The following is a 72,089-nucleotide window of genomic DNA, read 5'->3' on the forward strand; positions in this document are numbered from 1 at the left end:
TATATATATATATATATATATGCCAAAGACAAACATCTAACTCTCCTATTTTCAAGTTTAGGCAACCGCAGCCATTGAGAGTAGCTTATGCCGTCCTCTTGTTTGAGGAAATTAATAACCACCTTAACTTTCATGGTACTTTCTTATTAATACAAACCGTAGCCTTCCTATTTTCGTTTAATTTTTTTTAATGAAGAAAAAAGTTAAGATAATCTAAAAAAATTAGTTTAAGAAATATTTTTATAAATATTTTTATGAAAAAATAATAAAGTAATTAATTTTTTTACAACTTTTTATATTTTTTATAAAATTGGTATCAAAATTTTTATAAAATTGTTTATTCATTAACAAATGTCATAAGTATGCCCCAGGAGGGGTGGCCCAATGGATGAGATCCCGCATGCAAGTACAAGGTTCCTTGTTCGAGTTGTGGCGGGTACCATGTGGGGGGTGGGTTCCTAGCTTGCATTGCACCTCATCTGATGGTTCTCTTGGGATGTTAGGGTGAGGTCTATGACACATCGGTCACAGTAGTTATGACTCAATCCAACATTCCCTAGCGAGGGGTGCCCCTATTAAGCCACGCTCTGGAGATAAGCCATATATGGTCGCCCCGCCTCCTTTTGATTTAAAAGAAAAAAGCAAATGTCATAAGTATACTTGTTAACCAAGCCCCATTAATTAATTCACCCTAAAACGAACCTAGCTAGTTAATGATAATCTGTGGTCCTTGTCTGTCACAATAATGCTGTTAACTTTAAAGAAGAGACGAATATATTTGATACGTAGTGAATAGTTGCATGTCTATATATGTACAGTTCAAATGAAAAAGACGCAAAACGATATGTAAAAAAGGCTTTCAAGTGTGGACCAATAAGGTCATTGCCATTTCCCATAAAGGGTGTCAACTAAATTGTAATTTGCATCCAAAAAGTAATTTTAATTTTTTTATTAAAGTTTTAAAATTTGAATCCGTACCTAACATTATGTGTCATTTTGGATTTACGTTAATTCTTTCAACGTGTCGTGAGGATATATCTATTAAATGTCAACTAAGCTCAAAATTATGATGTTTTTTCATTTTAAACTACAAAGTTTTATTGCCGCATACTTTTAATATGATGGTTACTTCACAAATATAAGTATTTGTGAGGTCTGGAGAATAAAGATTAGGGTTTAAGTCTTTAGACGAGAGTTTTACACACATACACTTAGATTAAGTTAGAGTAGGATTCTATCTCACATTTATAAATATAAAAAAAAATTTTAAAAAAAAACTACGTAATTTTGAAGCCTATTAAAGTTTGAGAATTTTTTTGACTAAATTAAAATTTATACTATTAAAGTTTGAGAATTTTTTTTACCAGTAAAATTTCTAAATTTGGATCCATAAAACTACATCATTTTGAGCTAATGCTAAATGAATATATACCTCATCATCAACAACAAAAATAAGCCTTAATCCCAAATTTTTTTTGGGTGAGCTATGAATCCTCAACATATTAATCAAGGTCAACCCCATTTTTTTTTGGGTAATTTTCTCATTTCAAATCATATATTTTCGTGTATTTCTACTAATCTATCTTAAAATTTTTAGTTCAACTATACTCATTTTATGAATATATTGTTTCTTAACAGCTCAACATTTGATACCATAAAGCATAGCTGATTGTATAACAGCTTTATAGAATTTCTACTTTAACTTAATAAGAATTCTACAATTACACAGTACTTTTGATGCACTTCCCCACTTTATCTACCATGCTCTTATCTTTTGATTCACATTCTTTTCAATCTCTCCATCTAGGTACATGGATGGAAGAGCTTAAATCTAAATGCTATGTAATTAGCTTTAGAGACTTAAAGGTACATATCAAAGGTTTGAAATTAGCTTTAATAGTAACCTTAAAATTGTAAATTGCAATTTAATTTTCTATTTATCAAGATTTGGAAAAAATATACTAGTTACTTCTAATAATTTAAAAGAAATTATCATAATTAGAACACTCTATAATCATTGGTATACCTAATACCCTCTTTTATCATGTGGATTTGCCTAGATATGGTCTTTTCTTTTTGGTAAATGCTCACATTCCTTTAGTGAAGGACAATAACCTTGTCAAATCGAAATCCACGGGATATGATCATTGAAGTAGAAAGAAAGGAGAATTTATTCATTCTTTTTAAGGCTACGGTATGGTATGTATAAATGGTATGTATAAATGGGATAATAGAAAGGGACATAAAGTAGAGGAGTATTACCATTTTCACAATCACAAAAGATTTTGATTCGAGCTATGGAAGGAAATAATTCCTAGCTAGGTCAAGGTCTGGCAGAGAGAACCAGCATGTGAAAATGGTAGAAGTCTAGTGGAGGATGATGAGCATGTGCAATTCTTTCTTAGATTTCTTTCTTTTTGTGAATGTGAGAGGCATGTATTGAGATTTGAGAAAGAGAAAGAGAAAGAGAAGATTGTTCAGTAGGCGTAATTGGAAAGAACTAAATCGTACAAAGTTTAGAGCTTAAGAGGAGCTTCTTTTGGAAAAAGTTGTGAGATTATTCAAGGATTAAAATATATGAAAAAAATCATAAAAATAAAAGGGAAATGACTTCTTTTTTTTTTTAGTAATAAACATAATCTAAGTTTATATAAGTGTGAATCTTTCTTTGAAATGCCTGAATTCCGACTTTTGCCTCCACCTCACAAGAACTTTTATATATAACTAATGAAATGATCTTATACACATATTAAGATTGTGCAGTAAGCAACTGTTTCAACTAAAAACATGTGTGTAGGTACAATGTTTAGTGATTTGGTGTGTGTAATAAACAACCGTTACTCAAAATAGAAACCCAAGATAAATTATAAAAATGCAGTCAGAGAAGTAGAAAAGGACACTTGGTCGTCCAGTCAAAGAAGCGCTGGCTTTCAAGTCGGTAAAGTTGTTCAATTTTGTACAATATGGCCTCTGTTCCATTCATCATATAATTGTCCTTCTCTCTTTCTCTCTCTCACTCACTCTCTTTCTTTCTTTCTTTCTTTCTTTCTTTCTAGGGTTCCTACTCATAGAGTTGGCCATGTCTCTACCCTAATTAAGCTGAAACTCTCTCTCTCTATCTATCTCTCCCCGAGTCTCTCTCCCTCTCTTTCTATCTCTGAAAAGAACAGGAAACGTTGCTATCAAGCTGCCCACCTGCACCCACGTGAAATGTCGCAATACTCGGTTTTGTGCTTAATTCGTATCTATCTAGCTCCCCCACTTTCACAGATCCATAGCATCCTCAACGCCCTATATTTCTCTTTCGTATCCACTTACTTCTACAGTACCACTCGCACTACCTTGCTATCCCTTTCTCTCTCTCTCAATCCATGCTGCACCACACTAGTTTATTACTTTTTGCAACAAAAGGTCACGGTGAAAGCAAAGTTCTCAACAACAGTAACTCTCTCATTTGTGGTTAGACTAAAATCTCTTTATCTTTCTGGTGTTCTTTCGTTTTTAACATCATTACCTACTACCTACTTAGTTTATAAATACTCAGTTGAGTTTTGTAGGTTTTTATTGGTTGTCATCTGAGTTTATTACTAACTCATTTTTATTCTCTATTAATTAATAAATATTTTTATAAAATAACTGAAATTATAGTTAGTTTTTTTTTTTTTTAATATAAATTCCACCAAGTAATTATATAACACCCCCTATTTCAAGCTCTTATGGCAGTACCTAGCTGGCATAGCATTTAATTTCAAATAGCCTAGGCTAATTGACCATCGTCCTCTCCATGTTCCTCTAGTACGTTTTGTTTATTTTTTCTGTAGCATAAAACAGCAGTAGCTTGTTAATTACAGATCACCAAGTATTCTCCAAAAGCTTATAGTGAGCTAAAGAGAGGCCATGTTTCCTTGTAGCAACAGTCACAGCCCTTTTACATACACCAACCAAACCATGCTTGAGAAGTGCTATGCAAATGATGAAAACACTAGCTCACACTTGGCTCCTCTTTTTGCTGAGGATGATGATCAATTTTTTAGTAACCTTTTTTTACAACAGCAATTCTTTGTAGGTACCATTTCTTCTCAAGCTCAGACTGAAAATAGTGTTGTGGCTTCAGATAACATTAAGGAAGCGAGTAGCAACAACACTGTCTCCGAGCAGCTGATTCCTTCTAAAAGAACAATTCCAAAGAAGAAGAGCAATGGTGGTCCAAAACAGACAAGCCCCAGAAAGAGGACTGGTAAGAAGGACAGGCACAGCAAGATCTGTACTGCTCAAGGTCCTAGAGATCGCAGAATGAGGTTGTCCCTTCAGATTGCGCGTAAGTTCTTTGATCTTCAAGACATGTTAGGCTTTGATAAAGCAAGCAAAACCATTGAATGGCTGTTTTCTAAGTCCAAGACTGCAATCAAGGAACTCACAGAAAGTACTATGTCACAAGTGAAGCAATTTAGTTGCAGTGATGTTGCTAAGAGTACTGTCTCATTTACATCAGAAAGTGAAGTGGTTTCAGAAAATTTGGAGATTGTGGATGATGGTGAATTTGTCAATCGCTTAGCCAGAGTGAAAAAGAACAGAAAAATACATAGAGTTGCAAGGGATTCCAGGGACAAAGCAAGAGAAAGAGCAAGGGAGAGAACAAGGGAAAAAATGATAATCAGAGACCTTGAGAAATCTAAACAAAGTTCTGAAGCAAGCCCAAGTAATTTGGGACAGGTATGGTCTTCTACTCCCCTTGAGACTGGTGAGAAAGCATGTTTCTGTAGCCAAGAAATGAAATCTTCTCTGAGAATGATGCCTGAGGTTGAAGAGCCTAGCAACAACAATCACTTGCTAGAGCATCAAATCAATTCTGTAAGCATCAATGAGAAAATTTTGGGCATCGTGGGGCACAATGTCACAGTCTCAAGTGGGGGGAATTTCGAAGAAGATTTTCCGGGATTTCCTGTGAATTGGAACAGCAAAAATGCCAATATGCAGTCCTTTTGCTGCAGAACAACAAGCATGGCGGTGGAGCCATCCACAGGTGATGTACCAGTAAGACTCCCTAGTGCAATTGTCACAGCCACCTCGAAACCTCAAGAAATGAAGCCTACTTCGATTTTCACAACTACCTTCAATGCCCAAGAACAAATGCTTAGTTCAATTTTCATGACCACCCCAAACACTACCCCAGAGCAAAGCCCTAGTTCATATTTCATTACCTCTTCAAATTCTCAACATCAAAACCCTACTTCAAACCTTTTGGCTACCTCAAATAATTCTTTGCAATCTCATTGTCTAGAAAACCAATTCTTTTGAAATCCTTGGTTGGGTGGGTGTGACAAGAATTGCAGTCGACATATTGAGGTGCTCCCTTTTTTCAGTGCATGATCAAAAAAGGTGTGTTTTTACCTGTCTTCAATTGCCATGTGTCCTAATGAATTGTTTGTTGAATGTTAAAACCAAGTACTAAAAACTTGTTGTACTCCTTGGATTAACATTTATAAGAATTCAGAGCTTTATTTTGTCAACATCATTATATTTTGAATTATTTCTTTTATTGTAATGTTTAAACATTATCATATATGTGTTGGTTACTGTTCGGACAAAAATTACTTGCTAGTAGCAAAGTTGTATCAGAATTATCAAACAGAAACAGAAATTAGAGAAGCAACAAGAAAACATGAATATATTCAATATTCAATTTTAGGGTAATTTCTTCCTTAGTTCTAATACAAGAGGACATGTTCAAAAATTACCTTAGACAAGGCTACTAGTGGTTGAGCTCTTCTGAATATTGTTTTGTACAAGAGATCTGTTCTCTTTCTAAGCAGCAGGTTTGAAAAGAAATACTGAAAACTTCATATTCTTTTCTTTTCTTTATAATAATCTATTATTTTTAGCTCATGGACATGGCAGTTATCCTTACTCAAAAGCATCTTGGAGTATCATATCATTGTCTTGCAGCTTAAAGAGGACTAGTCTCAGATCTACTTGATACCACGATTTCCACTCCAAGAATGGCAAGAGAACCACTAGGCAATATGCAGCAGATTCTAGAACTTCCAGGTAGAAATATTTACTAGATTTATTTCAAAGTAGAAAATTCCATTAAATTAACAATATTTTCAATCATTAATTAATAATTAGTTTCTCAGGATGTTTAAAACGTTTTCAAGAGCACAAAGTATCCAACAGTTGTCTCTACATCGAATATTATCATACACAATTGCATTAGAATCAACGGGATAGCTTGTGTTAAAGATTTAAACGTTCAATCCTAATGAAGGTCTAAATATGTTATATAATTCTAATATAGGTTCATTATTTTTAATCTTGAAATGTAAATAAAGTAATCTTAATCCTACTTGAATTAATCTATGATTTAGTCTACTACAAATACCTTTGAATGAGTTCATTGACACAAAACTAATACGTAGTCATGGAGGACTTTCGACTGCGTATGCAGGCCTCTAAAGTCAAAACATATTAATCCCCCGCATTTTCTCCCTCTCTCCAATCCCTCTTTTTTCTTTTTATATTTATTTTTCGTATTCTCTCATGTACTTTATGATCATGGTGTCAAAGTTATGTTTTACCTTTTCTAACATGATATCATAATTATGTTTTATTTTTTATAAAATAGTATCAAGGCCAGGCTTCTACGGCCTCCTCTAATTCGCATCTCCAATAAGCACATTTTAGGCTCTTTCTCTGACCACTGCTGCTAGCCACTCTTTAGGACTCATTTTGATCTTTTCCTTATCATGGACAACCTCTTGATTTGATATTTTTCTAACAAGACAATCATGATGATTCCAACTACATCAATGTTCACACGTATATTGTTTTTTTGCACTTGGTTTTCAGTATTCCTTCTGATCAAGTATCCTAGATCTTCTTAGCTAAGTATGATAGACCATGTTGATTACTAACGTAACGAACCAAGGAAGAATGTTAACCTTATCTACACCATACCTTAAATTGATATTGAAATAGTTGAGTTTGTGTTTTATGAGTGTGTTTTGAGTCCCATATTGGACATATACTAAATTGATTTGAGTTATACAAAACTACTATAAGGAGTATCAAATGTGACTAATGTATAGCGCATATGTGAGTAATGTTTTTCCTTAAGTTATTATAAATGATATTAGAGTTCATCTATATGGACCCGGAGATATTACCTTACAATGTGAGCCTAGACAAGCATGTTAGAGATTTAAGTGAAGAAGATTGTGTGTGCTAAATTGCCTTTAAATTAGTTGAGTGTGTTGTGTTGGAATAGAGGTATAGTGCTAAATTCCACATCCAACATATTTTTGGTTGATTTGAATTTATAAACAATTACAAAGAACCCCTATTGTGACTACTATTCTTTTTTGGATATAGCATAGACATAATGAGCGATTTTCCTTAGTTCATTACAAGTAACCTCCTCTATCTAATTTCTTTCTAGTGACATGTCTGGATCAACTTCAGGTTGCGTTATTCAGATCACACCCCTAATATGTAGCCTTTATTGGCCTTTTTTCCCCTTGGCCCGTGTCTTTATCATCTTCAATTGGAGTTTTTCCAACCATGTCTCTGATCAGTAATCTCAACATGTATTATAAACTACGCTCAACACTCAAGCTTCAATCATTGTGTGCATGTGGCCTTCATTCTAGTTTGCCTTTCATGCATCATTTAATTTGGTCTTACTTGGTTGATTCCACATCTAATCCAATTACCCTTTCCTTCAAGGTCTCACCTTTCCAAGCTCAAGTTATTTTTCATGCTTTCACCTCTTGAGTTTGAGTGCGGATTTTAAAGATACAAACACCATTGTCAAGGCTTAAGTCTGTTATATAATTCTACTCAAGGTTCATTATATTTAATCTTACTTGGAGTGCGTACAATGATTTTAATGCTATTTTTAGTACAAGTATTGTAACTTTGTGCTAGTCTAGAATTTAGCTTACTACAAATGAAATATCTATATAAGGCAATAATTTTAACGAAGTTTGGCCAATCCCAAGTCAATATTCACAAGCCACACCAACCAAAATCTACTATTAATGATATGGATTACAACTACTCTAACTAACTCACAATCCTCACACACAAAAATTCACAACCCCAAAGTCGGAAGTCCCAATACATTCAATGACTCCCTCATACTAACAAAATAAACTATTAACACAACACCGGCATCATTCAACCCCAAAAATCTACCGAATTACTCTTCGAAGAAACTTATTCCGTGTTTCTCTATGAGTTTTTTTCTCTCCAAATGTGGGAGTACCCTTGGGCATGCAAAAACTACCAAACTATTTGCAATATCCAATAATAACTATTTATAAAGCTCCAATCATATTCCTTAATGGACAAGGAATAACATATTTATTCTTGAACAAAGAATATTTTTTTCATTTCATACCAAGAAGATTCTTTGTTTCCATTTCGAGGAATTCCAATATTGAAACTAATTCTACATAGGAATTTGAGACAATTTCTAACAATCTTTGGTAGGTTTATTGTAAACAAAGAGCTCAATAGTAAATTGTAGCTATCAAGAACTTTTTGTTATGAATTTAAATGTTATATGGAAACCAACTTAAGCATGATCTCTCCCACAACATATGGATCACACCCAATTGTGAGACCTACATGTTGTGAGAGAGATGGTATATGTTAGATGCATGAGATAATTATTTTTGAAATCCTAGCACGTTAATTCTTTGCATTCTCTCTCTCTCTCTCACTTTTATTTTTATTTTTCATATTTTCTCATTCATTTTATAATGGTGTAAGCTGTATTCACCTTTTTTTTTTTTTAAATCTGGTATCATATATCCATGTTTTGTATATTCTAATAGTTTCATTAAATTTCCTGCTTCACTAACTTATCAATTTTTACTTACCGAAGAAATGCACTTTATAATTCTGGAGAAGGTGATTGGTTAGAAGCATGTCATGGGGTTTTTGTAGTGCAAACCTAATGAGAAGGGTCTTATAATTATAAAGAAATCCAAATAAGTATTTAAAGAAGGGGAAATGCAGCTAAAACTCAAATTAGAATCTGTAACAATGATGCTCCAATCAATGGATGAAAAAAAAAAAAAAATATATATATATATATATATATATATATATATATATATATATATATAACTCTCAAGTGGAGATCATGTGTGACTCCCCTTTTTTTTTTTGGTTGGGCAAGTGGAGATGAACTATGACTCTAAACATTTGCATAGAAAGATATGAACTTTCTTTGGCTTGAATTTTAGGTAAATTACTTCATTTTAGATTTGTGTATAGATGGCATTTAGTTAACTTGAACTACTTCATCTTATATTTCTGTATGGCTTACTATGCTATTTTTTATTTATTTATTTATTTTTTTTATAATTCCGTTAATTCAAAGGTAGAGAATTTTAGGGGAAAAAATCGTTATTTGAGGATCAAACTTATCTGGATTTTTTCCCTTTAATGAAAAATCTGTTAGAATATTCACATGTGAGTAATGTGAATGGTTAAGCAATGAAATCTCACATGGAATATTAATGAAAAGAATGAGTAGTTAATATAATATAGTTGAGCTCATACTCATTGGAGTTAGGCTTTTTGAGTAAAATGTGTCTCTATAGGTTATATTTTTACTCAAAGAGTCTTCACAAGATATTTATCTCCTCAACAAGTGGTATCAGAGCCGATGGTTCAAGGACAAGTGTTCATTAGTGGGTCCCACCGAGTAGAATGAGGAAGACTCTTATGTTCTCTTAACCATGGTTGAGTAAGGGTTCTACTAGTGGTGAGTCAAGGCAATTGTGTATTGGTGTTTCCCATAGTTGTGCAAGGAAGACTCCCATGTCATGTCTACCCTAAGCATGGTTGAGTAAAGGGCGTACTATTGGTGTTGATGATGCATGACACTTAGTTGGTTAAGTTGTGAAGTCCTACATAGGATATTAATGAGAAAAATGAATAGTCAATATAACATAGTTGAGCTAATTATACTCATTGAGTTTAGGCATTTTTAGTTAAATGTGTCTCTATATAATATATTAACTAATTAAGTAGTCTTCCCAAGATATTTATCTCCCTGAAAAAATCTTATGCTGATCATTTTCTTTTCTCTATTACTATTATATATATGCAATTTGCTTTCATATAGATGAAAAGAAGGCCTAATATATACCTTTGGTTATACATATACATGTATTAGTATGCATGTGAGTATGTTAAAAAGTATTCTTGAAAATAGAATCTTCAGTTAAGTTGGTGTAGAAAAAATAATGCTCAATCACATCAAGTAAGACTATTGAACCAGATAGCAATCCCTTCATAGAGTAAATCAGGTATCCAAGCATCAAATTTGCAGTTGTTTCAAGAAAAAAGTGATCTCTAAAAATTTTCTTAAAACCCTGTTGATTTTAAAAGTGCCTGCTGGAAGATATGCAGAATCTTTGTAATGGACAGTACTGTAACTATTGAATTCTCCAGACCAATAATAATTAATTTCTCACTCACAAGTACTAAAGTGTTGAAGGAAAAAAAATGATTTCTAAAAAATTTTCTTGAAACATATGCAGAATCTTTGTCATGAACTGAATTCTCCAGATGAATAATGATTAATTTCTCACTGACAAGTACCAAGTGGTGTCTGTGCATCCATGACATGAATAATGATTAATGTGAACTCAATAATTTTGTTGATACCGAATTTCCGTATCATATTATTTGGCTTCAAAAGGTATTGCATGCATGGACTGAACAGGCTGCTCAAGCTTGATGCGATATGTGTTTGATGTTAATTGTATCTCTTTTTTACATCCAGAACTGGCCGCTCAGGCTTAGTCTGACATGATAATATAGTGTTCTTTTTTCTGCTTCAATATATATTTCTTAATTAGTGTACTGTAATGTGACCTTCTTTTAGCCATACCTTAGCCTATAAGTGTATATCACATGGCTAAGTACCCTAAATAGTATGAAATATGGGGCTTTTATGTTTGGAAGGATACATGATTTTTGTCTATACTTGAGTACTCCTAATGAATAATGATGGAGGAAATTGATAAACGTAATAACAAAATAAATTTTGAGGGTAAAAGAAATGCAATACTGCATGCAGCATGCACTCAAGGTCAAGGATATATGTAGTAGAGCATTGATCAGCATGTATATAATAAATAAAAAAGTATATAATATATATATATATATATATATCATTTCAATTTATATGCTATGGAAGCATCAAAAGCTAATCATTCCTTTTCTTGAGTGCATGAAGGGTGAGCTCTGGTACGATAGGCACGCCAGGTACTTGGTATTTCCCATCACATTTTAGTATGTATTCAACGTACAACATATTTCAACTCTATTTATATTTTGTTTATCAGGTAATCATTTCCTATTATGTTAACTATTAGTTATACATTTATACTAGCCCTTGTGCCTATTATCTTTTTTTAATAATTCTACTTCAGATTAAGTCCCTTGGCACCCTTCAGTGGATGAAACTAGTTAATGCCGTGTTAGAAATTTGGAGAGAGTTTTTCGATACTACAAATTTTCAATTAAGTAGAACTACAAAGCAAGTGTAAATTGTGTAATGTATGTATATTAAAAGTATAGATATAGATGAAGGAATTCTAAAACTTGATCTTAAAGAGATCCCAAGACTAGTGATTTTGTTATCTTAAATCAACCAGTCGTGACGATGGAGAAATTGAAAAAGATATGGATTATATTATATATATATATATATATATATATCCCTCCAAACTAATTGTCCTAAGATTTATATTTAGTCCAATAGATAATGACCATTTGTTCTTTAATAAAATAATAAATGATCCATCCAATTGTCCAAATACTTGTAATTAATGCATGGACAATAACCCACTTTCTTCAAATAACATAATTGGCAGCCCATTTTTAAGCAAAATTTTACTTTTTCCCCCTTCAATTCTCAATCTCAATGCTCGGGTCATTTTCCTCCTTTATAGTGCTGCCCCACACTGCCTAATGTTTCTTTTTTTCTCAACACAACAACTCTCTTCTCAACAACTCAACAAACCCTTCACAACTCAATCTCATCAATAAAAAACATGTCCTTGCTAAAGTGAATCTAAAAGAGTGTGAGACCGTTCGAAAAAAAAAATTGTAAGTGTGAGGAAATTGCAAAGAATCTCACTATTGAGAAGATAATGGATGAATTTTATTTTATATAAGATTGTCGTCAAGCATAATTTCGATGTGAAATTTTTTTTTTCATAATATTGTTTTTGGATATTTTTTATATGTTTATTGTGAACTAGACAATTATTGTATGTTCATTAAAATTTAAAAATATGATGATATATTAAAGTTGATAATTTTGCATTCAATGTATTAATATGTTATGATTACTAGCTTGTAACCGCATGCATATGCATAGATACACTTAAAAATATACAATAAAATGTATAATATAATTCCTATATATATAATTTAAATATTATTGATAGTTATTTTTATATTTGGTTAACTCTTTAAAAAATTTTGTTAGGATATTATTATGTATAAAATGTAAATTTTCCATGTTTTTTTTTTTTAAATTATTGTGAAAAAAAAAATTATTGTGAAGCATTTTTTTTTTTTTTTTACGATTCATTTATTCTAAAATTTTTGGTTTTTGTATTTAATAACTCACTTGGATGAATATTTATGATGTGGTCCCACATTTGATTCTAAAATTAAAAACTAAAACCCTTTAAGAATAAATAATTTAGAACACATGACGCAAAATTGAAACTCTAATTTGAAATTCTAATTTGAGTTTCTATTAGTTTCACATATTATTATTATTATTATTATTATTATATATATATATAGATTATATCAATATTATACCCCCTCCCCCCAAAATAAAAATTCCTAGTTATACCCCTTGAGGGTGGATGAAGTGGGGAAAACAATTAGAAGTTTTATGTGATAGTCGAATACCTATTAAGTTAAAAGAAAATTTTTTATAACACTAATTATGCTCTATGGTGTTGAATGTTGGACCATTAAGAAGTAACATGGTCATAAAATGTGTGTAGCTAAAATAAAGATAGGTGGGAAAAAAAAAAAAAAAAAGATAGAATGTGAAATTTAGAAATTCACTTACGATGAGGGTTATCCCTATTGATGATAGAATGAGTGATCATGTGAGTTGCTTGAGATAATTTAGTTATGTGTAAATGAAAGTATGTTCGATAGGATAAAATGACACACATATGACTAATTTTAATTAGTCTATTGAGAATCCATAACTAACTTTAAAGTTTTAGGATTGAGGTGTGTTGTTGTATATATAATTGATACGAACTTCCAATAAATTGAAAACTCAACCATTATTGAAATTGTTGGTGAACATAATTACTAGGTGTGAAAAAAAATATAAAATTAGAAAACTACTCTATTTTGTCCTATAAATCATCTGTTGTTGTTTCTATCAATATTTAGGGTTATTGAAGCACCAAAGTAGCTTAAAAGCACCAAAAACAACCAAAGTGATCAACAAATTAACATCAATAATTTGACCCTATAACTAAAAGGAAAATTTTGCAATATTCACGAGAGTGGTGTGATTGGTTAAGTAGTGAGAATCTAAATTGGATACTAATGACAAGAATGAGGGGTTAATATAGCATAATTAGGCTCAAAATCATTAGATTAAGTTTTTGGGTCAAGCGTTGGTCCATATAATTATGTTATATTAACCTCTTAATTGGAGTATCCCCAAGATATTATCTCCCAAATAAAAATAAATAAATAAATAAATAAAAACTATATCTTCCAAAGGAAAAGAGGCGTAGCAAACAAATGCAATATCTATTTCTAGATATCTGTAACCTAATATCTTTTGCCATCCACGCTTTACCCTAAGCTCATCAAAGGAGTTTCTCAACCAAAAAAAGAAAGTTCATCAAAGGAAAATTAAACCCCATGAACATTGTTAAATCATATGGTAATTGCAATCTTTTAGCAAGAAAATATGGAAATTGTTTCATGTCTATGGTAAATTATGGCAATATCACAGAAATTGAATGAGTCACCATATATTTCCACACACAACTTTACACCAGCAAAGCAATTTAGCAGATCTAGGGGAAAGATCCACACAAGGAAATTCAACATATATGCATGCAGAAGTAATATACATGTAGCGGAACAAAAAAAAAGAAAAGTAATATACATGTAGAGCAATAGTTGAATTAAATGAGTTATTTGTCTAAAAAACTAGCTAGGGGCTAAGTCATACCATGTGTGTTGGCTTATCCTTTAGTAATTAAAGAGCAACTCCAAGGTTCCATCTCAACATACTGGAACTAAACGATGTTGGTATAGTTTATCTTTCACCTGCTCGAACTTCACCTTGTTGCATGTATATATTGCCTGCAGCATATGGGGAGAAATATGTACATCTGAATTTTTTATTACCATGATACGCAGAAGAAAACCATACATAATATAAAGTGAAGTAACTAGATATTTGGGCAAAATAAATCAGGGTAAAAAAAATACTTGAGATGCTTGAGAACAATACATTTCTCAGTTTCCCAGACAGAAACATCCCAAATCCCCATTCCAGTACTATTTAAACTTAAATCTAATAAACAGTAATTTTTTTATTTAAAAAAAAAAATTCAAATTTGCTGTATTATGCGGGGAAGGGACAAAACTGACATACATGAGGATAGTCCATGCATTAGCTAAAGCAGAACTAAAGCCTAGTTTTTATTCTTGAGACTAGTTTACAGCCCAAAAAAATAACTACAAATATATATTCAGCCAAAAAAAAAAACTAAAAATATATATGATTACACCAACATAATTGTGCTTAAGTTGGGCCAGTCCATCCAATTGGGTTCCCCTAACAAGTGGTAACAATCCAAAGCAAGTGGTAACATTGGCAAGAAGAACTGAAGAACCTATTAAAGAAATCCAAAGCAAGTGGTAACAATCCAATTTGAACTAGACTCTCATTATGTACTTAGTATCCCACTCAAATTATGGTCAAGTGGTTATGGCACATTTAGTTTCATCCATGTATGAACTTCTAGATTACCATTAATTATATCAGCCATTTTCGTAGGCTGTCTTTTCATTACCTTAGACTAGCCTTTTTAAAGTACTTGAAGAGTTTAGTGTGTTTTTTTAGCTATTAGTATCATTCATACTTCAATTTGGGAATGGCTTTGTAAGAAGCTTGTTACACAAATGCTTTAAAGCCCACTAATTTTCTTTTTGAAAATTCAATATTTAAAGAGGAGAATTTGAACCTAAATGTTTCTATTGAAAGCACCAAAAAATGTCAAAAAATTAAACTACAAGATTCTTAGCAAAGCTCACTAATTTTCCAACTTAGCTCAAAGAGCTCGTTTGTTCTTAAAGTGCAGCCAAGCTAATACCATGCTTTAATTTTGAGTTTTTTTTTTTTTTTTTTTTTTTGGGGTGAGTTAAGTAAACTTTGACTCTAGGTATTTATGGATTAATTGGTGAATATTTATCTTTATCACACATGCTAACAATATTTACTAGTCATTTTCATTTTATCAAAACTTACTTCACTTGGCTAAGAAAAAAAGGTCTAAATTTCAATTTACACAGCTAACGAACTAACTTCACTAAATATTGAAAAATCTTTTATAAGAGAAATAACAAGGATATATAGTAAATTGAACTACTTAAATTTTTCCATGAAAAGAATGATAAGAGTGAAGAAATATAATTCCACTATAGGCAATGGAGGTAAGTTTAACTTGCTTTTCTTCGAAAAAAAATACCCTTACTTTTCAAGGAATACAAATGAGGGAAAAGGAAGAGAACCTTCCACCTTTTCCTTTCCTTTTAAAAACTCTCAAATAAGGCAATGGTGGATTCCCAACTCCACCATCCTCTTTATTCCATTCCCTATAAATTCCATTTATGAATGTAAAAGAGACAAGACATGAATTCATGTGATGAAATATAATTGTATGACTATTTATATTAGTTTAGCTTAAGATTATCCTTCAAAGTTCAAACTTATGAATTGGAGATTTTGCATTTGGTGGAGACCATATATTGGGGTAAGCGATTCTTTTTTTTTTTTTTTTTTCCTGGTTACTTTCATGTTAAGCTTTGAAACTCTATTTACACATGATAATTATTTGCATATTCCAATATACTTAATTATGATTTCAAACACCCGTACTAAAGTAAGTACTGATTCAGCTTAAAGCCCAGGAGATAATTGACATAATTAAGACTTAGAATATTCCTTAATTGACGTAATTAAGGAATTTTCACTGCTTCCACAATAAAAATAACTACATAAAAATGAAAATAGTTAACAGGGTTGTATAAAAATATATATATATATACAGTAGCATAGGGATTAGGGGAGTAATGAAAGCAACTGTAGTTTCATTAAAGAAAAAGAAAATGGTGTACGCATCTGCAGAAACTGTACCTGCAAAAACGTTAGTTGCCTGCTTGATCACTGATAGTGTCGGTAACAATGCCAAAGCCGCAGAAACCATAATTATCGTTCACTTTTTTGGGGAAGAACTACAAACACGAGATCACAATCACTGCTTCTGCTTGGATAAGAATGAAAAGGAAAAGATAACATGCACATGAGTACAAACTTTGCTTGAAATAGGCTTTGTCCAATAACACATTATCTTGAAATTTTTCCTGTAAGGGTAAGTACATGTAAATCCTTAAGTTTGATCTTAATTTCAAATTAAAATTAAAATTTTGAATATCAAATTTATAGTTTTAAAAACATTGTATCACAACTCACTAAAATGGTAAAATGTTATTGATCACATAAACTCACTACTATTATCATTTTATTATTTATCACTTGGCCACTTGTTATCTCAAATATTGTAAAAAATTTGTGAACAAAGTCATGTACATTAAAAAAAAAAACAAAAACAAAACAAAACTGTGTAGGATTTGATTTGTTATACTTTTTACGGCTTTGAAATTTAATTCATTACTTTTGAAATAATAGGATTTAAAATTTAATGTTTCCTTAAAATCAATAGAAACTCACACATAACTTCACATGAATCATGGATTTTAACACTTATTCTCTTCATAAAAAAAAAAAAAAAAAAATTTAAAAATTAATACCATAAGTTATAAGACTCTTGATGATGTAACAAATCTTGATAGATAAATACAATCAAGTTGATGGCAATGTTGCATTCTTTAGATGTTTTTACTCTAAAATATTGCTTGATATTCACGCAAAATGAGTCTTTTAGTACCCATATAAAAACGCACTGATGAAAGAGATTAGTAGAATAATTTTAGGATCATATTCAATTTCACAATTTCCTAACTTGTACAACTATGAGTGTTAGACACTTTTTGTTCACTACTGATTGTATAAACCCACCGCTTTTCGTTGACCACTCATAATCAAACAAATTAGCAAGTTGTAAAATTTGGTATGAAAATCAGCATATCTATAGACAGAATGATTATAATAATTATCAAATTATTAGATAGATATTAATACCATTAGAACTTTGGAATTTCATTTGAAATCAATGTCAAGTTTTAGGATTTATGTAATTATTAATTCATTTTATTTAACAATGTTTTATCTTTACTGTTGATTTTGGAATCCAATAAGTACAAAGTTAACCATTTTGATTTCATGAAAAAGATGAAAACAAGGATTTATCAACTATTTGTGAAGTAAAGTTTGAATGAAAAAAAAATAAGAACTTGTTCAAATTTCTTATTCACTTGAAATGTTAAAAAATAAAAATCAACTTCGATTTATTGTTTATTCTCACAATAAAATATAACTTTCTGGACTAAACAGCACAATAGAAAGCTTCCTTGCAAATTGCTAGTGAGACAAACAACCTAGGCAACCTATTCTTATTCAAGTTAATTAGTGTTTGTTTAGTATCTCATAATCTTTAGTTGCTTATTTACATAGTGTTTTAAAATATAACTTTATTTTCTACCAAAGAAAAAATATAACTTTATTTTAATGTGTGATAAAAAGCTATAAATTAGTTTATTATCAAATCAATAATTTTTAAAAACTTAAAAAAAAAAAAAAAAAAATTGAGACACCCCACCCCCCCCCCCCCCCCCCCCCCAACCCCAAAAAAAAAAAACCCTAAAAAGCTAAATGATTTTGTTTGGACAAACACTTAATTAGGCTCCTTAATATTAGGTAAGGAACATCTATGCCTTCAATTAAAAAAATAAAAAATAAAAAGAAGAGCTTGTATGTTGCTATATAATAATATAATAAAGAAAACATATGGAATTAAAAAAAAAAAAATTAAACGAAAAGAATAATAAAATGAAAGGCTAAGAATTAAGTTGGACGTGTGAAGAACTACCAAAGTTTCTAGCAGTGACTAATATTTTATGCAGACTACGTCAATTAACTACTGCCATGCACATGGACCTAACCAGAAACGAATATCTCAGATCGCAGAAAAGCTTTGTTCAGATGGGATATGCAATTCACAGTCAAATCAACTTAACACCTTTCTAATCACAAGTAATACCGACTCTATTGTGGGACCTATCATGATATATTGACATGTGTAGTGGGTCCTCTGTAATAAATCTTTTGGCTTATCAACCTATGATCAATAAGATTATTCTAATAATCTTTTTATATAATTTATTATAACATGCATTCACTCTTTTTTGGTTTTTTTTTTTTTAGAATCATGCATTCACTCTTCGAGTCATATAATATGTCGATGCATTAATTGTAAGCACCAAAATCACCATAACTACTTGCACCAACTATGAAAAGAAAATAGCTAGGATAATGATTAGGTTTCTATATATACTGACCTAGAATGTTTGCAGTGATGAATGATGATCACGCTTCAAGACTCGCCGTTTCTTTAATCAACCAAAACCGGAATATGAAGCCTTAACACTTATAGCCACACACACTTACAGAAAAAAACACACCAAAAGCACGAAAGTGAAGAAGACTATTCAGGAGAAAGTATATATCATGGAGCTACAAATCCGGAAAAGAGATATCTGTGTTATGCTTAAGCCCCAGTTTTTGGGGCTATATCAAGAAAGACTGAGACACAGAAAAAGACATTAACATTGAGAACTGAGACTAAGAAGCAAGAGCTATCTAGCAACCCCAAATGTTGGCTTTTGTACAACAATCAGTGAAAACAATTATATCTGACAGAGCTGGCATTTCTGTTGCTCAATTCTTTGTTTGTTTATTTGATTAATTAATTAAGTTAATTATATGGATTTGATTTTATTGTTCTGACACAGTTGCGTGATCTTATTGCAGTGTTAGGTGGCCATAAGTCATGTAGATGTACGGAGGAGCTAGCTAATGCGGCTAAAAAACAGTTATATATGCATTAAATAAGGGACATAAAGTGATGGGAATCCAAACACGGCACAACAAGATCTAAGGGTACATACTTAACTTTAAGCCGCTCATGATTCTTCTTCTTTTTTTCTTTTTCTTTTTTTTCTATTTTTTTTTATTTTTTTATTCCGCTAAACCTATTGATTCAGTCTTTGTTGTACACTTAACTACTGTTTACGACAGTTGTAGTGTATTTTTCAGGGTTTGACAAATTTGTAAGGTCACGATCGCTCTCTCTTGGGAACATTAAATAATTGTTATACTGTGAGCCGTGAAAAGTGGTTGAAGCATGAATCAGATTCAGAGACCCCTTTAATTGGATCCTCTGCATGGGCCAAGAATATTGTTTGGAGGAATTTATTTCCCTTTATGGCATGAAAGCTCTACCGTGAGGGTGAAATACCATCTTTATTTTATTTTATTTTTTTTTGAGAAATGGATGTTGTACCATCTTTATACTAGCTAGGGATGAATAAAGTTATTCTACTTATCTCAATTGATACCAGAATTGTAGCATATTAATTTTTCTCATCAAATTTGATTTCATCCATTTAGTCATGAAGTAAGTGGGGAGGAACATTAGTTGATACTGTAGACTATTAATTGTGAGTGCGACTTCACCTCAAAAAAAAGGTTAGGGTGAAAACAGAAATGATGAGAATGTGAACAATGTTTGAGACATGATGAAAATTTTCATTTGGCTTGACTATCTTTCTCCGAGTTCTCAAGACATGCAACACGTACGGGAAATCATACCACAAGATTTTAAGATCTCAAGAAAGTAGTCTATAGTTAGTCGTATGAATTTCATGCCGAAAGGGATACTAGTGAGAATAAAAATTAGTGCTAATGTTTCATCCTCTCGCGTAATAATAAATTCTACTAATTAAATTCAAGGTAAAAAGAACAATACATGTCAAAGAAGAAAATATTACTTTTGGAGCATTCAATAATTTTCTCAAAGTAGTAATGAGAGTAATGCTTAGTCAAGGATTTATCATATGTGAAAAATTTTAAGATTGATAGGGAGAAGAGAGAGTCCTTATGTAGTACCTTGGGATTTAATTCTACCCCAAACTTGGGGAAGTATTTGGGATTTCCTATCAAGCATCTAGAAACCTCCATGTTTAGATATTAATTGAATCTTGGATAGAGTTAAGTAGAGGCTTGCAGGGTGGAAGGCTAATCTGTTATCCTTTGCTGGTCGAACCACTCTTGTCCAATCTGTCACTTCAGCGTTGCCAACTTATGTTATGCAATGTGTTTCCCTCCCGGCTAATCTTTTGAGTAATCTTGATAGGATTAATAGGAATTTTCTTTGGGGGTCAACTAATAACAAGGGAAAATGCACTAGGTTGGTTGGGGGAAAATTACAAAGCCCAAGAAAGAAGGAGCTCTTGGCCTCCACTCAGCCAAAGGCAGGAATTTGGCCCTCTTGGCCAAACTGAATTGGAGGTTTCATAATGAGAAGGATGCTCTATGGAGGAAGGTTTTGGAGAAAAAAATATCTGACCCCCTATAGATTAGTTTCAAAGGAAGAGGATAAGCTGCCTTGTTCCCAAAATTGGGTTGCCATAAGGAAGGGTAGGGATATTTTTGAAGTTGGATCTAGATGGGTGTTAGGTAGAGAAAGCAATCTCAATTTTTGGGAGAATAATTGGCTTCCCTCTAGTCCTATCAGTGGTTCTGTGCAAGGTCCTCTCCCTCTACAAGAAGCTAACCTCCAAGTGAAAGATGTTGTTACGACTAATGGATGGAATTGGGAAGCCATTTCAATGGCTCTTTCTCCCCATATTCTCTTGGAATTAAAAGCTACTCCAATATCCATGGCAGCTAGAGGTGAAGATAGGTTCGTCTGGGCTGTTTCAGCTAGTGGAGATTTTGACTTGAAAAGTGCATATAAGCTTGTCAATGGGAAAGAGAGGTGAGCAAGTTTTTGAGGCACATTGGATTTGGAAGCTTAATACTTTGCCAAGAATTCAGACCTTTCTATGGATGTGTTGCCACAATAGCATTGCAGTGAGGGAATGCATCTCCAAAAGAGGCATAATGGTGCTGATTGAATGCCCAATCTGTTTTAGCAATCTTGAATCTATAATTCATGCTGACAGTTTTTAGACCCCTTACACAATTGATTAAACCTAGGTAATTATCCAAGTTGTTACTTAGTCCAATTAAACAAGTCTAAGTTATCACAATAATAAAGATCAAATCATGCAAAGCAGCGGAAAATAAATAACACACGATATGATCACCCAGGAAACCAAACTGGTAAAAACCTGGGGAGGATTTGACCTAGCTGTCTTCAAGGTAAACTTGAATCCACTATCAGAAAGAATCGAAATTCATACAAAAGGACTTACAAGCACCCCCGCTCGACTTCCTAATGCTACCAACCAGTAGAACTTACTGACACAACCACGTGCAAGCTCCGAATCCATGGACTCCTTTTTTTGGATTCCCACCAGCTACAAGCACCCCCGCTTTGTGTATTCTTTAAGCTTTAATGGCAGCAACTGTTTTGATCATCAAGGTTTAGAGAATATCTCCTCCTTGAAAACCCTAAGTTTGTGTAAAGGAAAGTTCCTCTAGATCTCACAAGAGATTTACACAAACCGCAATATGAGCAACACTAAAACGTGGTTAGGGTTTGCCTTTTATACTTAGGACAAATAAGAAACCCTAAAAACGTTTTAAAACAAATAGGGCTGAGTTGGACGAATCTGCAGAAAAGCAATCTGCCTGACGTTCGATCGGTCGAGCCTAAGCTTCGATCGATCGAGCCAGGCCGAAAGCCACACTGCTTTCTGCTTTACACTCGATTCCAACTTTACATTGACATACAACTTTGAGCTAGCTTTAAACACTTCTAAACACGTTGTTTTGATCATGGTTTGCTAACAATACAAATTAGAGTTCTAAATACATAAAGTTCTAAACTTTAGAACCTAACACATGCTCTCCATGATTGTGTCTTTGCGAAGCATTGCTGGAGTAAGCTGGGATTATCCAACAAATTCCCAAATTTCTTTTCCAATGACTTAGGTGGTTGGCTGAAATCTTTCAACCAAACTAACAAAACCCACAATGCAAACATCCAAGAAGAGATAATGCACAAGGAGGTTTCTCCCATCTGTCCAAATCAGATGGGAGAAGCCTCCCAGCAATTGGTACAAACTTAACACCGATGGAGCTTTCTTGGGAAATCCAAGTGTTGTAGGAGGAGGTGGGGTGATCAGAAATGAGGAGCGCCACTGGATTCAGGAATTCTCTAGGAACATTGGCACCACTACCAATCTGCTTGCTGAAATTTGGGCCCATAGGGATGGTTTAAACCTTTGTATTAGCATGAATCTTGAAGCTGTAGAAATTGAAGTAGATGCTAAAGCTATTGTGGATCTAATTGCTAATGGTAATAACTCTAATAATTTTATCTCCTTTCTTATTAATGATTGCAAGACTTGGCTTCCCGGATTTCCCATAAGAAGATTGGTCATTGCTTTAGAGTAGCTAATGCCTAATAAGTGTGCGAATGCTCTGGCCAAAATAGGAACAAGCCAACCTGTGGACTTTGTTTGTTTTTTTTTTTTTTTTTTTTTTATGCCCCTCCCATTGGGGTTGTTGATGTTTTTAATTCAGACTTACATGATTTGTAATCTAACAGGCTTTGTCTTGGAACTTTTGCCGATTCTTCGCTTTGAATGAATAGGGGTGTTTTTTAAATTAAAAAAAAAAAAAAATTTAAGATTGCTTCAATGATCAATATTTTGTCCTAAAAAAGAAGTTTGCTTCAATAGTTTGTATTCTAAATTTAGGTCCCCAATTGTTGAAGCCCAATTCCATGTTAAGAGATGAACTGTGTATGGTGCTTGATATCTAGCCCACTACACAGAAAGCGATCCTGAACTTGGCCCGTCTTTGCCCCAACCGACATTACTACACATTCTCAACTGTAAAATAATAATCGAGTCTACTGCCTCAGTCTCACTGCAAGTGGTCTGGGTACCATCTTCAAGCCTCTTGCACCTCTCTTTTTTCCCATAAGTTTTTCTTTTCTTTTAATCATAAAATCTATAAATTAAAAAAAAAATGATATTTCAAATTTTATTACATTATTGAATCTTACAAAATAATACTATGTCACTAATCATACACACACACACAAGATCAAACATTCATTTATTATCTTGTTTAAATGTCATCAATACATTCTTACCACATTAATTTATAAGTTTTTTAATAATAAAACTTGTAGTACATTACTACATTTAGCATTTTATTTAAACAAATGTGTGAGATTTGAACCTGTGAAACAAAAATGTGAATTTTTTTTTTTTTTTTTTTTTTGTAGAAATTGATAATTTCTCTCCAAACTAGTTTGGAGAGAAACCCTACAAACTCATCTTATATTTTTATATTGAGTGTGAATTTTAAAAATCTAACCGTTAGATTGCATGTTCTTATTACATTCTTAATGCTTACAAAATTTCAAGAAGATCAAAAATCAATTGCTATTGTGGGGCCCGAAATCTGAGGTCCCAGCCCACTTTGTATTCAGGGCCCAAAGCCCAGGCCGAGGAGCCCTACTGCCGAGAACGTATGATGAAAGCCCCTCAAAGGCCCAAGGATGTGGCCGAAGATGATCTCACGCTCAACACCTCACAAAACGCCTGAAGAAAATGACAAACTCAGTACAAGAGCAGTACAAAGGAGAAAGCTGCCAACACCGTAATGTGGAGCCCTGCGTCTGACAAGCCCATACTCCAGACCATGCTATTTAACTTTTCCCAACCATCCCCAACCACTCTGACTTATGGATTGATAGGACGAGTCAATACCCCAAAAAGGCAAAACTGACACGTAGACGAAAAACGAGAAGTAAACACTGGTATAAAAGGGGAAGAGAGCCAGGGAGAAGGGGAGAGGAAAAAAGATCCTACAAAAAGAAGAATGGGAACCAAGGCCTTGTATGGTCCTCAGACTCAAGCCTATGGGGAAACCAACTACTTAAAATGAAAAAATACAAGTTTTGGACACAATCCGGTACAATCATACCTCGGTTCTCGGACCAGAGGCCAGGTGTTATCGAAAACACGGCCAAAATTCCACACTACTCGACAACCGTCTCGGATGGTTTATTTTGGGTTTCTCATTCTCAGGCAACTGCCTCACACGCGTCACGGTACACTCAGATGTTACCTCGGTTAGTCTCATAAGTTTAATCTGCTATTGATTGATATTATTATATTTGATAGTTTCAATAGGTTCAAATTGATGGCTTTTTGTTACAAGGCTTCCTGTCCTAAGTATTATTAAAGGAAAATACACATGTAGCATATCCATTCACAAAGTAATTGCCGCAGAAAAGAAAAGTATTTTGAGGGAAACAAATTCATCTTTTATTAGTACAAAGAAATAGTACAACGTACAATGAAAAAGCTTGAATAAGCTTATACTAAAAGCTAACTACATAAGCGGAAAGAAAAGATACAAGAGAGTGAAGAAAAAGCCGAAGAAGAGGTGCAGAGAAGAAGGATGCTGCCGTTCCAAAATGTTGTCTAAGGAGACCATTCCTCAATACTTTTACATGCCTATAACTCAGGCAGCAAAAGAACCCAACTTGGGGCTAGCACCGTTGAAGAAAAGGTGCAGAGAGCCCAACTTGAGGCTGGCACCGTTGAAGAAAAGGTGCAGGGAGCTGGAAGTTGATGAGCCTCCATGTTAGCCACGCCTGCGATAAAGCAGACGGCGCTGATGGCGGAAAACCTTACTTCTAACGCACCAAGAATCTGATGTGACCAGTGCCTGCTTCGGATTTTGACTGAAAGAGGCAGAGATACCATCCCCACCTTATCAGAGCGAAAGATCATCTTGAGTCTATGTCTTCCCTGTCCAGACCGCAACACCTTGAGTCTTGGAAGGATTCGGTGCCTCTGAAGCGGGTATAGATCCTTCATCCCCACCCATGCCTCAAACATATTACTCTAAAGGTGGATGGCACTGGAGATGGAGATTGTGAGTATGGCGGAAGGATTATGAATTGGGATGGGGCCGAAGGGTTTATATGTAGGAGGAGTAACCCCCTATCCTACTTATACAGAGGGCAAACCGGTGGCATTTAATCTACGCATGTTCCCAAGAAATGCTACGGACGAGACAGTCTTTGCTCAGCTCCTAGCGCCGCCTGCAACCATAAAGTTTGGATAGCCTCGTGAAGGAGACATATTAATGGCACGCCTCAAACACTGAAACGTCAAAGGCGTCGCGTGAGAAAATCTAGAGGGATGTCTCACAATTTGGCGCGTCCCCCATGCAAACGAAGAAACCCCAGCATTAAAGAAATGTTGAGCTGGGCAAGTCATGGTTTGGGCCTAACATTACCAAAACCCTCCTCCCCAACAACAAGGCCGGGTAGTAGGATTTTGAGGGGCTATTGTGGGTCCCGAAATTTGAGGTCCCAGCCCACTTTGTATTCAGGGCCCAAAGCCCAGGCCGAGGAGCCCTACTGCCGAGGACGTATAATGAAAGCCCCTCAAAGGCCCAAGGATGTGGCCGAATACGATCTCACACTCAACACCTCACAAAACGCCTGAAGAAAATGACAAACTCAGTACAAGAGCAGTACAAGGGAGAAAGCTGCCAACACCGTAATGTGAAGCCCTGCGTCTGACAAGCCCATACTCCAGACCATGCTATTTAACTTTTCCCAACCACCCCCAACCACTCTGACGTATGGATTGATAGGACGAGTCAATACCCCTAAAAGACAAAACTGACACGTAGACGAAAAACGGGAAGTAAACACTGGTATAAAAGGGGAAGAGAGCCAGGGGAGAAGGGGAGAGGAAAAAAGATCCTACAAAAAGAAGAATGGGAAGAATGTGATGCTCAACTCAAACCCTCCGAGCTACACCGATGTGAAGCCTAGCTATTCTGGCCAAACCTACCTTCGTATGAGCTTCCATGAAAATCACGACTAAACCGCCGCCCAACGACCAAGGTCCAGCCTTTCTAGCCCGCTCTCTATGAATTATATTGTTTGGGCCTTTTACATACGAGCCCAATGTCATTCTTGGGTCGCTGAATAATTGTGTCCCTACAACTATATCATCAAATAAATGTTATAATTTCAAGTTTTTGTGATCTAAAGTTGTATATAAAAAATAAGTTAATTGATTAAATAGTAAATAACATCCAATTTGAACGAAATTTGATACATATGTTAAGAACATAAAAAACATAAAATTCAACGGTTAAATTTTCAAAATTTACACCTAAAAAAGAAATATATGAGAAGTTTGAAGAGTTTCAAACTTTGTTTTTTGATAAATAGATATGATCATGAATCATTAGAAGTGGACCAAAGAAAAAGTGTTTTTTCCAAACACTGTAGATGTATTCGGTAGGCGTGGGTCCGTGGTTTTGGTCGGGCCTTGATCAAGGCTGTGATAAAGACTCCATTAGTATTGAGGCCCAAATTTAAACCCAATGCAGGCCTTGATAAAACAAATCAAGACTGGGCTTTAAGGGCCTTATTGATTGTCCTTATTCTGGTTTTTTTTTTTCTTATCAAATTCCTTGCTTATGCTTAATCTTCATGCATGTCCTAAAAGAGGCATCAGACTTTTATTACAAACTTGTAGTTGTTTTCACTCTGTTTCTGTTGGCTGTCTTTCTGTGTTGTGTTGTATTATATATAACCAATGTTATTCAAAACTCATCCCTCCAAATTCTACTCTCTTTCTCACACCCAAAAATCCTCCATCCCACCAATACAAGCCTTTACAACCCTCTTAAAGTCATGTTCTTCCAGCACATACCAGCTCAAACAAATCCATGCTCTCCTCCTCACTACAGGTCTATCAATCAAGAACAGACTCATCACCCATCTGCTCACAAACCTTACACTCTTGGGTCATATGTCATACGCTCGCCAACTGTTCGACGAAATGCACAAGCCACGAACTTTCTTATGGAACACTCTCATTAAAGGGTATGTGAAAAATGAGCTTCCCATTGAAGCTGCTTCGGTTTATAGGCAAATGCACCTTATTGGTGTTCGTCCAGACTCCTTTACGTATCCATTTGTGGTCAAGGCATGTGCCCAATTGCCTGAATTATGGACCGGTGGGGCAGTCCATGTCCATGTGATGAAATATGGATTGGAGTTTGTTTCTATGGTGAGGACTGAGTTGATGATAATGTACGTGAAATTTGGGGAGATGGGTTTGGCTGAATTTTTGTTTGGGAGTATGGTAGAGAGGGATGTAGTGGCATGGAATGCGTTGATTGCAGTGTGCGTGCAAAATGGACTTGCCAGTAAGGCTCTTGGGTTGTTTCATCAAATGAGTTTGGCTGGAATTAAGCCTGATGCAGTGACAATTGTGAGTGCTCTTTCAGCGTGTGGTCAATTAGGTTGTTTGGAGATTGGGGAGGAAACATATGGAGTGGCAAGAAAAAAGGGGATTGATTGTAATATCATTGTTGAAAATGCACGGCTTGATATGTATGTTAAATGTGGTAACACTGACATGGCAAGGACCTTGTTTAATAAAATGCTTCAAAGGAATGTTATTTCATGGAGTACAATGATTTTAGGGTATGCGATCAATGGGGAAACTGAAAAGGCATTGGCTTTGTTCTCAAGGATGAAGAATGAGGGAGTGCAACCAAACTATGTTACCTATTTAGGGGTGCTATCAGCATGTAGCCATGCAGGGCTAGTAAATGAAGGCTGGGCGTATTTCAACCATATGGCTCAATCAGGTCATAAGAATAGTCAACCTAGAAAAGAACACTATGCTTGTATGGTTGATCTTCTTGGCCGGTCAGGACATCTTGAGGAGGCTTATAACTTCATTAAAAGTATGCCCATAGAGCCGGATGCAGGGGTTTGGGGGGCTTTGTTGGGCGCTTGTGCAATTCATCATGATGTCAAATTGGGGCAGCAAGTAGCAGACTTGCTCTTTGAAGTAGCTCCTGATATTGCGTCATATCATGTTATAATGTCTAACATGTATGCAGCAGTTGGGAGATGGGATTTTGTTGATAAGGTGAGACTAAAAATGAGAAAGAAAGGTGTTAAAAAAGTAGCTGGTTATAGCTCAGTTGAATTCAATAGTGAAGTTCATTTTTTCTATGGGGGAGACAGATCACACCCACAGTCAGCCTATATATACGAGAAGTTGGAGGTTTTACTTAAACAGATAATAAGTATAGGCTACATTCCCAAAACCAGTTCTGTGTTCCATGATGTGGAAACAGAGGAAAAGGAAGTCACGATTAGCACTCACAGTGAAAAACTTGCTATTGCATTTGGTCTTATCAATGTAAGACCTGAATATCCCATTAGGGTGATGAAGAATTTGAGGACTTGTGATGACTGCCATAATTTCTCTAAATTTGTCTCCAAAATTACAATGAGGGAGATTATCATGAGAGATAAGATCCGTTTTCATCATTTTAGGAATGGCGTTTGTTCATGCAAAGACTTTTGGTGATATCAAGACATTATAATCACTCTGATCCTTGTTAAAGACCAAAAGATATAGTTTGAGATCGCAAAACTGGTTGGAGAGGAACACAGATCAGCACATCATCAATACTTGATATGGCTCAAGGCTAGCTCGGGAACTGGAGTCCCATCTGAGATGATGAGCAGCATTGAGGTAAGCTGGACAAACGATCCAATCCAATCAGAGATACTCTTCTTTTGATATTGCAAGACCCAAGCCCAAAATGAATCCTTCATCAAGTGTTGAAGTGATTAAAAGTGGGAACCGGTGTCAACATAAAGAGCATATATCTAATGGATCATAATCAGGTAGAATATGCTATTGTACACTATATATATTATTTCCTGAAAAGAAGGGGCATGCTTTGGAGCTGAACATTTGGGTAGCTAATTCATGAATTCAATGTCTTAAACAGTCTCCAAATTTTACTATTTTAATTTTCTGTTTTATGGGATGTACAGCAATTTGTTTTGTAGCTGTGATGCATCATTACTTCCCAGGATCAAAAGTTTCTCGTGAGTACAAACGACCTACTGCTGCTATATTGGAATTGATCTGCTCCAAAGAAACAGAGAAACCTATGTTTTTTACTGTATCCCAAGTGGGAAAATATTCTTGGATTGGACAGGTTATTTATTTTGAGATTAAAGTGAAATAAACAATTAGATTCCATTCAGTTATGCAGCTCTGCTTCTTCTTCGTGTTCCTTATTTGCTTGCTATATCTGGTCTTTGTTGACCCCAGAGAAGGGGCGGGGGATGTTTTCTGTTAGTGCAATCAAATTAGTATACTCTTTGATAATTTGTACAAGCTGATTTTGAGATTTTAGATTTCTAGTTTTTGAGGCTTCTTTTAGATCATTGAAGAACATAAGTCAAATGAATGTTTAATTTTTACTTGGGAGATGAAGGCACCAAGTATGGAATTCTACTTGGGCTGTTAAGAAGCAATGTATTTATAAAATGAATGTAGTTGAGATGAGAATGTTATGACTTTTTCTTTCATTAAAAAGAAGAATGTTACGATGGATAAGTGGAAATATACGAAAAGATAAGTAGAAGACAAAAGATGAAAAAAAGTCGTTTGAGATGATTTGATCATGTTTAGAGAACGATTAATGTATTAGTGAAAAATAGTGAGTTCATTTAAATTGAGAGAATGAAAAAAGATAGTAGAAGACAAAATATATCATTAATAGAAATAGTAAAAAATTACACGTCACTTAAGGAAGTAACAAAGAGTATGATTTCGGATAAAATATGTGGCCAACTTTAATTAATTTGTTGAGGATTCACAACTAACCCAAAAATTTGGGAATAAAGCTTGATTATTGTTGTCATTATAGTTTTTATTTGCTAAGCATGTTTGGTTTCTTTTCTTCTTTTGTTCCCCAGTATTGCATCACATGACCTATATCTCCGCAGGTTCCATCATAGGCGCGTAATAAGTATTTCAACATGGAAATACTTATTCATGTTTGGAGAATTGAAATATGAGTACCCACTAGTCATCTGCCTGTATGATGTTGTACAAAGGCTTTATGAATTGAAACTACGAGTTCATAATGGTATATCCATATAGTATGGACAAACTTTAAAATGTTTGGACTATCTAAGCTTTTTGGTACAATATGTTCCAAGTCAGAGCAGTTCTTCTTTGTTTGTGGGTTATCTAGCATGGACTGCTGTTTACTCACTCAACATTCATACCTAGACGGAAAGCAGAATCGGAGTCTCGAAGACACATCTCCTAGAGTACCATTGCCCCTTGTCTGAGCTATTTTGGCATACTAGTTTAGTAGTCTCCTCTAAGGTTTCCTAGCATGATGGTTGTGAAGGCATTTGTAATCTGGAAAGGGCTGCTTTTATGTTTGACTGTAAGAAACTAAGAATACTTCACTGTGAGTCTGGACTCTGGATTTGAACATTTTACAAGAACTATATGAATCTTGATCCCAGTCCATCCACTTTTTATCAGTTAAGTAATTAATTTCCAATGGCTAATTATTGTTTCATACTTTAATATTCTCGGAGGCGAAATGTTTCACACAATTTCTACATTTTTATACTAGATTTCTATATTTTACACATTGTGTAAAGAGCATGAACCTAATGTGAAACTACGTGGACACTGTTGGATGTGGAAGAAAAATCCATTCTTATTTGATCAGATATATATACACATCTTGATTTTTGAGTGATGTTGTAATGTGTTTTTGTGTTAGAATTTATTTCTCTATTTCTATAAAAAAAATAAAAATAAAAACTTATGCACTGTCCTTAACCTCTCTCTCTCTTTTCTTTTTTCTTTTTTCTTTTTTTGTTGGGCATTTATGCAGCCTCTGCTTCTTGGATTGGACAATGCATAATAAATTAGGGTTGGTTGAATTAACTGGAATCTATGAGATCAGCTTTTTCCTCTAGATCTGGCATCATGTAGCTTTCTACTCTTGTTGACCTATTGCAAATATTTTTGTTACCAACAAAGATGTCATGTTCCATTTTCTTTGGTTGAAAATAGACTTTTTCGTTATATAGATATAGTTTGAACATGTTTATTAAAAAAAAAAAAAAAGAGTTTGAACATGGACTTGGATCTTGACAGGTTTGAGTTTGACTACGGTTAAGGCACAGATCTTGAAGTCTCTCACAATTACTTTGTCACAACTCACAAGCCACAAAGAACCACCAAAAACTACCTTTTGACTTTAGGATTGATTACACACGCAATCAGGCTAGTTTTATTTATTTAAACTAGTTTAGCATGTATACATTGGCAGAGGGGCTGATCTAGTAGTGTGCCTATTCCCCTTAGGTCATTAACAAAATATTGGATCAGCATATATGTACATTGCCAGGTGATATATAAAGCTTTAGCAGTGTCAATCTAAATGTGTATATATATATATATATATATATATTCGAGTCAAGATCAAATTATACATACCTTAATATAGTTCTTTGTTAACTTAAAAAAAAAAAAAAAAAAAAATTCTTTGTTTATTTTTTACAATAACTTTTTATCAGATTAATTTTTGAGAATTTCATTGTTAAATTAAATGTTTTCATTATTCTTAACACATACTAAAATTCTGTGTTAATCAGATATCACTTACAATCCAATTTATAACTCATGCTTTTGTATATTGTGGGCCAGAAAATTCATGGCCCAGGCTCGCTCTATATCAAGGCCCAGGGCCTGATCTGAGGAGACCTATTGTCAAGGATGAGTTTAATGCATGGATAGGATAAGTGAAAAGGCTGCCAATACTGTAGTAGAGAACTCTGTGCCTGACAAGCCCCTATTCTTGACCATGCTATTCAAACCTTTACGTCTACTCCCAACCACTGGAGGTATGGGCTGATAGGACAAGTCCTCTGCCCCGAAGGTAAAGCTCACACGTGGACCCTAAAGAGAGGGAGGAATACGAGTATAAAAGGAAACGAAAGCCAAGGAAAAGGGGGGGGGGGGGGGGGGAAGAACCTAATGCTCCTCGGACTAAGTCCGAGGAGTCCAACCCCTCAGGCTACAACGCTGTAGGGCGTGGATGTTTAGGCCGAACCCTTTTCCACATGAGCCCCCCTAAAATCATGACCGGACCATCGCCCCGTGATCAAAACCAAGCCTTTTAAGCCCATTCTCTACAAATCGTATTGTGAGGGATCTTTTGTGTACGAGCCCAACGTCATTCCAGGACCGTTAAATAATCGTGTCCCTACAATTGGCGCCGTCTGTGGGAAGGCTTGCGCGTTGGCGCAGATGGCGTTTGAGTCAACTCTCTAGCAAGCAGAGATTCGCGGGTTTTCCCCCATCTCCGGCGACATGCAGTTGTTGTTCCGACATAAACTGCTGCCAGGGGCTACGCCCTGCATCACCAACGGCGCGGGCAGTTCTAGGGGCTTTCGACCTCAAGCCAACTCTCCCCGCCATGGTCAAGGGGCTGACCTTCGAAAAAGCAACTAAGTACAAAACTATAAGTTTTGGACAGAACCAAGGCCTTGCATGGTCCTCGGACTCAAGCCTATGGGGAAACCAAGTACACAAAGAAAAAACTATAAGTTTTGGACAGAACCAAGGCCTTGCATGGTCCTCGGACTCAAGCCTATGGGGAAACTAAGTACACAAAGAAAAAACTATAAGTTTTGGACAGAACCAAGGCCTTGCATGGTCCTCGGACTCAAGTCTATGGGGAAACCAAGTACACAAAGAAAAAACTATAAGTTTTGGACAGAACCAAGGCCTTGCATGGTCCTCGGACTCAAGCCTATGGGGAAACCAAGTACACAAAGAAAAAACTATAAGTTTTGGACAGAACCAAGGCCTTGCATGGTCCTCGGACTCAAGCCTATGGGGAAACCAAGTACACAAAGAAAAAACTATAAGTTTTGGACAGAACCAAGGCCTTACATGGTCCTCGGATTCAAGCCTATGGGGAAACCAAGTACACAAAGAAAAAACTATAAGTTTTGGACAGAACCAAGGCCTTGCATGGTCCTCGGACTCAAGCCTATGGGGAAACCAAGTACATAAAGAAAAAACTATAAGTTTTGGACAGAACCAAGGCCTTGCATGGTCCTCGGACTCGAGCCTATGGGGAAACCAACGACTTAAAAGAAAAACTACATGGACCTTAGAATCTATCTGAGGAGAACTCTCCATTAACAATTGGGTTAATTCCTAAACTGCCTGGACTCTCAAGTCTGCTCTCGGATCCTCAGTACCAAAGGGATTGGTGTAATATAGAGCAATATGTTACCAAAAACACAATCGGAGTCCCTTACTGCTCGGTCACCCCCTCGGACGAATTATTTAGAGTTTATCGTTTTCGGATGGTCTCCTCGCACTTATTACAGAATATGCGGCCGTTATCTCGGTTAGTTTCCTAAATTTAATTTACTGTGAATTATCGTTATTATGCCTGGTAATGTCGGTAAATTCAAATTAGTTGGATTATGTTTCAAGGTCTCCTGCTCTAAGTATCTTTGAAGAAAAACACACATGGAGCACACCCATTCACAAAGTAGTGTTGCAAAAAAAGAAAAATATTCAAAACAAGTAAATAAATTTTCCTTTTATTAAAACAAAGAAATAGTACAGTGTACAATGAGAAACTGGAATCAGCTGATACTGAAGCTAACTACATAATTGAAAAGAAAGATACAAGAGAGTAAGATAAAGCCGAGGAGGTAGTATAGAGGAGAGGTTGGCTACTGCTTCAAGACTCTGTTCTTCCTCAACACTTTTACATGCCCATAACTCAGGCAGCAAAAGAACCCAACGTGGGGCCTACACCGTTGAAGAAAATGTGCAGAGAGCGCCCAGCTTCAGGCTAGCGCAGCTGAAGAAAAGGTGCAGGGAACCCAACTTGAGGCCCACACCGTTGAAGAGAAGGTGCCGGGAACCGGAAGTTGAGGAGCCTACACCAAAATTTGCTTGCTACAAGGCAGACGACGCTGATGGCGGAAAATCTTCCTTCTGACACACCAAAAATCTGGCGTGGCCAGAACCTGCTTCAGATTTTGACTAAAAGAGGGGAGGGTACCGTCCCTCCCATGTCCAAGCCACATCACTTTACGTCTTGGAAGGGTCCGGTGCCTCTGTGGCGGGTGAAGTTCCTCCACCTCCACCCAAGCCTCAGGCATATGGCGCAAAGGGAAGATGACACCGGAGGAGGGAACTGGGTATGGACAAAGGGTTATGATTCTGAAGAGAGCAGAAAGGTTTATATGCCAGGAGAGCAACCACCTGTCCTACTTATATAGAGGGTAAGGAGGTGTCAAGTAATTTCATTTGAGCAAATTCCCAAGACGCACTGCAGACAAGGCAGCTCTGGCTCAATTTCCCACACCATCCACAACCGTAGGATCTCAAGATCCTCGGGAAGGCGCGCTTCGATTGTTGAAACTTCAGAGTGCTCGCGAACGAAGGGATGACTCTTGATTTGGCACGCCTCCCATGTGAATGTAAAAACAAAAGCATGATTGGAGTGCAGAACTTGAACGAGCCGTGATGTGGGCCCAAAGTCACCAAAACCCTCCTCCCCAACTAAAAGTCGGGCAGCAGGATTTTGAGGGGTTATTGTGGGCCAGAAAATTCATGGCCCAGGCCTGCTCTATATCAAGGCCCAGGGCCTGATCTAAGGAGACCTATTGTCAAGGATGAGTTTAATGCACAGATAGGATAAGTGAAAAGGCTGTCAATATTGTAGTAGAGAACTTTGTGCCTGACAAGCCCCTATTCTTGACCATGCTATTCAAACCTTTACGTCTACTCCCAACCACTGGAGGTATGGGCTGATAGGACAAGTCCTCTGCCCCGAAGGTAAATCTCACACGTGGACCCTAAAGAGAGGGAGGAATACGAGTATAAAAGGAAACGAAAGCCAAGGAAAAAGGGGGGGGGGGGGGAAGAACCTAATGCTCCTCGGACTAAGTCCGAGGAGTCCAACCCCTCAGGCTACAACACTGTAGGGCGTGGATGTTCAGGCCGAACCCTTTTCCACATGAACCCCCCTAAAATCATGACCGGACCATCGCCCTGTGATCAAAGCCAAGCCTTTTAAGCCCATTCTCTACAAATCGTATTGTGAGGGATCTTTTGTGTACGAGCCCAACGTCATTCCAGGGCCGTTAAATAATCGTGTCCCTACATATATAATTTTTAAAAAAAATGAAAAAAATAATCATTAACCTCTTTTTATTGTAATATTTTACAAGCATTAATATATATAAGTAGACAATATGAATAATCTAATAGCGAATTTACCAAAAGACAAAATATATATAATAAAAAAATATTAAATAGTGTAACAATAACAAAAGTCTACTAGAAGTGACTCGAAACCTAATCTTGGGTATAATGTTTGTTGACCATGGAAAATGTTACCCATTTACTAATTAACATTTTTAGTAATACCAAACACCAAAGAATACAAAATATTTTCAAAAAAAAAGAAAAAAAACATTTTATGTTGACACAAACAAGACCTTAAAATGCAAAGATGCTCCATATGGTATGTTCTAAGTACTACATCAGGTTTTTACTAGATCAATATGGTTATATGAGCGATCACAAGAAAACTCTAGTCTCCTACTTTAATTAGCGCAATATGCACCCTAAAAAGGAAAAAAAGTATTTGTTACACAAAGAAGTAAATAGGTTTTCTTTGAACTTTTGATTGATGAGAGAAAGAGAGAGAGCTAAAAAATATAAAAGACTAAAAAAATTTGTCTTAGTTAAGAGACATCATCAGATTATTTATTGATTACTATTTTTTTTTCTTAGAGGAAAACTTAGTAGGTATGAATAAATAGGGTAGATTATAATATCTCTCTTCCTCTTTGGAATGATAGGTTAATGCAATCAGTGCTAACTTTTGTTAATAAAATATTATACATGTTTAAAGGGAATGAAATATATTCTTTGGTTTATGGAATGATGTTTTCTTATAAAGAATTCTACCATGAATATGAATTATTAGGGCAAACTGTATGCCCTGTTTTTTTTAGGAGGTGATGCATACTTTTCTTTCTTAAGAAATAGCTGTTCCCATATCACAAAGCCCCCAAATAAATGAATAACCCCCACCTCCAAAATTCTACAATGAATGAATAAATGGAGAAACTGATTAAAGGTCATTATCAACATCAGTATAATTTATCTCATACTACTATATTAGAACAATAGATGGTTTAAATAGTGCAAGAAATATTATGCGATATATATACTACTACACATAATAACAGATCAATATATCCCTATTTTTCTCTTCTGGAACTGTTGTATTTACTATCTGATCAGAACTCAGAAGGACTTTTCTGACATTAACAAACATGTATATTAAAAACAAATAAACAAACAAACTCTACATGGTTTTGGTCAGTCAATTGAATCTATTTCTCTCGATCGAATTATATATATAAATCAATTCCCAAGAGCCTGTTTTGTTTGATAGCACATTGGTCAATACTACGTGTTTCCTTTTGACCTTGATTGCATCCCTAAACCCACATGCATAATAATATATATATATATATATATATATATATATATATATATATATCTATCTTTCTTTACCAAACTTTGGTTTCGAGTCTAATTCTCACTAATACCATGAAAACATTATCCCCCCTAAAAATTAAGAGATTTGCCAAAGAGTGGATTTGGAATTTTGGACCAAGTCCCTTTGAAACCAATTACGTACTATAGTCTATAATTCCACCGTCAGATAGATCGACCATCACCAAGCTGTATGAATGCGACTTTCATTGATTAACATTAATATGATATCTTTACAACCAACCTGTAAATTATTGTGGGACCTTAAATCCTTAATTGATTGGATCGAGCTTCGGTAGAAGTCATGAAACTGTGATAATAAAGTGACGTTAGAGATACACTCATACACCATATATTTTTCACAATTTATATATATATATATATATATATATATATATATATATATAACTATTGACATGGTCAGTCATGATTGGAGTAACATTATTTTCACTTTAATTTATTATTGACAATGTTTCTATTATATGCCAATTCTAACCAGTTATGTTAATAATTGTGAAAAATATTATGTTCCTAAATTTATAGGCGAAATAATGAAAAAAAAAAAAAAAAGGGAAAGATAATTTTTTTTATTTTTTAAAGACAAATAATAATAAAAGAAAAGAAAATGCTAGCTGCAAAGCACCAAAAGTAGGAGGTGGGTGGAAGCAATAAACAAAAGATTAAAGGAAGTGATAAAGAGAGAGAGATGAGGTAGTTGCAGTCTTATGAGTTATGACACCCTCTTTAACGCACGCATTTATATGCTCCATAATGGCCACAAGCAAACATTCATGTCATGGGGAGATACTACTCCCTTGGGCAAAATAAAAAAGCCTTCGTTTTTTGTTCTCTTCAACAGAATCTTTAGAACTTACCAAAAACTTAATTACTACTACTATATAGGAAGATCTCTCTCTCTCTCTCCAGCCATTTCTTCTGGTTTTCTAGGGTTTCGTTGACAAAACTCATTCCAAGGAAGTTTCTGTAGGTTGTTTTTTATATAAGGATCTCACCTTGAGTGTATGAAATTTGTTTTTTCCGAAGGTGGCACTGAAACAAGAAGTAAAATATTTGTTGAACAGTCCCACTTCTAAGTCTGAGTTTGGATAAAACTTAAAAGTAATGCATCTAAGCAACTATTTAAGTTTTACCCCCAAAAAAAATCCAAAGTCCAAACCCATACTAAATATATATTCAAGGAAAAAAAAAAAAGATTAAATGGCACTGAAATGCAATTTTTTTCCTGAGTAGAAATGTAAATAAATGTAGAACTAGAGTTACTTGTGCTAATTTAATCTTAAAAGTAAGCGAAAGTTTCATATTCAACTTATGAAATATGGGAGAGAATATATCATATCATCAATTGTATGTTCATTTCGAATTAATTTATTTAGCTTTTTTTTTTGTTAAAAATGGATTAAAATATATTTATACTTTAAAAAAGTGAAAAAAAATGAATAATTTAAAATTTGTATATAAACAAAATATATTAAAAGTTAAACAAAAAAATCTGATGGCAAAACAAATCCAACTTAGCATTAAGTAACTCATAAAATAAAATAAATGAAAAAGACAAAGATAAAGTGACAAAACAAATAAAGAATGGCAGGGGCAGCATTGTCAATTAAAGGGAGAAAGTGGCTGAAGTATCAAAAAATGGGAAGCGCCCGAAATGACTGCTATATATAAAACCCATTAAAAAAAATGTTGGGCGTACAATAATGTCCTAAAAATCTTAAGAAACCGCGTTGGCCTTGAGAGTTGTACAGGCAAAGCATCCTCTCTTCTATCTGTGAAGAAAAATTTATGGTTTTGCGATTTCCGATCGGTTTAAATACTGTTTATTCTTTGAAAATTGAAAATTTATTGTTAAAAATACTGTAGTAAAATATTTTTTTTAAAGATAAAATACTGTTTATGAATATTATTCACGCATTTTTGTACTTTAACTTATCTATGAACAATATCATAGGATCCATCAAAAAAACACAAATGCAGCTTAAATGCAGCTTCAGTGCTAGGCACATTTCAAGTCAAAAATAGAATTTTAGTAATAAAAAAAAAGTCAAAAATAGAATGGGAGCTTCTAGGAATAATCAATTAAAACAGAGTCCAACAACTAGCCAAATTGCCCAATACTTTAAAACAAAGTTGGCCAGTGTCAAACTCTCTCTCTCTCTCTCTCAAGGACCACAGCAACCATGTTTCTCCCATATTATATGCTCTGATTCATCTGATCAAAAAAGGTCAAGAACTTTTGTTTTCTTTTTTGTTTGTTTGTGTTTTTACTAAAAATAATAACATAAACACCAATTTTTCCTCCTCCTTTTTTCATAATATGTTAAAGTGAGAAGTTAAATTTAAAATAAACTTATTTTTACATCAATTTACCACCGACATTATTTTTATTATACATTAATAATCGGCTATATTATGTAACAAGATTAAATGTTTCATGGATATGTCAAATTAGTCAGACAGCCGGAACTCCCTAATAAAGTTGATAATAAATCAATTTTCAATCATCAGCACTCTTACCTACACCTAAAAAGGCCTAATTTTTGTTTTGAAAGACTAAAAAGAGTCTAATTTAATACTCTCTTGGATAATAATGCCTCAATTTTACCATGTTCCACTTTTTGTCTTCCTTTTTGGGTGCTAATACCAATGCATAACACAGACAACCAGAAAGAAAGGACCAGATATTTGGGTACACTCCTCTCACTTCTAATAAATGGGAAATGGCATGCAAATGCTAGTTACTTCTGATACCCAATTTCATTGGGCATGCACTCTCTTAGTGAAGGGTAATACATGTAGGAGTTTGCCTAGCCTAGCCTAGCATTGCGTGAAGTTTATCAAGTCAGTAGCAAGAATTTCATTGTCACCATGTAAGGGAAGAAACTTTAACTCGATGAAATGCCCCACCATATATAATCACCTAATTAAACATGCCCATACGTGTTTAAAGATTTAATCTTAATTTCTATAGCATGTTTGTGATGCTAGCATCTTTTAACTAATATGGTAAAAATAATTTTTTTTTACAAAAACAATTAAATTCAATCATGTATTCAAAATCAAATACAACCATATATGCATATTCTTCTCAAAAAAAAATACAACCATGCATACAGTTGAATTTAATTGAAAAAACTTTAAATAATTGACCAAAAGACATTCCATAGTGGTAATCAAATACTTTACCAAGTTTAGTGAGGTGCTCGGATAATATTCAGGCAAAACAAACTAGAAAAGTAGAAAAAAAAAAACAGTAACTACACCAATTAAATTCAAGCAAGTTTTAACAGAAGGTACAGAAAAAAAGAAGACTGCAAAAGAAGCAAGAGCATTAAACACTAGCCTATTCATTGTCCAGCTTTTTTCCCCTTTCTCAACAGTTCTTTCTCACCATTTCTTCACTGCCCATAACGTCATTAAACTCGCACTGAAAAGGCTAAAGCTATGCTCTCGTTCTAATACAAATAATAATTGAAAAAGGAACAAAAAGCTGATAACAGAAAGATCTTACAAACATTTCCCCACTTTAAATTTGGCTGTAGCATTAAAAGCAAAAGCAAAACCCACCAGTGGTTTTTCATTTTTTTTCACTAGTTGTGAAGAGGATTTGGACCCGTATGAATTATTCTCTTCTCGTCCCCATATACTGTGTCTGAATCTCCATTAATGGTGGCCGCACCAGCTTGACCTGGAGTAGTACTACTACTACTACTTGCAGAAGTTGAAGGTGCATGAAACAATGGTGTCTGAGAAAAACGATCTTTCCTCGGCGGAGACCTAATGAACTTACCAGATTCTTCATGAGCAGCCAAACAAAAACTTATTTGAGTGAAAATTAAGATGACCCACAACAGCAAAATTGTACTACTAGTAGTACTAGTTGTTGTTGTTGGTGTAGGAGCTCTAACATGCCTTGTTCCTCTTGCTCTTGCACAAGCTTCCGAAGGAACTATCATTGTAGTTGTTGTAGTGGAAAATGGATGACCATAAGTTGCTCAAAGAGATCTCTAACTCACAGAATAGAGTGTAAAGGAAGTGGGGTTTTGGATAATTCAGAGAATAGCAGAAGAAAGAAATGACTTTGTCACTTTAGTACTTCCTTATCTTATGGGTCTAGACACATGAGCTTGACCCTTGATTCCTGGAACCTTCTAATATTTCTTATTTCACTTTCTGAATTTTCGGACTTCGCACCTTTTACTCACACAAACTAGTAAACCAACACTGCAGCTTTGGGTTTTTCTTCTTGCTTATTTTATTTATTTTTGGTTTAATTTTATATATAAATTTCTCTCATTGTTGGGTTGGAGAGAGTGTGGGACTGTCAAGTATTAATAGCCGTTGTCCCCGGGATATATTCAAATTTAGAGAGAGTATTTGACGTTTGTAAACAGGAATGGTACTACCATTTTGGCTTTTTGACAGCAAAGTTGTTTACTTAATTGTAAAAATCTCTGGCTACAAAGATATGCTATCATGCATTGGTTTCAATTTACTACATATTTTCTTCCCTGCTGATGACTGAATTGCCCCTTTTGTTTTGTGCTTCCATTTCAGTGTCTCAGCATTTCCTTACTCAGCTGGGGTTCGACTTAATTGCATCAGCACCAACTTGTGTCTCTTTTTTTTTTTTTGAAAAGCCAACTTGTGTCTCTTCTCTGTGTGTTAATGGTTTTATAAATTGTAATATGTTAGGGATATCCATTTGTAGGACCCGCATGCAGCAGCATCATAAATGATAAAACTCGTTTTTAACATTTCTCCTTTGGACTTTATTAAAATTGATATATACCTAACACCTTATTAGTCAAATCATGAAAGAAAAATATCAATCTTCTTCTTCTTTTGACGGTAAAAAACGAAATATTAAACTCTTTAGTGTATAGTCTCTTTTGAAATACAGTTACACTTTTATGCAATAAACAAAATAAGTCACATAAACTGATGATATAAGTTCATCCAAACATTCTTTCCCAAAAAAAAAAAAGTTCATCCAAACATACAGTTAAGAAGAGTGTATATGTATAGATGACTCAAAAGATAAAAGTTACAAAATCTCAATAAATGTTTTGTTTTTTTTTCTTTGAAAGCCCCCCCCCCCCCCCCCCCCCAAAAAAAAACACTCAATGTTTGTTGAGTGCTACTGATATATATTGTTAAGAACGGCATTAATAAAATTTGAGGGTGATGTGATTTTGGTTGTTTTAATCATCTAAAAACACAAGAATAATGTAGCGATAAAAAAAGATAGACATAGCAAAACAAAACAGAATTTGCTGACCCAATCCAAAAAATACCCAACTTGAACATGAATTTTTTTTACTCAAAACAAAAATGAATTGACTTGTGACCCAACCCGATCCATGACCTGAACATTTTTTTTTTTTTTTTAATTGTAAAATAAAATAAAATAAAATAAAGACAATGTTGGTTTAATTATTTGTTGTGAGCTTTAAGGAAACAATTGAGAGACCTTTAAATAATTGCATGCAAATAAATTGAAGATGAATGGTTGAGGCATTCTATAATGAGTAAAGATATCAAATAACAAAATACATGTCAAGATAATCTAGTTACAGTAAAGTTAAAAACATATATTTAAAATTATAGACATATATGAGAAATATTCATAAGTGTGAAAAGAGTGAAGTCAAAGTAGTAATGAAATTAGCATAAATTATAAATGCTTAAGCCTATTTTTTAACAATTCATGTCCAAAATAAACAGCTTTTCAAAATAAATTATGATATTTCCTAAAGTGTGTGTTGTTTAACAATGACATAAAATTTATAAAAGAGCTCATGTATATATAAATAAGTAAACAATCAAACTTTAATGCATATTCTCAAATTGAAATAGAGTGCCAACCATAATTGATAATAGATTATAAAATTAGTTTTCAAGATTGTAAATTTCTTATATGTTTTTATTCTTTGTGAAATTAGTTATCCAATAAGGCATTTGTAATTTTGTTTATGTTTTTTGATGTTAATATTGTGTAGAAATGAAACTTGTGTATTTGTTTTACTTATCTTTTATACTATTTTGTTTTGATTAGTAGTGTTAAAATTTGTATAATTTTAAAATTATTGAACAAGTATTAATTTGTTTAGCTGGACTCAATTTTTATATGAGTGGTGAATTCAAAATAATGCATTTTACATCAAGTAATTTGCTGCATGACTTTCCAAATGACAAATACCTATTGTTTTCCTTAAAAAATAAAATTCAAGTGAAAAATACGGATTAACCCGACCTGACCCGAAATCTGATTGATCCGACCCATTTCTAACCAGCTTAAAAAGACCCATTTTGACTCAAACCCATTTTAACCCATACCCCGATTAACCCAACCCGACCTGCCGTTTTGCCATGTCTAATAAAAGATAAGAAGAATGGTACTATATTTTTCTGAATTCAAAATATTTTCTGTAAAAGGTTAGAAGCATTTTTTTCCCCTCAGATACGGCATAATGAAATCTATTTCATTGATAGGGTAATAGAAACATTCACTTCAGGAGTAATAGAATGGAGTAACTGTGTATGGATGTAACTCAAATTTAAAAAACTTGGGTTTTCCAGAGATACATGCCATAAGGTGTCTTTGTCATAGTTATAATTATAGGAACCGTGTGATGATCACTCACATTCAAGTACGTATGATAGCAGAGAAATATTGACCAGTGTAGCTATACCAATGACAAACGGGGAATGACAGCTATAATCATGGGTGCTTTGGAGAAGTCCGTATCAAATATTCATAAATTTATGGTCGGATAAATTGTAGTTATAAGCTATCCCTTCTCAATTTTAGAACAACTTAGAGCATCCACTTCTTGTATAATAGAAAAAGACACCACTTTTACACATTGTCTCAAAATTGCTCCACATTAGTGCTTCTAAAATCTTGTATAATCTTGTACATTTATCCACTAGCTATAGTAACCGTGCAAATATACACGCACGGTTACTGTAGCATGTGTATATAATATTTTAATAATTTCTGATTCGCTACTTTTTTCTCTCTCTCTTCTCCATCTGCAAAACTAACCCTCCATCATCATGTTCTTTCTTCCTCTGATACACACACTCCCACAAACACAAAATCAAAAATCAACTACAAACATCAAAAACCAACCACAAAATCAACAACAAAATCAACCACTAGAACAAAATCGTTGGATTGGTAATCGGTTATTATGGATCGTGGATTGGAGAGGTGATTTGGATCGGTGATGTGGATCGATGTTGATGGAGATCAGTGATGGGTTGATGTGGATCGGTGTTGATGGAGATCGGTTTTGATAGAGATCAGTGTTGATGGAGATCGGTGATGGGTTGACGGAGATCAGTGTTGATGGAGATCGGTTTTAATGGAGATTGGTGTTGATGGAGTGCTTGCGATGGGTTGACGAAGATCGGTGTTGATGGAGATCAGTTTTGTGGGTTGACGGAGATCGGTATTGATGGAGTGCTTGTGATGGTGCTTCTAGGTTAACGGAGATCGATGGATTGGAGAGGCGTTGTGGTGCTTGTGATGTTGATGGAGTTCTTGCTCTGGTGCTTCTAGGCTTTGAACGTGAGAGAAAGAAGAAGAAAGAAGAGGAAGAAAAGAAAGAGGAAACAGCAGAGATAACGAAAAAGAAAGAAAAGGAAGTATTGGAAAAAGAAACGGGTAGGTAAAATAATATTAAAAAAAGAATATAAAAATATTATTTATATCAAATATAGTGTATAATAGATGGATTGATGTGGGTGTTTTGTAAAATTGATTGTGCAAACTAGAAAAAGTAGATTTTTTGTGTAAAATAGAAGGAATCTTTTGCATCCACTGATGTGGTTGCATTCGTTTGGTATGTATGTTTAAAAAAAAATTTTCAGTTTTTTTGGAAATATGTGTAGGTAAAAGAGTGTGTGAAAATACGTGTAATGTTGTTTAAAAACTGAAAACATATATTTGAACTCGCGTACCAAATGGGGCCTTGATGTCTTAAAAGTATTGATTTAGAAAATATTTTAAATTTTTTTATAGGAAAGAAAAAATAATTAATTTTTTTAATAACTTTTTTATATTTTTCATAAAAGTAATATTAAAAATTTTCTAAAATAATTTATTAACTAGACCTAACACATATATAAAACACACATAATTTCAATGAATTTATGCGTGTAAGCTAATGAATTATTAAAAAGTGTATTTTCTTCTTTGAAAAATGTGCATTAAAGTTATGATTTTAAAAATCGATACTGTCAATAAACCGTTTTTTGTATCGATTCTCAATTTTTGACCAATTCCTCCCGGTTTTGACTAGTTTTATACTTGTTTAGGGTTTTTATCGAACTAAATTAGTGCTTGGTTCCCGATTGAACCAGACAATCCAATCCAATTTTTAAAACCATGATTACAACTCATAATTTAGTATTTATTAATTTTTAACTTATGCCCTTAGGGTACTTATTAATAAGACACCTATAGAAACAGTCATTTTAATTTGTGGCTTGGTACCCTATATTAGGGCATTCACATTAGTGATATAGTTCCACTACAGGCCTTTGTATTCAAGTGAGCTTTTACAGATCTAGGCTAGCAACCCCTATTATTTAGCTAAATAAAAAAAATGTAAAATTAACCAACTAAAATGACAAATTAAAGAAACAAAAAAAAAAAAATCTTCAGTCAAATTGATTCAATCATTCGATGAATATAGCTCATGAACAAAATAGAATTGCGATTTTGAAGAACAAATAATCATGGACCATGTGATGGGCCGGGCCAACAGCAAATTTAAAGAGATGCCTAAGCGGCAAGGCTAAATTGAGAAGTGACCTTTCAGCCCAAGGTTAATAGAACCTAATTTTTATCATCCCGAATCAGTGAGCCTAATTATTTCTCTCATAGTGGGACCAAGAGTGGGCCAGGCAAGAATTGACCAAGGCAATTAATTAGTCATTTAAAGATAGTACAACAAAGTGGTCCGTCCCTTGATGAAAGAAATAATCCAAACACTTGATAAGGGTTTTTGGGCCACTGAATTAATCCAATACTAGCCTCAAGTCTTGCCATAGTTGGGCTCGGGAAAATTAGGTTGTTGTCCAACAACGCCACCATCTCCATCTCCCACCCAAAAGAAAATACAAGGGACAATTTGTTGGACAATTTGTTTTAATTATATTTTTCGAAGTTATATATATATATATATGAGATTAAATTCTATAAGGATAAGGTGTAAAACCCATGTATATAATAAGTTATAATTGGAGTAATATCACTAATACTCCTTTCATTCTGTACCATTTTATATCATGTTATTAATTGTAATAAAAATTTGTAACCCTAAGCTTATTGAGCTTAGCAAGTAAAAAGTAGACATACATACTTCACAATCCACACTAGTAAGGTAACAAAATTAGACACGATTGATGAGTACGACACGAAATTAGTAGGTTATGGTTTGAGGCTTAATGGGTTCATGTCATACGGATTGACATAATTGACTCATTTAATAAACGTGTCATGTTCGTGTTCAATCCATGGAATCCATTTGACCTGTTTTAATTGAATGTCATTTTATCAACATACCCTTCAAAACCCTATGTATATAAACTTATTTTCTTTCCTAGTTGCATTCTCCCAAGCCCTATGGCCGCCACTCACTCTCATACCTCAATCTCACCTCACCTCACCTCACCTCACCTTATTTTCTTAGCCACCTTTACCCTTCTATCACTACAATGGCAAGTCGATGTTGCCCTTGTCCTTCATTTCTCTCTATCACTCACAACCTTAGTCATCATCATCCTTTACTTTTTTCCCCAAACTCTCTGCTACCATCGCATCATCGTCATTGTCCTTTACCTTTACCTTTATTTACTTTCCTTAAATTGATTGCTAAGATCTAGCATTAGCTGTTGTGATTTATTTTGTTTGACATATTGTGATAGGTTATAAGCGATATTGAGATATGCTTTAGTTTTCAATGATTATTTGTGATACAATTACGCTATTAAGTTCTGAAATTTATATTAAAAAAAAAAAAAAAAAAAACTATTTGTTTGATTTTCATAGTTCATATCAATTGGGTTAATTGTAAAATTTGAATTTGTTTCTGCTTTGGTAAAATATGATAAATGAGTTGACATGATGGACTCATTCAATAAATAGGTTGTGTTATGATTTAGGAATTCTGATCCATTTAATAAATGTATCGTGTTCATATCAACCTATATAATCAAATACTCACGGATCAACACAATGCAAATCTGACACACAAACACAAATTACCACCCTTATTCACTACTAAGAGTTTGAGACCACTCAACCCCCAAAACGAAGAAATGCCTAACAAGATGGGCTTCCCCTTCACCCTTAATTGGCTTAACAATAGATTGGATACAATTATAAAATTTGCCTAGGGAATAGAAGAATGGTATTAAAAAATTTGTGATGAAACTATTGAACTATAATTGTAAAAAAAAAATGCACATCAAAGGTTAAAGCCTATCTAATACTAGGCTAACACTTTATGTGTTATTGCGAAGACTTGTATAACTCATTGATAAAGCATAGCATGTTCTTTCTAATTAGAGAATCATTTTTGGCTTCAAAGATTTTTAGAGCCTTAGCCTCAACTACTAATTATTTGCGTCATTTGTAATCTATATGACTCATTTAATACAACTAATCAAGTGAGTCATGTATAAATGACGTGATACATGTCATATTATCCTATTAGTAGTCGGAACCCAAGGTTCTAAGCATATTTAAAGGCAAAAATTTTCATTATTATATAGCTCATTGACATATATAATGTTACCAAACATAAAAACAAAATCTTAGTTACAACTTACAAGAAAACTAATGTTACAATCACAAACTGTTTTACAAATTGTTACTATAACAAATTTTTATTAGTTCTCATTCGGACTCACCACTAATATCATATTTTCACTTATAAATAATCACTCAACACATAGCAAGTTTGTAAAGGGAAAGTTAATAGATGTCCTAAGGGACTAGTTTATAGAAATTTTTTATGAAAAAAGAAAAAAGTAATGAACTATTTTTTCAACTTTTTATATTTTCCCTGAAAATGGTAAGAAAATTTTTCTAAAATGATTCATTAACAAATCTCTTAAAAACATTCGTAAGAGTGACGATTTTTTTTTTTTTTTTTTTGACTTCATTTAAATTTTGATTTTGGATTTTTGAAATTTTATAATGTTGTTGTGCGGCGTTCCTTGTTTGAGGCCGAGGATAGATGATGGATGATGGATCTTATGATCTAGTTGCTGGGATTATTTTTTTTTTTTTCTTTCTTTTCTACTTGAGTTTTTACTTTCTTAGCCTAAATTGAAACAAATTGTGACTTATTAACAAACTTTGTCATCATCTACTTTTTTTTTTTCGGTAAGAAAATTGTCAACATTTAAACTTTTGTATCATTTTCCGGTGAGTGTGTGTGTGTGTGTTCTGGTGAGTATGTGTGTGTTCCAGTGAGTTGTGTTCCGGAATCCAGAGCTCTTTCTTAATTAAGTAATTTTTATTTCATTAAAAAATAAATATTGATTTGTTTAGTTTATAGTCTTACATTTGTTGGGTGACCTAACATTGTTGCAAATTAAAGGAAAAATAAAAATGAAGAAAATTGATTTGATTTTTTTTTTTTTTTTTTTGTAAATGGAATATCAAATCTGAAATTTGCATGTTTTTAGTTTTGAGTATTTGGAAAAACATGTAAACAGATGCAACTTCCAACCTACTAGTTTTTTTTTTTTCACCCCTACCTTTCATTTTTGTTTCAGGATTAAAATAAACACTATTTCCTAGTGTTGTCTCTCAATTAAAAAACAAGATATTCTATAGTAATGGTACTGTGCGTATAAACTATAAATATAGGAGCCTATACATAAGCCCAAAAGTTCTAGGCCTAATTTTGCTATAAAAATAATCTAGGTCTAATAGCATATAAATACAATACCATATGTAGTACCATATGTAGTAAAAGCTAGTACAATTGTAGTAGAAGTGTAGAACATTAAGTATGCGTTTGGATATTGCTTATTTTGCTGGGGAAAAAAAAAATTCCTATTACTGTTCACACTCACAAAATACTGTTCATTTTCCTTAATGCACTATTCATGGAAATGAACAGTGCAAGAGACGCTAGTAAAAAAAAAAAAAAAAAAGCTAGACAGACACGTGAATCCAAAATGCAAACCAAACGGACACTTAGTGTCTCTAGACCTTGGACTATAGCTTCTTTTATTTTACCCCTGAGCAATACAATTTGATTGTATTTTAGTTAATCTGTAGTAGGGTCGCTTAATGCCAACTAATTCACCCAAAAAAAAATGACTATTAGTAGCCCACTACTAGTCATTAAGAGGAATGTGGTAGATGAAAAATTTATTAATGAATTAATATATTTTGAGAATTTTGAGAATACTCTGAGAGAGATTGATAATGAATTATCCGAAGGTCTTGGGGGCCTAAATTCAAATTTAAATGTTGGTGAGTCAGAAGTGGAAGTTGTTGGTAGTTTATCATCTATTAGCATGCCAGAAAAGGTGGATAAAGAGCCTATCGAGAATAGGTTATACAAGATTTGGAGAGTCATTTAAATAAGCACATTCCTTTTCATGAGTTGGATGAGTTGGCTAATAGTGGAGTTTATTTTAATATGGGTTGTGAGAAGCAAGATAAAGTTAGGAAAACTCGTATTGGTAAACTTCGAACTTGGACTAGAATTCCAAAGTTCAAGTGAGTTCAAATAGAAAACTCACTAGGAGTGTGTCCTCTTCATCTACGGATAAGAAGGTGAAGTTTGTTGAGGAAACTAAAAAGCTTAGTGTTCTTTTAGCCACACATTTGGGATCGATGGAGGTTGCTAAACACCCCTACTAGGAATAATGAGTCTTTTAAGTTGGAATTATATTGTCGGATGCTTGGGAACCCTCATATAGTTAATACCTTAAAGAAGGTAGTTAGGATAGAGAAGCCCAAAATTGTCTTCCTCATGGACAAGAAGTCAGATAGAGATTGGATGGTGTGGGTCTGTGGTCAATGTGGTTTTAAGCAAGTATTGATTGTTCCTAGCAAGGGTAGTAGTAGTCGACTCCTCCAATAGCTCTGGCCTATAAGGTCAATGTGGATGGGGCTATTTTTTATTCACAAAAAGCTGCTGTGGTAGGGGTTATCATCCAAGATCATGAAGATAAGTTCATTGTTGGTTTATGTAAAAAAATTCAGGCACCGTTGGGAGCTATTGAAGTTAAGGCTAAAGCATTTGCATAGGGTTTGCTGTTTGCAAAGAAAGTTGGTATTTTGGACTTTGTTTTGGAGGGTGACTCTTTTATATTGTTCAATCTTTGTGTGAGAATGTTTCAACTCCATCGTCAGTGGCACCTGTGGTGTATGGAATATTAGTTGCAAGTCGTGAGTTTCGCAATGTTCATTTCTCTCATGTTCATCGGCAAGGCAATAGACCTGCTCATCTTTTAGCAAAATATGTTTTAGGCATTTATGATTATTTAGATTGGATTGAAAAAAATCTTTTGTTTTCTTGAATAAGCTTTTCTTCATGATGTGTCTTGTGGTTTGATTTAATGAAAGTTCTATAGTCTGTTTATCAAAAAAAATATATATACAAGCCTTGCACATAGTGTGAGTTATATGCTAGTATGTAATAGGTTGGACGTTTTATGCATGGTCTATCTTCTTTTTTTGTCTTTCTACCTAATTAATTAATTAAATTGTGTCAATGATGGTCAAAGTCAGTCAGAAAGTACAAAAACAGCAGCCTACATAGAAAAATCGATTTTTTGTGCTGAACTATATATTTATCTAGTTGCAAGCAATTGGAATCTCAGTATTTATCAATTAGTTTTGATAGTGATTTGTAATTTGTTTTTATTTATTCAATATTTAAATTCAGCTCTTCTACTAGTATAATTTTTGCCATAAGAGGATATTCATAAGAGATAGACATAATATACATGTTTAATTTATTTTGTTATTACTCTTGGTGTCATCATTTGGACGATGTAGCTGAGTAGCTCACAACCAAATTTATAATCTGCAGTATAAAATTTCAAATGGAAAATTCTAATTTCAGTAGCCCGTGGGAAAGACAAGCAAATTGTTTATCAGTTCTTATTACTTCTTACTCGAGGCTCCAAAGATTCCCTATTCTCGATACTGGGTCAAAATTGGGAATTAGTATTGTTTGCCAAACAATATAATTAGTAGGCACTGTTTTCAAACTATATTTCATACTAACATCTCAAGTCTCAAAGACTCGATTTTGGGCCTATAAACCGAGTCTCAAAGACTCAGTTTTCATGTTTGGATCAGATTTAAGCTGGCCCGATTCCACGTGGCGTCTACTTGGAAATCGAGTTTTAGAGACTCAATTTATATCTGTAAAACATTGAAAAAATTTTCAAGTGTCTGGAGTACAAAACACAGATCAGCCACCATCAACCACCACCAAATACAAGCATAAACCAACCACTATTAACCCACAAATCCGAGCATTAATCCAACAATTCAGCATAAATCCAACCAAATCCACCCCCAACAACCACCTAAAATCTAGATTAAAAAAATAAAAACCCCAAAACCCACGACCCATTTGGCTTGTTGATCGGGGTTCTCTACAAGAAAATCCAAAAACCCACAGCGTGGTTGGAGTTTGGGTGACTATGGGTTGACCAGATTGGTGGTTTGGAGTTTGGGTGGCTGTGGGTTGGCTGGATCGGGTGGTTGTGGGTTGATGCCTGGGTTGTGCGGCATGGGTCTGGCGCAGTGGTGTGGTGGTGGCGGGGTCTGGCTAGATCGGGCGGCTGTGGGTTCTTTGGCTTCTAGTCAGGTCTGCGTGGTGACATGGGGGTTTGCCATGGTGACTATGGGTTGACTGGATTGGTGGTTTGGAGTTTAGATGGCTGTGGGTTGATGCCTAGGTCGCACGGCATGGGTTTGGCATGGTGGTGCATTGGTGGTGGCGTGGAGGTTTGCCATGGTCTGATGAATGGTGGGGTGGGGTGGGGTGGGGTGGGGGGAATGGTTTGTACATGAGAGACCAAATCTGGATTTTAAATCATGTACTGAGAATAGTTTATAAATCGAGTCTTAGAGACTTGATTTCCAGGTGGACACCACGTGGAAAAAGTGCCAAATCAGACGTGATCAGAACACTGAAACCAAGTCTTTGAAACTCGATTTATAAGCCCTAAATCAAGTCTTTTAAACTCGAGATGTTAGTAAAAAATATAGTTTTGTAACAATGCCTACTAATTATATTGTTTGGCAAACAGTGCTAATTCCCAATTTTGGCCCCTTTAGTCATCTAAGACCTCTTTACTCTAAGTTTCATGCTCTTAAAAGAATTAAAAGAAAAGAAAAACTTAAGCTTCTTGGAAGTTGTGCTAAAAAGGGTAAATCGGATTTGAGTGAAAATAGCATGTTGTTAAAAAAAGTGTTTAATGCTCTTAACTCATTATCTATGTACATCTCCGGTTCTCATTCTTCCAACCCTCGTCTCACTTCTCATGGGACACTTATTCCAAACAATTGTTCTGTTTGGATGAGGAAGGATTCCTATGGTTGAGCCTTTTGCTCTTTTGGTCTTTGATCTAATTCTTTCAATCTTTGTAGGACCCTTCATGCGTTGAAGGTCATATCTTCATGCATTTTGTGCATCTTGCATTTCTTTATATGCATTACTTTTGTTTTTTATCTTACTTTTATGTTTTAGTTTTGTGTGAATAAAAAATCCAAAACCACATAAAAAGTGAAAAATTCAAAAAGTTTGATCGTATATGTTTGAGCACATATCTCTTGTAAGTTTAGCCTTATACCTCCGTACTAATGGCTTAATGCATTTATGAGCTTAGCTTGTTTTGTATGCACATCTATCTTTGTGGGAAAAATCTTGACATCTATGTGTGATTGTTGTAAATCGATCTTCAAACTTGTCATGAATGATTAGCTAATGGTTTTGTTGATCTTGAGAATTGCATAGACTTGTGCCTATATATCTTCCCACTCTTTTATTTTTTTTGCTTAACAATCTCAACCAATGTTATTCTCAAAATGAAAAGAGATAATGAGCTGTAAAAACCGTCACATATACTAGTATTTGACTAGGAAAAAGGGAAAATGACTTTTATGAAAATGTATGGTGCCCAAAAGCCAAAGGCTTGCTAATCAAATTGAAATATCAAAAATTTCAAGCATCGATCTCAAAATGAGATGTATTGTTCCAAAATGATCAAATGTTATGAAATGTATGAAGCCAAATGAAAAGCTTCAAAATTATGTTTCAAGTTTTATGGGAGCTCATATATGCATACTTCTATAATTGAGATTGGTCACTCTTCCTCGTGCTAATTATGTATGTCTTGGTTGAATTGATCATTGAAACCTCACATTAAACTAAGGACTATCTCATCTTTGATACCCACACACATCACACATGTTTATGTTCAATGAATGCATTATTCATTCATGTGATTGTACTTGATTAAATGTGTTGCACTTACTCAATCATATGTTGATCAAACACAAAAATATTATTGAGTATTTTAATTGTTTTTGGAAAGTGTTTTTGTTTTGAAAATTTTCAAAAATTTCAAAAACTATGCAACTCTGTTTTTGCGACTCACTCTCACGGGTCAAGCCCCCAATCGCGAAAAAGACTTAGAAAAATTTCAATTTTCTGGGTTTTTAGCATTTTCGCAACTCACTTTGACAACTGGTTCGCGAGTGGAAGCTCTAGTCGCGAGTTTACTCAAAATGATTTGCAACTCCCTTCGTAACCTACTCGTGAGTGAACCTTCCAGTCGCGAAAAACACAAACAAATTTTTCAAAATTTGTCATACGGGATTTTGGTGACTTGACCTAGCGACTTTCTTGCAACTTATTTCAGTCGCGAAAAACGTGTGTTTTGCACAAATAGGGTTATATCCAAGACAATTTTCAAAAACTTTTCAATTTTCCCTCGTATCACGTGCTGTTTCATTGTCTTGTCCGCCTCTCCTTCTTCCAAAACCACCATTTTCACTCATAAAACCTCCATTTTCTTCATCTATCCTTCACTACTCTTCAAAAAAAGGTATGGGTTTTCTCTTTTTCTCAAAGTATTTCATGTTTCTATCCCTTGATTTCTTGGATTTTGTGTTTTTGTTGAGATTTGAAAATATGATGTCGGAATATGGTTTGTTGATATTTTGTTAAGTTTGATGTATGGGTTTTGTTGGTTTTGGTAGTATAATGCCTAATATACATGTTTTTCATGTTTATTTCTCATTTTTGTGCATTCTACCATGTTTGTGTTATGTTGTGCATATCATGTCCATGATAAAATGTCTCATAGACATTTTCTTGTGTTTCTATGGATTCCATAGAATACAATGGCTGTAGGGATAATCATGTTTCTTTGATTTTTGAAACATCATATGATTATGGGTTTTTACACGTTGACCTAATTTGCACACACTTTGCATTTGATGCACACACACACACATACTCTTTGACAAGATTGAGTGTTCAATGTCATGATTCTATTTTTATGTCCATTATGCTAGTACTAACTTGTTGCTAATCAAGTTTGTTGCCCTTTACATTTCATCTTGCTCTTTGATTTGACTAGATACAGCTTGATAATGTCTCCATTCAAGAAATTAGTTGTGAAAGGAAGTAGTAGCAAAGGAAAAGAATCGGTGATTGACCTTGATAGCTTCACTCCTAAGTCAAAGAAGACTCGATCATCGACATGATATTATGATGCTAACAAGTTCAGATCATACACCACATCTCAAAATTTTGAAATGGTTTGCATGAAATGGTTTGCAACCAGTCGCGAGGTTGAGTCGCCAGAATGCCAATTTTGGGGTGCTGAAGGTATCAATGTTTATACTACAAGGCCTAGCACTAGAGGGACCCAAGCTATGGGAGTTCATTTGGGTTCATTTGTAGCCCAAATTGGTGTGGTTATGTCTGATATAGCTTGCTTGAAGAATACCAATTCTGATTTATCTTCTATGCCTACTCTAGAACAAATTAAGTCAAAAATTAAAGTCTACTCTCTATGGGTGTACTTTCATCCTGATGAAAAATACCTGCCTTCTTCAGTGGAATGGTTTTTTGAGACAATGGGGGACTATTATATAAGAGAGGGGACGAGGGGAAATCCTCATTCTCAAAAAACCATTCCATTGAAGCAAGCAGGTATTTTTCATCAGGATGAAAGTACACCTATGGAGAGTAGGCTTTAATTATTGGCTCAAATTGTTCTAGAGTAGGCATAGAAGATAAATCAGAATTGGTATTCTTCAAGCAAGCTATATCAAACATAACTACACCAATTTGGGCTACAAATGAACCCAAATGAACTCCCATAGCTTGGGTCCCTCTAGTGCTGGGCCTTGTAGTATAAACATTGATACCTTCAGCACCCCAAATCCAGTTGAAATGCTCACATTGCTTAGTGAGCTCAGCTTTAACACAACTTATTTTATCTAGGGATGGCTTCTGAGTTGCGTTTGTGACAACAAGCCCTAAGGCTTTGTAACCATTTAGGCATTTTGTAAACCGTCTTGATCGACATCTGATGAATACATGTTGCTCCACACATAATTGTAATCCACCGGAGCCTTCATATTTCCACGTAAGTACCTATCAAAGGCTAGTACAGATCATCCAGTGAAGGGCTTGTTGTTGGGTTGGCTATAGTAACCTAGCACCTTGTTTCCTTGTGCTGCATCATCAGTTGTTGAGGGTTCAAAGAATGTTGCTCCAAGGTTGTCTGGACCACCTGAACGAGTCCTCCAAACTACTTCGAAATCTGTTGCTTCTAACACTATTAAATCTCCCAGACTCAGAAACCTAGTTGCAAATCTTGTTCCTATTGTAATATAGAACACCAAAAAAATAAAATAAAATAAAAATTACGCATGTTGCCCACACTTACTAAACCGTTCTCACAATTTTAAGACTACGACTTACTATTGTTGTTATATACAACATATAGTGTTCCAACAAAAGAGAATATAGGGTCAGACTTATTACACACTAGCGTATGTTTACATGCAAGTGTTAAATAACACATTAAAATTGTGAGTTTAATTTCGAAACAGTTAGTTAGACCCACAATTTTAGTGTGTGATAAACACGGCCTAAACGAATATACAACACCAATCAAATTTTAGTCTCAAAATTTTGAAAATGGTTAACGGAATCAATACAATAAAGATGATATTGAGAGATATATACCTGATGGCCAAATTGGTAATGGAGCTAGTAGCTTAAAAACGGTTTCAACGGGCAATGGTGGATTTGCTTTAGGACATAGTGACATTCTACATATAACACAAATACCATCTCCAACTACCACAATAGCCAATAATGTGATCACAAAAGAAGCAAATTTTGCTAAATTCATTGGGAATAAGTGGGTCATCTCAGCTTCTTTTTTATTTTTTTGATCAACTACCAAATTTCTGTGTCATGGAAGAAATATTGGGTTTGCTGGGGCCTTTCTTTTATAGTTTCCCTTCGCTATTTTTGTTTACCTTTTTTAAGTACCTTTTTATTTACTATTTTTTTGGTATATTTATATTTTACTATTTTAAAAAGGAAAGTGCTACTAGGTTCATAATATTTTCACAACATTGCTATGTTCCTAAGATTTTCAAAACATTTTTCTATAATTGATAGCAACCTTAAAAATGAGTTAGAATATTCTTAACTTTCCTTATCCAGGTTAGCATGAGACAAAATAGAATTGATTTTCAGAAAATTTTAGAAAAAAAAAACCTCTAAAAAAGTAACCCATATTTTAGAGGAGGTTGGCTATAGTAGCTTTCTAGAATATTTTCCCCTAAATACTTTTACCCTTATAGCTATTATTTTCTAAATAAATGCTGAACACATATTTGACAACTTGTTTTCCTTTAATAGAAGAATTGGAGTTTGAATATTCCTCCCTCATTGTAAAGAAGAATTGGTATTTGAATATTCTCCCCTCGTTGTTGTAATTATCAACCATTCAAAAATTAGTCTCATCACGACAAATACAATCCATAAGTTATAAACAATAAATAAAATGAGCCAAAATAAGTCCAAAGCATTTATAGATTATAAAGAAATTGATAAACACATGAAAATTTGCATTGTGAGGAAAGGATGTAGTTTTGTTACATTATGCAAAATAACATGTGATTCACATACATAACACAAATTTTATATATATTCTAGATATTTGTTAACAACTACCTTTTAAGGATGCAATTTAAAACAGGGACGGAACTAGGATTTGCAATTTTTTGGGGGGGGGGGGGGGGGCAAGCTTACTATAAGTTCATTGAATTTCGTAACGTCTATTAACATCTTAATCACACATTTGTGGACAAAAATATATAATCATATTGCAATGAACTAATACTTATTTCATCAATAGCGATTCTTCAAAATGTTGTTCGATGATTTTCAGAAAATAGGATATCAGTAATGACTTCAAATTTGTTTGTATTTTCTTTCAAATAATCAAACATTATAGTTGATTTTTCCATTATCTAGAAATCATATAAAAAGTCCTATAAATTATAAGGATTTATTTTACATGTACGTAACATTCAAACAATTTCTTGACTTGTACAGTCAGGAGATTTTATCCAAAGTAAAAATCAATGTTTATTTGGTTTTTGTTTGAAACTAATTTTTGGAACTATAGATTTATAAGATAGGGAAATAATGAAGTATTTCAAAATTAATTAAATAAATAGTAGAATGAGTACTCTTCATGTGTTATCTAGACATACCTTACACTTCTTCATTTTGGATGAAAACAATTTTTATCATTAGCTACTTCTTTTGAACCAAAAGTTTGACACATATATATACTCCATCTAGCACTATAGCAAACACGTGCCGCAACCCCCTCTATCCATTTAGGCTTTCACAAGTTCACCATTCACACAACACAACACAATTGTTTTATTTTATTTTATTTCAATGAAAACGATAGCCACAAGTTCACACACTAATACACTATTAGTTACTAGCATTTATCAGATAAAAATTGGTAGAACATCTGCCTCACGGGCTCACACAACACATCTTAGAGAGAGCAGAGAGAGGATTGTGGAGAGATTTCAAAGAAGAGAGGTCAAATTAGAGAAAGAAGAGCCTAATCTACTATATTGCCTCAAGGGTATTCTTTTTTCTTTTTTCTTTTTTCTTTTTTCTTTTTTCTTTTTTTTTTTTAGATTTGTGGTTTGTTTGATTGGTTTTTTTGGTTTTTCTGAATTTTTTTTTTTGGGTTAATTTGTAAATTTTTTTGGAGAGGGGGGCCAAGTATATAAATTTTGGGATCATATTTTAAAATTTTTATTTATATGCATAAAAAAGTAAATTTTTTTAAAAAGTTGGGGGGGGGGGGGGCATGGCCCTCCTCAATCTAAACATAGTTCTGTCTCTGATTTAAAATGTATCAACTATCAAGTATTTAATTATTAGTTGGAATAATGGAATGTGCATTAAAATATATACTCGTTATATATATATATAGTATGTTGCATGTAAATAATTGTGTGTAAATTTTGTGATATATCATGAAAAACATATGAAATGTTGGGCTACATTTTTCTCAAAAAAACAAATGTTGGGCTACATGATATCATAATGTTGTGGTCATCCCATAGACACTTAAACAACTTGTCGAGGTAAAACATCTAAAATTTTGTGTCTTTTTTAAGATGTGTCCAATTCATTAGTCATTCAATCATAGAAGCAAAGATTACGTGAATCTGAATGAGGCCCTATTATAGGGTGCATGCCATGCAATTTTGGGTGCTTCTCTTTCCCGGTAAGATTACAACATTCCAGTGCCAAATTGAGGGTCCCTTTGGAAACTGCTTATTTGGTTAAAATTAAATTTTTTTACTGAAAGTGTAAAAAAAAACAAGTTAAAAAGCTAGCTAAATAGTACAATGTGACCTATGAATAATACTAAAAAGTGTAACAGAACCTATAAATAATACCAAAAAGAAGTTTAAAACTAAAATAAATTGAAACTTTCATTTGCTCCCAAACAGAGTTGGAATTTGTCATTGTTATTGTTGTTTTATTTTTTATTCTTTTCCAATATTATATTATTTTAAAAAATGGTTAATAACTCTTGTAGGGGCACAATTTTAATGGCCCAATCCTTGTTGGTCAAGTCTTGGTCCAAAAGGTCCCACATAATGAATTTTTGTAGAGTATGGGCTAAAGAACTTGATTTCAGTTAGTTTAAACGGTTTGTTGCATGGGTTAGGGAAATACAGAAAGAAGAACAAAAAAGATGGACGTGAAGAAAGATCCCTCTTAAGTGATCAGGCTCGAAACTTCATTCATAGGCATATATTAATACAGTAAAATTTCTCTTCTGTGTTCCTCCTCTCCACTCTCTTCCGTCCCTTTCTCTTGGGAGACGTTTTCATATAGGCCCTCTCCTATCATCTGGGCTTTACACTTGTTGATCATCCAAACCCCTACTTGAGCACCTGTCCCATCAGACACCCTTATCAATTTTTTGTGAGTTGCAGTGGCCAAGGTAACACTGTTTAGGGGTCTCCTCTTCATTAATACGGTCAGGAGAGTGGTTGTGATGCATTTAATGTGGTGGTGGCAGCCTTTGCTGAGATATTTCAGGTTTCCTCCCTTTTTACGTATTTGGGGAATGGGTTACAGTGGCTGGAATGCACATTTGATCCGGATTTTGCAATGTCCAAGGAGGAATTACTCCTCGGACATGTTCTCTTTGCCCCAGTGGGCCTAAATAAGGATTGCCTGGGCCACGATGTCTCCTCGGACGGATTGGTCCTCGGACGGGCCCAGGGCCCAGCCAACCTATTATTCTGGGCCGGTCCCCCCAATAGCCCCTCAAAACTCCTGTTTTTGATCTCCTTCCGAGGAGAAAAGCGGGGTTTTGACATTATAAAGGATGGAATTAATTAGATCCTGGTTCGCGCGTGTGGGCAGTCACTTTTGACGCGCTACAATTTACGAGGCACGGCTATTTACTCTAGGTGGCTTTGTGTCTCCTTTATCCAACGGCGAGGCGTAGATCCGACGGCTAGCATTCTTCCCTGAATTCTTGAGCGGGAATGATTTCCTTTTTTCCACCTAGCTATATAAAGCCCCAGAGAGGTTCATTTTTTCTTTTTTATCTGCATATCAGAAGTCCAGAGAACTCCAACGCCCAGAGATCTACGAACACTCCCGTTCTCCAAATTTCCATAGTCATTTCTGTGAAGCGTCCTTCCTCGAAGAGATTTCCAAGCATCTTACTGATCGTTTGTGAAGATACTTGTAAGTTTCGTGCGTTTCGCTGCTTCAAATTTCTCCTCGGATTTCAATTTTCTCCTCGGTTTTTATTCCCGTCCCTCCAGTTCGACTTAGATGGGTAGATTCAAGGATCTAGTAGATACTCCGACCGCCATGGAGGCTTTTAGGGCGAAATACCACATCCCGCAGGGGGTGGTTCTGCAGTACTGTCCCCCAGAAGGAGTATTGACAGATAGAGACGTGGGTGAAGTTGTCATTCCTATGATTGCCTTTATAGAAGGAGGAATGACACTCCCCATGCGTAGGATTACCCGGGACTACTTGTTCCACCATAGGTTGACACCACATCAGTGTACTCCAAACATGTTTAGGGTATTAGGCTACATAGATGTTTTGAACGAGCGGATGGGTTTAGGCCTGACCTGGCATGATGTGGTCCACCTGTATAAGTGCCATTACGTCGAGAAGGGAGGGTATTACCTCAAATCTCGGTCCAAGGTCATTAGGCTAATCTCGTGCCTCCCCATATCCAATAAGACTATGAAGGATGATTTCCTCATTGCCTCAGGAGAGTGGAGCGATGGTTTTCATTGTCCAACTCGGGCAGGAATTCCAGGTGCGGCGCCTTTAGGGCCAATCCTTTAGGGAGGGGGCTTAGCTCTTTGGATTCATTCTTTTTTTTGCTTAAGAATCGAAAATTTTTATAACTTAACTCTAATCTCCTTCTCAGCTATTTTGCAGATAGAGCTCAAGTTGCTCCTAAGCTGAGCCACGTAAACGTTCCGGCCTTGAACTATCTGTTGAGGTCGGAAATCTACGTTACCGAGGACAGGCAGCTACGCGCGGCTCATTTGGTTTTGGGCTACCAACCCCTAACCCGTTCTTTCTAAGCCATTGGCCACGCCATAAGAGCTGGTAGTCCAAGATTGGCTAGGATTGATGTATCCAAGCCCAAGTTCCTAGCCCAACAAGATCTCAAGTCAGTCGTGCTACCTAGTGTTCGGAATCCTCCACCAGCTGCGTAATTGCTCCGCCAGACAACCTTGAAGTTGCTGCGCCAGTTGAAGGAGAGACCGAATCATCTCGTCTTTCTCTTGAGGAGGAGATAGACAAGTTCTATTTCGAAGAGGAGATTCATAAAGCCCCTTTGATCGAGCTTTCGGACCCTGAAGGAGAGCAGGATCAAAATTCTGTGGTTGGCACTCCAATTATTATAACTTGCTCGGAAGATTCCTCAAAAGAAGAGGTAGACAATATGGCCAGCAAAGGAAAAAGCCTACGAGATTTGATGGCCTCCCGAGGAAAAGGTCAATCTTCAAAGGTGCCTGCTCAGTCGCAGACCCAAGACCTTCCTCCAGTCACTCCTCAGGTTCCTTCTGACCTCGGCCTCAAGATTAACCTGGACCTAAAAAAGAAAAGGCCGGCTGAAATCCCTGAGGAAGGCGAGGTGGTGCCCCGCCCGGGTAAGCAGCAAAAAACCACCCGGGGGCAAAAGAATAAAAGGGCTTCCTCTGTAGAAAGCCGGGAGAAGGAGAACCGGGCTAAAGTGCGTGTTCATCCACGCACTTAGAGCCCGAAGTTGGAGGTAGATGGGGTTGCTATCCCTTACACTGCCTCGGTCCGAGAATACAAAAGGGGTTGAGCAGGGTACATAGCTGAGGCTTTGGAGCAGCCAGTACTCCTCCCTCGGGATATGGAGGCCTATAGGCGGTTCTCTCAGCCTGAGCTCTTTCTATCCCTCAAGAGGGACCTTGCAATGGTAAGTGACTCTTCTACCCTTTCATTAAATCATTAGACCTTGTTGCATTCTAAGACATTTTTGTTTTGTTGGCAGATCACTCAGCAAGTGTTTGTGGCTGAGGAGTACTGCCGCAGCAACCGCAACTTAGCTAAAGCTGAGGCCCAATCTCGGGAAGAGGTGGAGAAAACCGCGGGGTCCCTCAAGCAAGAGAACCTTGAACTTGCGGAGAAGTTCAAAGAGGCGGAGAAAGGCCGCAAGAGCGCTCTGGCCGGACTAAAAAACGCCGAAACTCAAGCCGAGGACCAGCGCCAAAAGTTGTTCGTGACCGAGACCAGCTTTGCAACTGAAAAGAAAACAGTGTTGGATCTCAAGGCTGCGCTACAAAAAGCTGAGGAGGAGGTCCGGCGAGCAAAGGAAGAGGCTCAGCTAATTCGGGAGGCTGTAGAGGCTGAAAAGAAAGCTGCTTATCAGCTTGGGGCTGAAGAAACCGAAGCCAGGCTCTCTGAGGAGATTCCGAAGGTGTGCAAGGATTATTGCAGCATCTCATGGGCTCATGCCCTTGATGCTGCAGGGATTCCTGCAGATTCGGCGCTGAGGTTGCCCGAGAAGGTCTTCTTCCCTCTGGAAATCCGAGAGGTTCCTGACGGTGCACCTGAAGCTTCTGAGCAGGCCATGGCTATTCCTGATGCCATCCCTCTGCTTGATAAAGCCAAGGATCCTGCCAAGGAGTCAATTTCCGAGGTTCCTGCTCCTCAGCCAGGGCAGAAAGAAAATCCTCCTGCTGAGGCTTAGCTTCTAGGTTTTTAATTCCTGTACTTTTTTTTTTTTTGAACGAGAGTTGTCTTATTTTTTGTTCTTTTATAAAGACCTCTCTTTGTATTGACATCGACTTATTAATATAGAATGTTCTTTTTTCCATTCTCTTTTGATGTTTATTAATACTGTTCCTCTATTTACCATTTGCAATAATATAAACAAATATAAACGAATAAGAAAAAAGGAGTGTCATGCGGCGAATTTAGAATGACAGTTGCAATAATACTAAACTACGCACGTACCTCGAATTTGCACAAGAGTTCTAAGTTATTAATTTTTCCTAAGTCTGTGGTCCGAGGAGCCATGCAGGACTTAGGTTTTGTTTAAAACTTGTAGAGATGCCATAAGTTATTAATTTCCCCTAAGTCTGTGGTCCGAGGATCCATGCAGGACTTAAGTTCTGTTTAAAACTTGTAGAAATGTCATAAGTTATTAATTTCCCCTAAGTCTGTGGTTCGAGGAACCATGGAGGACTTAGGTTCTGTTTAAAACTTGGATAGATGCCTCAAGTTATTAATTTCCCCTAAGTCTGTGGTCTGAGGAGCCATGCAGGACTTAGGTTCTGTTTAAAACTTGGATAGATGCCTCAAGTTATTAATTTCCCCTAAGTCTGTGGTCCGAGGAGCTATGCAGGACTTAGGTTCTGTTTAAAACTTGTAGAAATGTCGTAAGTTATTAATTTCTCCTAAGTCTGTGATCCGAAGAGCCATGCAGGACTTAAGTTCTGTTTAAAACTTAGATAGGTGCCTCAAGTTATTAATTTCCCTTAAGTCTGTGGTCCGAGGAGCCATGCAGGACTTAGGTTCTGTTTAAAACTTGGATAGATGCCTCAAGTTATTAATTTCCCCTATGTCCGTGGTCCGAGGAGCCATGCAGGACTTAGGTTCTGTTTAAAACTTGTAGAAATGTCGTAAGTTATTAATTTCCCCTAAGTTTGTGGTCCGAGGAACCATGCAGGATTTAGGTTCTGTTTAAAACTTGGATAGATGCCTCAAGTTATTAATTTCCCCTATGTTTGTGGTCCGATGAGCCATACAGGACTTAGGTTTTGTTTAAAACTTGGATAGATGCCTCAAGTTATTAATTTCCCCTAAGTCTGTGGTCCGAGGAGCCATGCAGGACTTATGTTCTGTTTAAAACTTGTAGAAATGTCATAAGTTATTAATTTCCCCTAAGTCTGTGGTCCAAGGAACCATGCAGGACTTAGGTTCTGTTTAAAACTTGGATAGATGCCTCAAGTTATTAATTTCCCCTATGTTTGTGGTCCGAGGAGCCATGCGGGACTTAGGTTCTGTTTAAAACTTGGATAGATGCCTCAAGTTATTAATTTCCCCTAAGTCTGTGGTCCGAGGAGCTATGCAGGACTTAGGTTCTGTTTAAAACTTGTAGAAATGTCGTAAGTGATTAATTTCCTCTAAGTTTGTGGTCCGAGGAGTCATGCAGGACTTTAGGTTCTGTTCAAAACTTGGATAGATGCCTCAAATTATTAATTTCCCCTAAGTCTATGGTCTGAGGAGTCATGCAGGACTTAGGTTCTGTTTAAAACTTGTAGAAATGTCGTAAGTTATTAATTTCCCCTAAGTCTGTGGTCCGAGGAACCATGCAGGACTTAGGTTCTGTTTAAAACTTGGATAGATGCCTCAAGTTATTAATTTCCCCTAAGTCTGTGGTCTGAAGAGCCATGCAGGACTTAGGTTCTGTTTAAAACTTGGATAGATGGAAATGGACCGATGGGTATGCGATGATCAGGGAACAAAACGTAGGCAGAGCTATTTTCATTAATAATAATATCTTCTTAGATTATTTACATTCCATGGGCGAGGTACAGTTTTTTCATCTAAGTCTTCTAGGTAATAAGCACCTATTCCGACCACAGATGTGATGCGGTACGGTCCTTCCCAGGTTGGTCCCAGCTTGCCCCAGGAAGGGTTTTTAGCACTACCGAGAATCTTTCTCATCACAAGGTCACCTGGACTCAAAGGTCGCAGCTTTACATTAACGTCATACCCCTACTTTAGCTTCTGGTGATAGCAGGCCATATGGATCATTGCTTTTTCCCTTTTTTCCTCGGCTAAGTCTAGACTTCTCCCCAATAACTTGTCATTATTGTTTGGGGTAAAGCTGTTAGACTTCAATGTGGGGAAGCTGTTCTCAATTGGGAGTATGGCCTCGGCCCCATAAGTCATTGAAAAGGGAGTCTCACCCGTTGACCGCCGCAGTGTCGTCTGATAGGTCCATAAAACATGTGGGAGCTCTTCCACCCATCTCCCCTTTGCTTCATCCAACCTCTTTTTCAGTCCACTCACTATGACTTTGTTCACGGCCTCGGCTTGTCCATTTCCTTGGGGGTAGGCAGGAGTGGAGTACCGGTTAGTGATCCCAAACTCGCAGCAATACTCCCTGAAGTTCTTACTATCAAATTGGAGACCGTTGTCCAAGATGAGTGTGTGTGAAGTTTCGAAGCGTGTAATAATGTTTTACCAAATGAATTTCTTGGCATCCACGTCCCTGATGTTGGCCAAAGATTTAGCTTCCACCCATTTGGTGAAGTAATCAGTTCCGACTATTATGTATCGCTTATTCCCTACTGTTTTGGGGAAAGGACCGACAATATCAAGACCCCACTGAGCAAACGGCTAGGGGCTGGAGAGGGGGTTAAGGACTCCTCCGGGTTGGTGGATATTTGGGGCGAATCTCTGGCACTGATCACACTTCTTTGCATATTCTTGGGCCTCTCTGTGCATGTTCGGCCACCAGTATCCTTAGGTGAGTGCCCTGTGTGCCAGCGATCTCCCTCCAGTGTGACTTCCACAAATCCCCTCATGTAACTCTTCAAGCAAGGACTTGGATTCTTCTGGGTGTATACATAATAAGTATGGCCCAGAATAGGAGCGCCGGTATAGTTTGTGGTCTTCTGATAACCAAAACCGAGGAGCATTCCTCCGTATCTTCTCGGCCTCTAGCTTTCCTTCTGGTAATGTATCGTCCTTGAGGAATTTTACTATAGGATCCATCCAACTAGGACTCTTTCTAACCTGATGGACCTGAGCTCTCTCTCCTCTAATTGAACTTGTCTAGCATAAATCCTCAACAAGGATTATTCTTGGCAGGTCATGTGTAGAGGATGTGGCTAGAGTGGCCAAGGAATCCTCATGTGTGTTCTCGCTTCTAGGAACATGCGTCATGTTAAAGGATTCAAAGTCTGACTGCAGGCATTTAACCCGGCTGAGATATCCTTGCATTCTAGCATCTCTAGCTTCTAACTCGCCCATCACTTGGCCAACGACCAATTTTGAGTTCGAAAATGCTTCTATTGCCTTTCTGCCCAATTTTTGAACCATCATCATTCCTTGAAGTAAAGCCTCGTACTCGGCCTCGTTGTTCGTAGTCGAGAACTCGAGTCTTAGCGATTTTTCAATGGCAATACCTTCAGGCGATATTAGAACTAGCCCAATTCTAGATCCTCTTTGGTTGGCCGCGCCGTCCACGTAGACTTCCCAACGCAAGATCTCTCGTGCCGAGATTGTGCCAACCGATTTTCCATCCATGTCTCCCTTCTCAGTTATTGTTTCTACAGAGGGTTCTGCGAATTCTGCAACTAAGTCCGCGAGGACCTGACCCTTGACAGAGGACCTAGGCATGTATTTAATGTCAAAAGCACCGAGGAGCGCACTCCACATGGCAATCCTCCCTGTGTAATCGGCGCTTCGGAGCACCGATCGAAGGGGAAGCTAGGTTAGAACAATGACCGTGTATGCCTGAAAGTAATGAGGGAGTTTCCACGTGGCATGCACTACTGCCAGAATTACTTTCTCCAATGGTAAGTAGCGTACTTCGGCCTCATGTAATGATTTACTTACGTAGTACACTGGTCGCTGTACTCCATTATCATCCTATATCAGTACCAAGCTTACAGCATAAGGGCCTACTGCTATGTATGCAAACAGTACCTCGTTTGCCTCAGGGCTAGACATGATGGGTGGTCGTGACAAGTATTCCTTAAGTTGCTGGAAGGCCCGGATACAATCCTCCGACCACTCAAACCCTTTCCACTTATTTATCAAGAGGTAGAAAGGTCAACATCGGTTGGCAGATCGTGATATGAACCGGTTTAATGCTGCGATCATACCAGTGAGCTTCTAAACTTCTTTTGGATTCCGAGGAGCCTGTAGGCTGTTAATCGCTTTGATTTGATCTGGGCTTACTTCTATTCCCCTGTGGGTTACCATATAGCCTAGGAATTTCCCAGATCCGACCCCAAATGAACACTTGGAAGCATTGAGCCACAGCTTGTGCTCCCTTAAGATGTCGAAGATGATCTCCAGGTCTTTCACGTGCTCGGACACCATTTTACTTTTTACGACCATATCGTCTATGTAGACTTCAATAACTTTGCCTAGCTGTGGTTCGAACATTCTGGTCATCATCCTTTGGTAAGTTGACCCCTCGTTCTTTAGTCCGAAAGGCATTACCTTATAGTGATAGTTTCCGACGGGTGTCATGAACGCCGTCTTCTCCTGATCCTCTAGTGCAAGGGGTATCTGATGATAGCCCTGGAAGGCGTCCAGGAAGCTCATTCGAGGGTGGCCTACAGTTGCATCCACCAATCGGTCAATTCGAGGTAAGGGGAATGGGTCTTTCGGGCATGCCTTATTCAAGTCTGTGAAGTCCACGCAGACTCGCTATTTCCCCGTTTTCTTCCTCACCACCACCGTATTTGCCAGCCATTCAGGGTAAAAAAACTTCTTTAATAACTCCTGCCTTTTTTAGCTTCATCACTTCGTCTCTAACGGCACTGGCATGTTCCTTCGAGGGACGTCGGGGTGGCTACTTCTTTGGAATAGAAGACGGATTAACATTCAAGTAGTGACAAATGAGGCTAGGGTCAACCCCTGGGGCATCATAAGGGTCTCATGCAAACATGTCAACATTTCTCCTTAGAAACCCGACCAGCTCCTCTTTCTCTTGAGGAGTCAACTCCAAGCCGACCTGGAAAAATCTCTCTGGGTCCTTGTCAACGATAAACTTTTCCAAACTTTCACACTTTATCTCCTTGGCTGGCCTGCTAACATGCCTTGCCGAGGTGGCTGGTTGCTATAAGCTTTCAGGAGCCGAGGACTCGGCCCTGGACCGACGTGAGATGGCGGCCACCATACATTGCCTAGCCATGGCCTGATCTCCACGAATCTCTTCCACTTGGCCTTCGAACGGGTATTTCACCTTTTGGTGAAGTGTGGAAGTCACGGCATCTAGGGCATGGATCCATGGCCTGGCCACTATTGCTGTGTAGGGCGAGTAGGCATCAACCACGATAAAATCCACCTCCACTACCTCTGACCCGGTCTGGATGGGTAATCTGATCTGCCCTTTCGGTACAACTTTCTTTCCTTCGAAGCTAATAAGGGGAGAGTCATAAGCTGTCAAATCCTCCGGCCTTAAATTCAGCCCCTTGTATAGATTAGGGTACATTACCTCTACCGCGCTACCCGGGTCTACCAGTACCCTCTTCACATCGAAACCTCCGATCCTCAGCGTAACTACTAAGGCATCGTCGTGAGGTTGGATAGTTCCCCTCTTATCTTCATCCGAGAATCCTAATATTAAAGGGCTTCCCTTTTTTGACCTTTTAGATTCCCTTTCCCTATCCTCGGCGGAGAGCCGAGCCACAGACAACACCCTGGAGGGGAATGACCCAGTTCTTCCTGGAGCGGCGAGGATGACGTGTATCGTCCCCGTGGGAGGTCTTACTGATACATCCTTTCGAGGTTCTTGCGTTGCCTGGCCCGGATGGCCGCTCGAGGGGTGTAAAAGGTGTCGCAACTTTCCCTCTCGGACCAGTTGATCAAGGTGATTCCATAAATTCTTGCAATCCTCGGTGGTATGCCCATGGTCCTAATGATAATGACAATACAGGTTCTGGTTGCGTTTCGCAGGGTCTCCAGCCATTTGAAAAAGGGTTCGTTCTTTACTTTCTCCAGAACTTGTTGCACTGGTTCTCTGAACACAGCATTAACCGTTTGCATGTTGCTTTGTCCAGCCTGTCTCGAAAAGTCTCTTTTCGGCTGGTTATGGTTATATCGTTCCAACCTGAAATCATTCCCTTTGGGGGGAATGATCTTCTCCTTTCCTTTTCCTTGTAGCTGATCTTCTTCCACCCTTTTGTATTTGTCAATCCTATCCATCAACTGATGAACGTTGGCTACGGGTTTACCAGTGAGAGATTTCCTTAAGCCATGCTCAGTAGGGAGACCGCTTTTGAATGTGCTAATAGCGACATCATCGTGGTTTTCATCCAGCTCGTTGTACATCTCCCAATATCTATCCGAGTACGCCTTTAAGGTCTCTCCCTCGCGCATGAATAAGGACAGTAACGAACTTAGGGGTCAGGGGACTCTGCTATTTGTAATAAAGTGAGAATAGAAAGCCTGAGTGAGCTACTTATATGAGCCTATGGAATTTGTCTTCAGGCTATTGAACCATCTCATTGCCATTGGCCCCAAGCTGGATGGGAAGACTTTGCACATTAGGGCTTCATTTTGGGAGTGGATGGCCATTCTTTGGTTAAACTAGCTCACGTGCTCCACTGAGTCTGCTCGGCCGTTGTAAATAGTAAACGTAGGTTGATTAAAACGCCGAGGTAATTTAGCCCCTTCTATTCTGTGCATGAAGGGTGATCTAGAGATCTGGTCTAGTGCCCTATTCATAGCATCATTCCCCAAGCCCTTGCTGGATGGGCTCTCATACTTTCGCACAGAGTGGGACTCCTTCTTGTAAGAAAAGGTTTCACTTAGGGGTGTTCTCGACCTCCGTCGATAACTCATGTCCTCCTCATTAGAGGACACATCTGAGCTAGAGGGAGATCGCTTTCGCTGCGCACGTCGCAACTTTCTTTTCAGGTCATCTATCTCTCGCTGCATGGCCTGATGGTTGTTTCGCCTTTGGGATACGTGACTACCTATTTGGGTACAACTTTGGCTCGTCTGGGTAGTATATACACTTCCCTCATGATTCCTTCTACTGCCCGGGTTGGCAGGATCATTTTACCGCTAAGACTCAATGGGTTTTGTCTGTTGAGGGTTAGCTTGGTGAGGATTCTCCTGGTGTGGACCTAGTCCTGCCATGCTCAACTGTTGTGCTTACTGACACTTTAGTTCTCCCCATAGACGGCGTCAATTGTAAGGGCACAATTTTAATGGCCCAATCATTGTTGGTCAAGTTTTGGTCCAAAAGGTCCCACACAATGAATATTTGTAGAGTATGGGCTAAAGAACTTGGTTTCAGTTAGCTTAAACGGTTTGTTGCATGGGTTAAGGAAATACAAAAAGAAGAATGAAAAAGATGGACGTGAAGAAAGATCCCTCTTAAGTGATCAGGCTCGAAACTTCATTCATATGCATATATTAATACAGTAAAATTTCTCTTCTGTGTTCCTCCTCTCCACTCTCTCCCGTCCCCTTCTTTTGGGGGACTTTTTCATATTATATAGGCCCTCTCCTATCATCTGGGCTTTACACTTGTTGATCATCCAAACCCCTACTTGAGCACCTGTCCCATCAGACACCCTTATCAATTTTTTGTGAGTTGCAGTGGCCAAGGTAGCACTGTTCAGGGGTCTCCTCTTCATTAATGCGGTCAGGAGAGTAGTTGTGATGCATTTAATGTGGTGGTGGCAGCCTTTGCTGAGATATTTCAGGTTTCCTCCCTTTTTACATATTTGGGGAATGGGATACAGTGGCTGGGACACACCTTTGATCCGGATTTTGCAATGTCCGAGGAGGAATTACTCCTCGGACATGTTCTCTTTGCCCTAGTGGGCCTAAATAAGGATTGCCTGGGCCACGATGTCTCCTCGGACGGACTGGTCCTCGGACGGGCCCAGGGCCCAGCCAACCTATTATTCTGGGCCGGTCCCCACAACTCTGTTTTTGAATAGTTAGAAATAATCATTGATGCTTCTATGAATAAACATTTATTCATGATATCAAGTATATTTTATATGTTTAAGTTGTTGGGGATATTACACAAAGTAATAATGGAAGAACAAGGTTAACACAAAAGACAAACAGAAAATAGATAACTTGGAGGCACTACATCATCTTCTTTAGACAATATTTGCCCTCCACACTTTTGTTGCTAAAGGATTATCACAAATTTGTCTTCAAGATACAACCAAGATGTTGGATTCTATAGATAGCAATTCTAAAGAATGATCACAGGATTTCTTGTATTTCTCTCAAACTTACTATTTTTTGGAGTTTCAAGTGACCAAGATGTTGTGTTTCAAGTGAACATAAGCCTCTATTTATACCCATAGGGTTATGTTTCATAAAAAGGCACGTATGGAGAGTTAGTTATTTTTTCAAGTAAACATAAGCCACTATTTATACTCATAGGGTTATGTTTCATGAAAAGACACGTATGAAGAGTTAGTTATTTTTTCATTAAACGGTTAACAAAGATTGAAACCTCTTCAACCTTTCTGAACAGTCATCAGAAAATTCCAGAAAAATTCCCACATGGGGTCCTGCCAATTTGTCTGCAGAGACTGTGTGGGGTGCCATGAGAGGCCTTGAGACTTTTTCTCAGCTCGTTTAGGGTGACCCTTTACGTGTGGCTGTTGGGTTGAATATATGGGATGCACCACTTTTTGGACACACAGGGATTATGTTGGATACTTCTAGGAATTACTACTTAGTTAAGGACATATTAAGGACTATTGGGGCTATGAGTGTGAATAAGATGAATGTGTTTCATTGGCACATCATTGACTCACACTCTTTCCCACTTTTGGTGCTGTCTGAGTCGGATTTGGCAGCTAAGGGGTCTTATGGCCCGGACATGCTGTACACTCCTGATGATGTCAACAAAATTGTGCAATTTGGCTTGGATCACGGAGTGTGAATTATTCCAGAGATTGATTCACTTGGTCAGTAAAAATTCTCTCTTTTGCCTTTACTTTTTTGCTTGCAATCCTACTCTCTTTCTTTTTGGTACAAATTTTTGGGATTGTATTGCTAGTTATAAAAGGTCCTGTCTAGTACACAAAATTGTCACTTTTACAGATTTGACAGAGGTAATTGGTAGGCCGTCTCTTACCCAATTTTGCATTGTTTTGCAAAGAAACCACTAAACAAATTCTTAGCTAGCTGGCATTGGGTATGCAGATCTAATTCATCGAAGTGTATTCCAAAATGGGCAAAACTTAGGTATAGTTCCTT

General features: G+C 36.1%; 3 protein-coding genes, 1 long non-coding RNA gene and 1 pseudogene across 5 annotated transcripts; 3 read left to right on the plus strand and 2 right to left on the minus strand.

Moving 5' to 3' along the window:
* Nucleotides 1-3,036: 3,036 nt before the first annotated feature.
* LOC126715081 (uncharacterized) lies at nt 3,037-5,510 on the plus strand. The gene is made up of 2 exons (XM_050415516.1): nt 3,037-3,459; nt 4,067-5,510. Exons 1-2 carry the CDS (start codon nt 3,372-3,374, stop codon nt 5,296-5,298), a joined length of 1,320 nt encoding a protein of 439 aa, XP_050271473.1. The 5' UTR covers nt 3,037-3,371; the 3' UTR covers nt 5,299-5,510.
* An 8,547-nt stretch (nt 5,511-14,057) lies between these two features.
* LOC126713472 (uncharacterized) lies at nt 14,058-19,230 on the minus strand. Its single transcript, XR_007651353.1, has 3 exons — nt 18,835-19,230; nt 16,454-16,580; nt 14,058-14,394 (listed from the first exon to the last, which is right to left on the minus strand). It is a non-coding gene; the product is annotated as an uncharacterized LOC126713472 (long non-coding RNA).
* Nucleotides 19,231-26,950: 7,720 nt separating this feature from the next.
* Nucleotides 26,951-29,706, plus strand: LOC126715089 (pentatricopeptide repeat-containing protein At2g01510, mitochondrial). Of its 2 annotated transcripts, none has more exons than XM_050415527.1 (2): nt 26,951-29,213; nt 29,367-29,706. In XM_050415527.1, exon 1 carries the CDS (start codon nt 27,094-27,096, stop codon nt 28,888-28,890), a length of 1,797 nt encoding a protein of 598 aa, XP_050271484.1. In that variant the 5' UTR covers nt 26,951-27,093; the 3' UTR covers nt 28,891-29,213; nt 29,367-29,706. The 2 variants fall into 2 exon arrangements, with proteins under 2 accessions (XP_050271484.1, XP_050271492.1); XM_050415535.1 differs by having other exon boundaries at nt 26,951-29,058.
* Nucleotides 29,707-40,574: 10,868 nt separating this feature from the next.
* LOC126692452 (CLAVATA3/ESR (CLE)-related protein 16) lies at nt 40,575-40,940 on the minus strand. Its single transcript, XM_050388066.1, has one exon. It carries the CDS (start codon nt 40,938-40,940, stop codon nt 40,575-40,577), a length of 366 nt encoding a protein of 121 aa, XP_050244023.1.
* Nucleotides 40,941-71,077: 30,137 nt separating this feature from the next.
* LOC126692463 (beta-hexosaminidase 2-like) overlaps nt 71,078-72,089 on the plus strand; it is a 3,342-nt pseudogene continuing 2,330 nt past the window's right edge.

The sequence above is a fragment of the Quercus robur genome, chromosome 1 (assembly GCF_932294415.1).
Source record: "Quercus robur chromosome 1, dhQueRobu3.1, whole genome shotgun sequence".
Classification (NCBI taxonomy): domain Eukaryota; kingdom Viridiplantae; phylum Streptophyta; class Magnoliopsida; order Fagales; family Fagaceae; genus Quercus; species Quercus robur.

Bases quoted from the DNA above. Each gene is read 5' to 3' on its own strand.
- LOC126715081 (XM_050415516.1), top strand. From the start codon at position 3,372: ATGCTGCACCACACTAGTTTATTACTTTTTGCAACAAAAGGTCACGGT. The intron at 3,460-4,066 runs GTTAGACTAAAA...AATTCTTTGTAG, and splicing joins CAGTAACTCTCTCATTTGTG to GTACCATTTCTTCTCAAGCT.
- LOC126715089 (XM_050415527.1), top strand. From the start codon at position 27,094: ATGTTATTCAAAACTCATCCCTCCAAATTCTACTCTCTTTCTCACACC.
- LOC126692452 (XM_050388066.1), bottom strand. From the start codon at position 40,940: ATGATAGTTCCTTCGGAAGCTTGTGCAAGAGCAAGAGGAACAAGGCAT.